Below are 72,089 nucleotides of genomic sequence, written 5' to 3' on the forward strand. Positions count from 1 at the left end.
TATCCCTTTGTGTTGTGTCTCTCCTTGGTCTGTTAAGATAACCGAAACTTTTGTGAGTCTTGAGGCATTGCCATCCTTTAAATCTCATTTGTAAATGCTTTATAAGGAATAGATAGTGCCCACTTTAGATGAGCTCACACAAAATGCTTAATTAACGAGTAGTAAGTGCTTTGTCACTGCCTGAATTCATGAATTCCTGCATTAATAATTGTTTGTAAGACATCCATTGGAAATGGAATTTGTGAGTTTTTATAAAACATCTACTAACATACTCACTAACCATTAGTACATGTCTGAATAGTGGACGTGTAAGAGCATGCAGAGGTATACATCTAAATAGATTGTTCATCATTTACATATACTCTCTAAATTATCTTACAAACCACTGACAAATCCTAAATAACTGGTGGGTGAGTGATGTAATACTTAATTTAGAAATGCTGAATCCATCATTTATATAGATGAGCTTATTAATGAAGAGTAAAACATTTATAACTGTGATTATTAACCACATACTAATGAGTATTTACGTCAGAAACATGCTTTATGAATGATGAATTCAGTGTTCACGAATCCATAACTACTGTGCTTATTAATGATGAGTAAAACATTTTTAACTGTGATTATAAACTACGTACTAATGAGTATCCATTTGTTATGATTGAAGAATTCAGTATTTATTAATGCTTAACTAATGCTTAATAGTGTGTATTTATTATAAAGTGTTACCGTACCTTTTATGAGACTCAATTATTGAATTGGCTATCATTTCCTTTCATTCAAGGGTGGTGCTTCCGAGGCGATCTAACGTAATTAGATCTTATTTGTTATCATAATTATTAATTAATCTTAATTATCATAATTAATTATTATCCCTGATAACAATTAACTATTATTGATAGCCAAACGTAACCCAAATTCCCTACTAATGTTGCGTGAAACCACAACAGCAGATTGAGGACATTTTTAGAAGAAAACTTAAGCTGGCAAGAAAATCTTGAACCAAAAAAGTAAGTAATTAACAAAACAATGATTTGGATGCTTTTTCGAGGCTTTGCCAAACTCTGGGATGTTCACAGGTGTTGATCGTTTATTCACGTGTTTTTCACAAGACGAGTATTGTGGGGACTCACAGACCTGGGGAGGCCGTCTCCGCAAAAACTTGCGGTAGGTAGAGCCCTTATCATATTTCCAAGTGACCTATTGTACCGCTCAATATCTCCATTCCCCATGGATGGTATGGGTGGTATGTGTTTAGGGAAACCATATATGAAGAAGAAGTCATTCCAGGGACGATGGGCAACCTGCTTTACTGAGTCATTCTTGCATGGGAATGCTCCCAGCTTGGAAAAATTATCTGTGATGACAAAAATGTCCACACACCTCTTGTCTGTCTGCTCAGTAGTCCAAAAATCTATACAGACTAGTTCCATCGGTTCAGAGGTGCAAATGCTTTATAGAAGAGCATGGCCGGAGCAAAGATTAAGTGGAAGTTGATCTGTTTTCTGTCAACCCTGTAACAGAATCCAAGAACCCGGACCTGAACTTGGTGCCCTCCTGCTACCACCAGCTCTGCAAGGTTTTTAGTAAGACCAAAGCCATGTCCCTTCCCCCACACCGCCCATACGACTGCACCATTGACCTGATCCCAGGTTCCACCATACCCAAGGGTCGCCTGTACTCCATCTCCGGACCGGAGAGAGATGCCATGAGGGAGTATCTCACCACCTCGTTGAAAGCGGGCCTAATCCGTCCCTCATCATCACCAGCAGGCGCCGGGTTCTTTTTCTTGGACAAGAAGGACGGGTCCCTGAGACCCTGCATAGACTATAGCCCACTGAATGATATTACAATAAAGAATCGTTACCCTCTCCCCCTCATGTCCGCTGTTTTCGATCAACTCCAGCAGGCCAAAGTGTTTACCTAGTTAGACCTTCGCAACGCCTATCACCTGATCTGCATAAGAGAGGGGGACGAGTGGAAGACCGGATTTAATACCCCTAGTGGTCACTATGAGTACCTGGTCATGCCATTCGGGCTCACCAACGCCCCCGCCGTTTTCCAAGCCATGATCAATGATGTATTGAGAGACTTCCTTGACCATTTTGTCCATGTGTATATAGATGACATTCTAATTTAATCTCCAGACATTGACACACATCAAGACCACGTGACCAGGGTTCTTAAAAGACTTTTGGAGAACCATCTTTACGTCAAAGCAGAAAAGAGTGTATTTCATGCCGACACCGTCTCCTTCCTGGGCTTCATCATAGCCCCTGGAAGAGTACGGATGGACCCGGCTAAAATTAGCGCTGTGGCTGAGTGGCCCACACCTGATAGCCGCAAAAAGGTTCAGCAGTTCTTGGGGTTTGCTAACTTTTACAGGCGGTTCATCAGAGGCTTTAGCGCAATAGCTGCTCCTCTCCATGCTCTTACCTACACTCAGGTGCAGTTCTTTTGGTCTCCAGAGGCAGAGTAGGCATTCCAAGATCTCAAGCGCCGCTTCACTTTGGCTCCCATCCTCACCATGCCAGATCCACAGCGTCAGTTGGTGGTCGAAGTGGATGCATCCAACGAAGGGGTCAGAGCCATCCTCTCTCAACGCTCAGAACAAAAATGCTGCATCCTGTCTCGGTAAAATGCACCCCTGCGCCTTCCTGTCAAGATGCCTGTCCAAGGCAGAAAGGAACTACGATGTTGGTAACCGGGAACTGTTGGCGATTAAACTCGCCTTAGAGGAGTGGAGGAACTGGCTACAGGGGGCCAACCACCCGTTCATAGTCTGGACAGATCACAAAAATCTCGAGCATATCAGAAAAGCTAAAAGGCTCAATTCTCGCCAGGCCAGGTGGGCGCTTTTCTTTAACCGCTTTTCTTTTTCTCTCTCTTACAGGCCGGGGTCCCGGAACGGCAAGCCAGACATCCTGTCTCGACTATTCGACCCCAAGCCTGTTGCCAAGGAACCAGCCGCCGCACCCCCCCGCCACCTGAGGTGATTGATGGTGGTCCAGTTTACAAGGGCAAGCAGTTGTTGGCAGTACCCAACCAGGGCTGGGGCAGACAGTACCTCGTTGATTGGGAGGGTTACAGACCAGAGGAGAGGCAGTGGATCCCTTCCCGGCACATCGTAGACCCCACCCTCATCGAGGACTTCCATAGAGACCATCCTGAACAGTCTGGGCCGTCGGGAGTCGGCCCTAGAGGGAGGGGTACTGTCACACCGTGGTGAGGGGTGTCTCGTCCTGGGTTTGTTGTCTCGTGAATTTCATGCTTTATTTTGAAAAGTAACTCTCCTCTCGTTTCAGGTCACTTGCCCTTCCTCATGTGTCACCGGTCTGACGTCTCCCCTGATCCCTGATTGTTTCCACCTGTTTCCCATTACCCTCTTGTGTCTTATAGTCCGCGTCTCCCTTTGTTCTGTGCCAGAGTATTTCGTTCATTCGTGTACCTCCAGCCTATGTCCACAGTCCTCGCCTTGATCCATGCCAAGTGGCGCCACGTTTGTATTCTCAATTCCTTGCTTCTCTCTTTAGAAGAGTGATTTTGTGTTGTAATTTTGTCAGCTCAGTTTTGAAGCCAAGTTAATTTTGTAGCCGTGTTTTTTCCCTCTGTTGGAGTGGTTTTTGTTTCATAGTTTTTTCAGCTCAGTTGTGTAGCGTAGAATATTTTTTATAGCCTAAGCATCTTCCTCCGTTTTATAGTGTTATCCTCATAAGAGTAGAGTGGTTTTCAGCCTTTTCTTTTCCTCCCTTTGGAGTGATTTTCTGTTGTGTTTTGTTTTTGTGTTTATTCCTGGATTTCCTGTTTGCCAAGTTACTAGAGTTCAATAGCCCTTTCCGCCCAGGCCTGACAGCTACAAGGGGCTCTGGCACAAGGTACCCATGAATGTTAAAACACTTGGGGAGTCTCTTTATTATAACCTTCTATAACTGGTTAAAAAAATAATCAAAACAATTAAAACAAAACAAAAAAAAATAAAACCTAAAAAAAATTGATGATTTAAAGTAAAATGAGTAAAAGGACAAAAGAAGTTCTAAGACACAGTGTTGAAGTGCCAGTTATTGTCCAGTGCTGGTGTTCCCATCTCACTAATACTGGAGCTTTCAGTGGTGGTGGCCATTACATCTGTATCATGGAGACCTGTATTTCAAATGAACAATGACTATGAGGTCAAAGTCCAGAATATCTGCTTTCATTTCATGTGCCGTTTTTGAACATACGGTGAACTATTTTCAGAAGTGCCATTCAATATGTCAAGACTCCCAATTTTAAAGCAGCGCAGGTATTGGGACAAAAGGACCAAGCTTTTCAACATTGCTATAATTATTAACATTTGATTTATGTTTTTTAGAAACCCCAGAGACTGTATTTAAATAACATTTAGAAGTCATTCACATATAACATACTGTGCTTGAGTATTCTGATGGAGACTACACTACATGCAAAAATCCCATTCAATTGTATTGAAGGGACTTGGTCTTGGCTTTGTTAGCTGGAAAGACATAATTTCAATAATTCTGAAAGAAAGTATTATTCACAAGTCCTAGATACAATCCACAGATTATGTCAGAGTGACATATGTAAATCATTTCTCCTAGCCCTGTAAAGGTTGCCTATACTCATTAGCGCCCTCTCACGCCCAAATGCCCATAGCTTCATCAAGTGTATAGCTAAAATGAAATGCTCACATTTTACTAGTGCATTACTTTCAAAATGGAATATTATTCAAGGCCATAATCCTATGTAAAAGGTTTTGGTAATGCCCAATGTTTGGCTGGTAATGCTGCATACAGTAATTTTGAGATGTGGTACAGTTAACAAAAAGAGCAGTTCTGGGTGGCTGCTCACCCCCTCTTTCTACGGCACTTCACACCTCCATTCATTCATTTAATGAAACCTTGAACATCCCCCTACAGTTAAAAACATACATGGTAAATGTACACACATTTACTTGTGTTAGGGCAACGTCTTGAAGTGGCTTGGGGTGACAAGAAGCTTCCAGGTGAGCCTAGGCAAGACCAATTGTTCAGCTCTTGCAGCATCTCTTTCCGAACTAGCTGCTCTGGTCTGTAGAGTGTCCGAAATGGCAGTGAATTTTTTTTTTTCATGGAGTCAAAACAACAAGCACAGAGGAGTATCTAATATTGCTGGGTGCTTGCACTGACCACCACCTCTGGAAGTACATTACTCAGTGTGAGCATGGAAGACAGCAACAATAAGGAAACAAAACTCCATCCAACTAAATCACTGTTTTTAAATAGGTCTATCCACACTATATATGAAACACTACAGTGTAATTTCACATCCATCACAATGTTTGTTAGATTTCTCAACAAGCAGAATAATAAGTGTCAGGGGTAAATGTGTGATGTATGTAACCTTTAGTTATCATTTCCCTCATAAGAGATCACAATGTGACAATTCTTTGTGTGTCGAACACTTGGCTATAAATATGGTGGTTATGGAGTGAGATTTTGATGGTACGATTCTAGTCTGGGGTGAATCGCTGTCTGGATTTGCACTTGTGGCCACAATATATTAGACTTAGATTAGAATTAGAATAATGTTAAAGAGCAACTTGCAGGTTAATTATTCTTTAAGATTTAAACGTCACAGTTGTCTGAAAATGACCGTTTGAAAAGTTAATGCAGGATTTCATATATTTTACAAGATATAAGGGCACAAATTCCGAGGAAAACGTGCCTGTTTTGAGCAAAGCCTGAAAGAAATAATGATTTAACATTTATTGTGATAATTTTCAAAATCAAGTGATATGAAATTTTTTATCATGATAACATTTTTGGCCAACATTTTGAATGAAAAACTGATGTTTTTAGGCCAACTATGGGCCAGATTGCGGTTATGAAACTGGTAAACAGTAAACAGAATATCTTTGGATTGTGGACAAAACAGAAAATAAGAGAACATCACCTTGGGCTTTTGGAAACAGTGACATCGGCATTGATGCACACCATTTGTCTAGCTGCCTCTCCAACGTTACAGAGGCCATACTCTGCCAGATAGGATGAGGAGTCTGTTGTCACCAGGAAGTACACATACTTCATACTCCTTCATCAAAACTAGCTCAATTTGTCCAAATCCACAGAGTCATCATGCTTAATGCATAGAAAGGAGCCCTTCCTATACAGGGTGCCCCTCCACTGCACTTCTGTGGACACCAACTCAGGATGTGGAAGTGAGCTTGCCTCAACCACATCCTGCACTTTGTCACTGTACAACTCAGTGTAATAAGTATGAGTTTTTGACAAAGTTACAGCAAAGAAAGAGCTGGAATTCAGATATGACTGAAGCAGCTGATGGATGTTTGCAAGTGTCTGACGAATGTTTTTGAAGTTTTGTACCCTCCTTAAGTTTGCTCTTGAACCTCATTGTCCACAACCATATCAGTGGACCAAGTTTCATGATCAAAGAGGGGTAGTGGACAAGGTTCCTACAGGAAATAGTTTCCTGGTTTTAAGATAATCATGAATCTGCACGTTGACAGAAACTAACTTGGGTGACAGATATCTTGGGGGCACAAACTAACTCAACAAGCTCTTTCAGCAAGTAGCTGCCATACCGCGTCCTTAGTATCTGAGATTTTATCACCAACAATCACTGGTAAAAGTCTCAAAAGACACCAGTTCTCAGCTGCCTGCCAACCAATCTTAGCACCACTTCCACTTACTTCAGAAGGAGCAGAACAAGCACTAGAACCCTCATACCTGAACTGAGCTATTCATCTGTTCAGCTGTGTGTATGTGAACCATTTTTGTACCTTTACAAAGTATGCAATGTAAAGGGTAACACCATAGGCAACTACGCCTTCAAATAAATCATGGCCTATGCATGGTAGGAGCCCTGGCTGGCAAACATGGAAATACTCAAGAGAGGTTAAAACAGAGTCAAACTTGAGTCCCTTTTCATTTGTTGCCTCATGGTCCTGCGGTTGTTGCACTGTCTCCTTGTAGGTCTCAACGGTTCCCATGGGAAATTAGTCTGTCACATTGTCCATTTGATTTGTAGGCACCAAGCAATGGCACCTGCAGCAGTGACTAGCAGTACTGAAATGGGCCGCATTTCCCAGATTCGTTAAGAAGCTCTTAAGTGCTAAGATCTTCTTAGGAGCACTCTTAAGAACGCTGTGAAAGAAGGATGTGTTTCCCAGAGTTGCTCTTAGCTTAAGAAGATCTTTCACTAAGAAGGAAATGTAAGATCAAGCTGACCCACTCTTAACTGTGCTAAATTGGCTCAAATCTTATTTAGAAGATCGAGACTTCTTTGTGTCGCTAGGTAATTGTGAATCTGAGCGAACAAAGATGACATGTGGAGTCCCCCAAGGCTCTATTCTCGGGCCACTTTTGTTTAATATCTATATGCTCCCACTGGCCCAGATCATGGAGTATCATAACATCTCTTACCACTCATATGCTGATGAATCACAGCTCTACATCACAGTGTCACCATATGACTACAGTCCATTACAGTCGCTGAGTGAATGTATCCAACAAGTCACTCACTGGATGGGCCAGAACTTTCTTCAGCTCAATGCTGAAAAGACAGAAGTCACTGTTTTTGGTCCCAAAACTGCAAGGCTTGAGGTCAGTGGCCAACTTCACTCAATTACACTAAAAGCCACTGACCAAGCCAGAAATCTGGGTGTAGTTATGGACTCAGACCTGAATTTTAACAGCCACATAAAGACTATCACTAAATCAGCCTATTATCATCTCAAAAACATTGCACGAATTAAAGGACTTCTGTCTAAACAAGACATGGAAAAACTAGTTCATGCATTTATTCTTAGTAGGTTAGATTATTGTAATGGTGTCTTTACAGGTCTCAGTAAACAATCAATCAAGCAGCTGCAGCTCATCCAGAATGCTGCTGCCAGAGTCCTGACCAACAGCAGGAAAATGGACCATATCACACCTGTCCTTAAATCCCTGCACTGGCTCCCTGTGAGCCAAAGGATAGAGTTTAAAATCCTGTTATTGGTCTACAAATCACTAAATGGCCTAAATACATGTCAGAGCTGCTGGTGGGATATGAACCATCCAGAGCCCTCAGGTCATCAGGGACAGGTCTACTCAGTGTCCCCAGGGTCAGAACCAAGCAGGGTGAAGCTGCATTTAGTTTCCATGGTCCTCACCTGTGGAACAAACTCCCTGAACGCGTGAGGTGTGCACAAACTGTCAGCTCATTTAAATCAGGGCTGAAGACATTACTGTTTACTGCAGCTTTCGTATAGTGTAAGACCTTTCTGTTTGCCACTGCCTTTCAGTGAATTTTTTCCTCACTCGAATTGAGGGTTGAAGGACAGAGGGTGTCGTCTCTGTACAGATTGTAAAGCCCTCTGAGGCAAACTGTGATTTGTGAATTTGGGCTATACAAATACAATTTGATTTGATTTGATTTTGATTTCACCGAAGCAATTTTAAGGCTTTGAACTGCACTGTAACTTTTATTTTCTCTGTGACTTTTGTTTTCTATTATTGTGCGTAGGAAATCTATTCTATTTTAGCCTACTTTCCTATTTCTTAACTTGTTTTAATGTTTTGTTTTAATGTCTATTTCTTAACTTGTTTTAATGTTATGTTTTAATGTATTTTAAATGCTTTTATGCGCCTGTAAAGCACTTTGAGTTGCCTTGTGTCTGAATTGTGCTATACAAATAAACTTGCCTTGCCTTGCCTTGCCTTAACAGCCTTCTTCTGGGAGTTATCTTTGATCAAGATATGTCCTTCAACTCCCACATAAAACAAATTTCAAGGTCTGCATTTTTTCATCTACGTAACATTGCAAAAATCAGGCCCATCCTGTCTCAAAAAGACGCAGAAAAGCTAGTCCATGCATTTGTTACTTCCAGGCTGGACTATTGTAATTCTCTATTATCAGGCTGCCCTAACAAGTCTCTAAAGAGTCTCCAGCTGGTCCAGAATGCTGCAGCACGTGTACTGACAGGAACTAAGAAAAGAGATCATATTACTCCTGTATTGGCCTCTCTGCACTGGCTCCCTGTAAAATCAAGAATAGAGTTTAAAATCCTTCTTCTCACTTACAAAGCTGTTAATGGTCAGGCACCATCATATCTCCAGGAGCTCATACTACCCTATCACCCAACTAGAGCATTACGCTCCCAGAACGCAGGATTACTTGTAGTTCCTAAAGTCTCCAAAAGTAGAATGGGAGCCAGAGCCTTCAGTTATCAAGCTCCTCTTCTGTGGAACCATCTTCCTGTTTCGGTCCGGGAGGCGGACACCCTCTCTACCTTTAAGAGTAGACTTAAGACCTTCCTCTTCGATAGAGCTTATAGTTAGGGCTGGCCCAGGCCTGTTCTGGACCAGCTCTTAGTTATGCTGCTATAGGCCTAGTCTGGGGGACAAATGACACACTGAGCTTCTCTCTCCTCCCCTCTCCTCTCCTCTCCTCTCCTCTCCATCTGTATACATTATGCCTGTATACATGCCCCATCTCTGCATGTCACTGACTTACTTCTTCCCCGGAGTCCTTGTGCTTTCTAGTCCTACAGGCTCCCATGGATCCTGGCCGCGCCCGGGTCGTGGATCGTAGATGCGCCCACTGCTATGGCCCTGCCTGATTGTGGATGTGCCTACTGCTATGGCCCTGCCTGATCGTGGATGCGCCTACTGCCACGACCCTGCCTGACACCCACCACTACTGTCGCTAATATTAGTCATATCTCTGTTACATACGTTCCACTACTATTATTGTAATGCATTACTACATACCATCCTTACCATTAACCACTACTACTGTTATCACTAGTAATCACATTTCCATGTGCATTTCATTATTATTGCTGTAATACCTCTTTATGTACTTTCATTCCTGTCAACCATCGCTTATAATTGTATACATTATGATCTCGTTGATCTGCTCTGTACATGCGACATCTATTGCACGTCTGTCCGTCCTGGGAGAGGGATCCCTCCTCTGTGGCTCTTCCTGAGGTTTCTTCCGCATTTTTTTTTCCCTGTTAAAAGGGCTTTTTTTGGGGCAAGTTTTTCCTTGCCAGAGGGTGTCGTCTCTGTACAGATTGTAAAGCCCTCTGAGGCAAACTGTGATTTGTGAATTTGGGCTATACAAATAAAATTTGATTTTTGATTTTTTTCTTAGCGACCAAATGCTCAGTGATCACTGATCACTGCGTCAGGGAAATTTATATCCTCCACTTTTCGAAATAATAGAACAATGCTCAATGTTGAAATGCGCTCATAGCTGCGGACCACTGGCGCAAGAAACATAGGCTAAGAGTAGAGGAAAAACACCTTTTTATTGAATTACACGTTTAAGTTTTCCACACACATATGAGTTTATAGTACTACACATAAAAAAACAACAACCCTGTGGCATTTCACAGATATCAAGGAAACAGATGTAATTGAACTCAGCTGAACCTCATCCAGAGAGGCTTCACCTGCTACTCTATATAAAGGCGTTGCCAAAGTCCGCACGTGTGAGAAACCATGACTGCAATACAGCACATTCTCACTGCGAACCAACAGCGTCGCCGTGCGCGAAGCCAGACAATTTACATAAATGCATACGTGCATCAGCACTTCTCCCCACTGGACGTGCTGTCAGACCGGGCTGTCCAGGCAAAGTACCGGCTGCCCCATGCGGAGATCCAACGGCTGATCACTCTGGTGTCTCCACACATCCAGAGAGCAACCCGCTGCAATTTTGCCCTCAGCCCGGAGGCGCAGCTCCTGGCTGCGCTGCGTTTTTACGCAGTGGGGAGCTTCCTGGAGGGGGTGGGACAGCACCGGCCTCAGCAAGGCAATGGTGTCACGGAGTGTGGCAGCTGTGACACCGATTCTCCTGCGCCATGCCCGCACCCACACCCCCATGCGCTGATAAAGACGTGGGTGATCGATTTGCCTGGCATCAATTGATTCAGTTTCAGCAGCACCGCGGTGGACAGCTCCCACTAAGAGCTTCTTAAGAAGCTTCTTTGGCTTGATCTTAAGGGTTCTCCTAAGAAGGCAGTTAAGAACGCATCTGGGAAACACCCGTATCTTAGTGCTCCTTCTTAGCCGAACCCTTCTTAAGAGCCTTCTTAAGTCCTTAAGAACGATCGAATCTGGGAAACGCGGCCATTGTCAGTAAAGCTACCAATGCAGTGGGAGCCCAAATTGTCCCCAATAATACATAGGACTGTTGCCGGCACCACCTGGCCAGATGAAGTGACCAGTCCATTTCTCGCAAGTTCTCTAATATCTGACAGCATTGTGAACAACTTGTCATGTGCAAAGTACTTAAAGACTCTCTCAGGGCACAGAAGCAAAAGCTGCATGTTGTCAACACTCAAACGTTAGAATGGCTCAAAGTTGGCAAAGGTAACGAAAACACCTACTATTTTGTGCTTTTTCTTTGATGATCCAAGAGGGTTCACTACTTCAAATGCATCCTGGTACAAGATAAGCTTTAAACTTATTGGACCCTTGGACTTGAAAACGGACTCATCACAAACATCAGTGAACACATTAGCAGATGCAGCATTTCTTTGTGACTTCTGACACTCTTGCCACACAACAGGGTATTTTAGCATGGCTTTAAAAGTATCTTGAAGGGCTATATACTGTGCGTAGCACTCCCTCCTATTTTCATCTGTACCAAGATAGATAGCCTGTGGGTGCACATGTGGAAAGTTTTTTTTTGAAGAACTGCTTTCTTCTGCACTCAGTGTAAAGCTGAGAGCTGCATGCAAATCATGCATATCTGCCCCTCCCAAACAAATCAAACTGTCACTGTCAATATCAGTATCAGACAGTTTGTTTTAGCTGCCAGTACCTCCTTGAATTCCTTCATAGTGAGCTGATGACAATTGTCATTCAAACTGTTTCTTCAACAATCATCTGCACAGTTGATGATGGAACAAGGTACTTAGCCTGCAGCTGCATGTAAAACATGCATAGATTGTTTAGATACAGGGCTCTCATTTCAGTGTCATTTGGCATGTTGTCAGATCTACTTGCTCCATGAACGACATCTATATCACTTTCAACCTTAGCAGATTCCTGAGACTCTCTGTGTATTAGCTGGTGGTCCTAGATCAGATGTTCTATACTACTGGGGGTGCCAGCTAATACAAACAGAGTCCTGAGAAGGACTAGCCAGCTAGCATCGCTAGTAGGCTAGTAATCAAACCTTACTTGAGTTTATTAGCTAACGGTAGCTACATGAGCTAACTACATTGAATTTGTTTTGACTGACTCTAACATAACTTTGATAACGTTTTAATATGAAACTTACCTTGTACAAAATGCCCTTGCGATTAATTGCAGCTATCCATAGCCGTCTTCTGTCCTTCTCAAAGGGAATTCTGTAAAAGGCTAGATCAGGTTTGCAGCCTTGTCTGTTGGTACACTGCACGGCACAGCAGGAAATACCCATTTTAACAACATAAAATTAAGTTAAAACCGATAGAAAACCACAAAATGTCAGGAACAATGACGAGCCTCCTTGTCTTTCTATTGAGTCCAGTGTTCTTTTGCCGTCCGTATCTCGCGCGAGTGAGAGGGTATGCAATGGGATGCAACAACAAAGGAATCTTGAATCTTGTCTGCTGTGATGGCCTCTTTTGCCTTGCCTGATTAAAGGGTGCCCCCTTCTTGTCTCATTCATCATGTCTCCTGCGTTTCACAATTATGTTTGTTGTGGGCAGTTGTGATATCTCATTGTCCTCTGTCTGTTTGAAATGCTCAATCGAATTGAATGAAAGTTCAATCAATATTTGTCAGGGGTGGGGGACTCCGCTCGCATGACTTGACTTAAGTCGCAAAAAAAACACGGTGATAAAAGACTCGCCTTGACTTTGACTTAGTGTTTATGACTTGAGACTTAACTTTGACTTGAGGCAGATGACTTGAAAGAATTGTAAGTTTGTATTAAGCTGAATAGCCTTTTTGCATTTTTCTTGATATTGTGCATGAACAGTTGAAACATGACTGGGTGACTTTTAGTGCAGTGTGTGCAACCCAGGCTTAAAAGACATTATCTAGCAGGACCGAGAAAACAATGCAGGACAGGACTGAGCTGAAAGCATGTTTAAAGGATTCTCTCGTAACTGCGCTGATTTTCTCTTGAGTCTTACCCGCAGATTCCACTGGATACGGTACGGCTGCTTTACGGCTGCGTTACGGCTCCGGTACGATTTTGCTCCGTCGTCCTCGTCCGGCAACCCTCACCAGCTGCGTTTTGAGTCCGCCACGGCACAGCTCTGCCGATCAGCTGGAGTTACCAAACCGAGGAATTCCCGCGATAATTACATGATCACACATGACCGCAGTTATGTGTATGTGTTATAAACACAACAACACGAAGTGTTCCCGACCGACAGATTAGAAGAAGAGCTCGTATTTGTCTCTTTCTTGAGGTTTTTGTGTTTGTATCAACACGGAGTATTTTATTTTGAAAATCAACCGGATGTCTTGTTGTTGTTTCGTCTCTGACTTCCTGTCTGCTCTGTGCTAAATTTGGCTGAATTGCTGCGTTGTGTTGTGGCGTCTGCCAGAATAGAAGTCCTGCGTATCTGATCTGCAGGGCTGCGGACTGCCGGAGCTGGGACGCAGCAGACACGCAGCGCAGCGGACCTGGTGGAATTTAACACAAAGACTAGAGTGCTACGGATCAGCTCCGCCGCTGTGGTGGAGCCGTAACGCAGCCGTACCATATCCAGTGGAATCTGCGGGTTATATTGCAAGACCGTTTCTGATTCCGACCAAACAGCTTATGCATTGACAGCTTTTCAAGACAAACTTCATCTTTCTGTCTGTGGTCCCTTACTAGTTCAAAGTCAATGTAACTCAACCACAGCAGAATGGTCTCTCCCTCTCTCTAATCAACTGTGTGACAAATGAAATCCTGTGAAATCAGATAAACAAGATGGTATTTTTCCTTGATGACGATTCAAATTTTAGTGTTCTAAATGAATGGATGTATTAGTAAACACAATCCACAGCAGAAAACAGCAATCACATAGTATGCTATGTTTCATTTTTGTGCAATTTCCTGTACAGTAGGCCACAATAAATACAAAGTGGGAAACTGTTGCGGGCATAATAATCTTTAGAATAATCTTTAAAACTAAAATTAGAGATGCTTAGAGATGAAATAGCATACAAATATTACAGTATATGCTATCATATGTCTGTTTTTATGTAATAAGTGATTTTAAATTGTCAGTAGTGTAACCTAATATAACCAGAGCAATAACTAGAGACAAGACAACAAAAAGAGACATTTCTAAAGTATTAACAACTACCAAACATTTACAGTATCTATACCAACTGGTCCAGTTATCATGTTTCTCATTTGGTCGCTAAGAAGGCTGTTAAGGCAAGGCAAGGCAAGTTTATTTGTATAGCACAATTCAGACACAAGGCAACTCAAAGTGCTTTACAGGCGCATAAAAGCATTTAAAATACATTAAAACAAAACATTAAAACAAGTTAAGAAATAGACATTAAAACAAAACATTAAAACAATCTATTTAATTTTATCATAATACTATGTTGTTAAATATTTTTTCCCCAAACTAATATAAAAGTAGTACTGATTTTTTAATCACAACATGAATTTTGCACTCAAGACTATTGATAACTGATACTGATATTGATAAGCAGTATAAAGAGTGGCATTGGTATTAATAAGATCTTAACCATACCCATCCCTAGTTGTAGAGACTAACAGATGCAGTTCTCATGACATGGCTTGCCTTTTCTCTCTCATTTAAGGTGCTCCTTTCATTGTGACTGGCCTTGTGACTTGTCTTGCTTGACGTTTTGCAATAGAGATGCACGAGGCCTGTGCAAAATCGATCACTGGCCAGGGTTTCCCCCAGTGTATTATAAGCCTGGCGGGTCGCCAGGTCTTCCTTGCCCCCCCGCCAGGCTAAGCATCGTTTATTTATTTTTTTAAATCAGTTTTTGCGCTCCATCAACACGTGATCAAGTGTCTTTTTCATCACCCAACAATGTCACAACTTCGTCGCGCTAGCAGGACCTGTCACAGACATCATGCTCATCAGACCGCTGCTTCACCAGCTGACCGAGAGGAACGCACCAGGTCGACGTCGACCTCATAGCCGTTAACGTGAGCTGAGCCGCGACTCTAGAGGCTCAGCCAGCTGCTGCAGCGGCTAGTAGCTGCTAGCTGTTAGCACGTCATCCCCTGCAGCGTCAGAGCTCCGGACTTCTGTGAGCCGAGGTGCTTTTACCAGATGTGAAAATGACCCAGCGTTTCATTTTTCAGCTCGTACGGTTCGCGTTTACACACGTTTGTTTTCTCTGGTCCAAACAGTAGATTACAGAGTATCTTTGGTAGATCCGTGATTGTCACGTTTCCATGACGACTGACCAGAAAAAGATGCGTGGTCATGTTTACGTGACTCCAGATTGTAAAAATCTCTGAGGAAAAAATTAAAATCTCTGGAGACACCAGGCAGTTGTTTTTTAGTTTTTAGTGCAGACAGTTGATATTATTTATCTAAATAGTATTTGTATTATTTATTTATTTTTGTGGTTGTTTGAACAGCATTTCAAGAGTGCAATCTGTAAGACCTGGTGTTACATAAATGTCTTATAATAACACATGATAATGATCATATTTTCAATTTTTTTTTCAATATTGTCAACTTTTAACATTGATCTTAAATCCTTATGGAAGTTCTACTACTCCATTAATGAATCTGTTACCTATAGGGCCCTGCCATCAGTCAATGGTCAGGCTCAGCCCCTGACACAAAAAAACACGCTTGGGCACCGGTGGGCCGCTGGTGGGCCACCCTACCACCGGGCTTAACAAGTTTTCTAGGGGAAACCCTGCCGGTGATTGCCATACAATGGCATGACCATTAGATTAGTGTCCGACCTGATCCTCATGAACATCATGCACACGTGGGCAACGATAACCTCACGAGATCAAGGCAGCTGCAGTTTTTAGAGCCAAGCACCGCAATTGCTCTCCACCAACTGCAAGACCCAGGGCATGATAGGAAACGCCTGGCTGTCGCCGGATCAAAGAGCTGATTGGCTGTTAGGAGTTTCTACAAAACATGCTGTTTGTTGTCAAAACTAATTTTCTGTGCAATTGTAATATTAACGCTAGATTGTAGGCAGTTGGCCTTCTGTTGTGCATCTGTTAAGAAACGTCTTGTGTGGTTGATAATAATAACAATAATAAAGGTTATTTATATAGGTCTTATCAAAATGAGCAATTACAAGGTGCTTTCATGGATAACTGGCCCTCTTTCTGGGGTCACCCCCACCTGCTGAGAGCAGACGGCCTTCATCCTACTGGAGTCGGCGCTGCCGTTTTATCAAGCAATATAGACAGGTGTTTGAAGCAGGTTTGACACCAGGGATATAGCATTCGGCAGGTCGCAGGTGACTAGAGGGCCTGCTAGCGATACAGTTAGGGCTGGTGTGGAGTCAACTAGCCTAGTTGATATGGCTAGTCAGGGATATAGTGCAAAATACCAGACTGATAGCTTAGTTTACAACATTGAGACTGTCACCTTCCCCTCGTCACTCTCTCATTGAATCATCCTCTAAATGTGTAAATCACAATAATCTAATTTTGATCTCCACCTCTGACAGTGGGGAAATGTCTCAGCAAGCGCCTTACACAGTCTTCCATAATAAAATACCAAAGCTAATCACTACAACATCCCGTCATCCCTACCTGCATAGACAACCAAAACATATTACTAAAATGTGCCTTGTTCCAATTAATAAATTATCAACTCGTGAGCTCCACTGAACGACCTGTCACTGGAAACTGCCGCTCCAATGAGCTTAAAACCCTCAAATATGGCTTCATTAATATTAGATCACTGTCCACCAAAGCCTTACTGATTAATGATTTGGTTACTGAGCATAAGCTGGACATGATTGGCTTATGTGAAACATGGCTGAAACCTAATACTTTTCTGCAATTAAATGAAGCCTCCCCTTCTGTCTATAACTACGCCCATGTTGCTTAGGCCTCTAAACAGGGTGGAGGCGTTGCTTTAATCTACAAATCTATTTTCAGTTTAACATTAAGGGCATTTGTATATGTGTATATGTTCACAGTATGCTGAGGACAGTCGAGCTCTGTTCCATAAAAATATCTAATCATGTTGCTTATCTGTTTACGTTTGGAGCCATCACATCAAGTGTTGGAACTTTACTCCTTGTTTTGCATTATCTCTAAATTGTTTGAATAAAGTCTTGAAAATGATAAATGCCGCTACTCCTACTCTCCAACATCCGCTCCCTCGACAACAAGCTGGATGAGCTACATCTGTTGAGAGAAACCCATAGAGAGTGGAAAGACTGCTGTGCATTTGCTTTCACGGAAACATGGCTCCAGAATATCCCAAATGCGGCCATGCAGCTGGAGGGGATGACAGCTTTCTGGGCTGACAGAAATGCAGCTACCTCAGGTAAAAGTCAAGGAGGGGGTCTGTGCATCCATATCAACAAAGACTGGTGTGTAAACGCCACGTTAGCCACAAAACACTGCTCTCAGCTGGCAGAGTTCCTCATCGTGAAATGCCAGCCATACTATCTGCTGAGGGATTTCACCATAGTGAATGTAGCCGTTGTTTACATAGCTCCTAGCACAAATGCTAGGAGAGAGGAGAGCACATGCTGGACCTGGTGTATACAAACTCCCCAGATGCATACAAGGCAATGCCCCGACCCCACCTCAGCCGTTCTGATCATCTATCTGTTATGCTGGTGCCTGCTTACAAACCACTACTGAAGCACAGCAGGCCAGTGAAAAAGCAAATCAGGACCTGGCCTGAGAGGGCAGACTCAGCACTTCAGGACTGTTTCATACACACCGACTGGGAGGTTTTTAAGACAGCAGCCTCCCAGGGAGATCAAATAGACATTGAAGAGTATGCTGAGGCAGTAACCAGCTACATTGCAAAGTGCACAGAGGATGTCACTGTAATTAAGACCTTCACAGCCTTCAGGGCGGGGGATATGACTGCTCTCTGCTCAGCCAGGTCTGCGCTCTCAAAGGGAATCAAGGCTGCGAAAGGCACCTATGCAGAGAAAATCCAGGGACGCCTCTGCGACACAGGAAACACCAGGCAGGTGTGGCAGGGAGTCCAAGCGCTGACGGATTACAAGTCCAGGCAGGGGGTCAACGACGATGATGCTTCGCTTCCAGACAGGCTCAACAACTTCTTTGCACGCTTTGAAGCACCAAACCCGACAACCAGAGGGTGGGCTGGTCCTTCTCTACCATCGATCGGGCCAGCCCTCACCATCAACACAGCAGATACACGCAGGGCCCTAACCAGGGTCAACCTACAGAAAGCGGGAGGCCCAGATATCATCCCGGACGTGTGCTCAGAACCTGCGCTGGTGAGCTAGCAGATGTCCTGACTGACATCTTCAACATCTCCCTCAGTACGGCCATCGACCCCAGATGCTTCAAAACATCCACTATAATACCAGTAGCAAAGAAATCAGTTGTATACTGTCTGAACGACTACCGCCCCATCACACTAACATAAATTGTGATGAAGTGTTTTGAGCGGCTTGTCAAACCACACATCAGAGCCAGCCTCCCTGCATCACATGACCCACACCAGTTTGCTTATCGTCCCAACCGTTCCACAGAGGATGAAATATCCACCACTTTGCACTCAGTCATCACCACTCTGGACCAGAGAGACAACTACGTCAGAATCCTGTACATTGATTTCAGCTCAGCATTCAATACCATCATCCCCAGAGACTAATGGAGAAACTCCTCCTACTCTGCCTGAACACCACCACACGTCTCTGGATCCAGGACTTTCTGACAGAGAGACCTCAGTCTGTCTGTGTCGGAAATAACACCTCCAACTCCATCATGCTGAGCACTGGATCTCCTCAAGGCTGTGTACTCAGTCCATTGTTGTTTACACTGCTAACACACAACTGTGCATCCAGACACAAGGGGAAGCAGATCATTAAATTCGTGGGAGACACCACAGTGGTGGGGCTCATTCATAGAAATGAGGAATCGGACTTCCGGTTTGGCAATGTAGGAGAGAGATGTAGGGTGAAGGGGCTCCCGATCAACTCTCTTAATAACTTTAATAATCGAAGTTTTACACGCATATCAAGCGTCGCACCGACGTAAATATAGTTGTTGAACCCTCACGACGGCGAAATGTCCAGTGATAATCCTAAATCACAGAGAAACCCAACTTCAACCAGACGAACAAATAGCATAGCCAGCAAGCTAGCAACAATGGCGGCTGAGTCTGCGGACTCCGAAAAACCTGGTGACAGCAAACACGGGGATCCGGTCTCCATGCCTCAACTGATTGCAGAACTATCTAAGCAACGGACCAACTTTAAGGAAGATGTGGCCACATTAATTCAAGAGACAATTCAGCCTCTGCAAGCTTCAGTGGATGGGCTACGTGACGAAGTTAGCTCTTTTCAGGGCCGACTCGTTGCAGCAGAAACCCTGACAGGTGATAATTTCCAACGGATTTGTGAAGCTGAAGCTACCGTCAAATCCCTTCAGGCCCAGAACGCAACCCTGCTGGATCGCCTTGAAAACTTGGAAAATAGATCCCCCAGAGCTAACCTCCGCATCCTGAACTTGCCTGAAGGAAGTGAAGATGGCCATGACCCTGCCATTTTTATTTCAGAGTTGCTGAAAGACGTCATGGGGGATAACGTGTTCCCGTCCCCCCCAGAGCTGGACCGTGCACACCGTGCAGCCGGACCTAAGCCCGTAGCAGGACGACCCCCACGGCCCTTCATCCTGTGTTTTCATCGGTACCGGGAGAAAGACGTCGCTTTGAGATGGTCCAGGCAGCACAAAGTAAAGTATAAGGGGACTACTTTGAGAATATACCCTGGCCTCAGCACCACTCTCGCTAAGAAAAGATCGGCGTTTAACGGCATCAAACGGGTTCTTTACCAGAGAGGAGTGCAGTTCCGTCTGCTGTTCCCAGCCCGACTCAGAGTCACTTATGATGGAGAAAGCCACCTCTTTGAGACACCAGAAGAGGCCCAAGCATTCTACGATCGCCGTGTTGCAAAGTAAACATCTGTCCGCAGGCTCGTCGCGACTGGAGAAGTAATGACTGTGAATCTTATGCTGTGGCAGCTATGCACTCTGTGTTCAGGGATTGACTGCTGACTTTAATAAAGAAGAAAGAAAAGGACAACAGAATAACTCAGCCTTATGGTGTTTCCGTACGTAGACTGTTTTTAGTTTCTCCAGGCTCTTGAGACTCAGTGGGTAAGAATCCATATTTGGTTTACTTTACTTTATTTCTCAATATTTACCCACACATCCACGAGTAATGTTGGATTATGTATGGTCTTGTTAAGATTACTACCATATTATTTTATTTACCTGTCTTGTTTTATTTTCTAACCACTTTATCTAAGGCCCAGATATTAATAATTTTAGGTGAAAGGACCATATGTTTAGATACTTTGTTTTAATGTGCTGCAGCCAGATAGCTGCACTGTTATGTTAACTTTAACTTGAATCTGGGCCATTGATTACATTAATTCTAAGGTTGACTGTGATGCTTCCCTGAAAAACAGCATATTTGTGTACATATGCCACTGTTTATAAACACTGTTACTGGTTCATTTATAGATTAATAGTGTAATTCCTGCATACAAGTTGATTGGGTGCCCCCCCAAGTTGGTTAATGAGAGGATGGTCTATCGGGAGACCTACAAGTTATTTAAGGAGCTGCAGTTTGCTTCAGTTGGGGAAGCGAAAGCACAGTTAGGATGGGTTCTAATGGGGTTCAGGTTCAGTGCTGCCATATTAGGTTATATGATCCATTTGTGTTTGTTTTTTTATTTTATGGTATTTGATTTGGTGGATAAGACAACATGCTTTCATGTGATGGGCTTTCAGATGAGGTCACTGGGTCATGACAGCCATAAGACTGAACAACTATGACTGACTTATCCAGCAACAATGCAAAAATTAGAGGTTCAGCAGTCCGCTTCACTAGTTGGAATGTAAAAGGCATGAGCGGGCCGGTGAAACGCGCCAACATTTTTGCCCACCTTAAAAAATTAAAAACAGAAATAGCATTTTTACAAGAAACGCATTTGGTAACATCAGACCATATGAAACTTAAAAAACCATGGGCAGGACAAATTTATCATTCACAATTCAATACCAAGGCAAGAGGAACAGCGATATTAATACACAAAAATGTGCAGTTTACTCTCAATGGGTCTCATTCATGAAACGTGAGCAGCACGGATTTGTGTGTAAACCGTGAGCAGCGCAAATTTACGTGCGATTTCCGCATTCATCAATCTTTTAGTAGTGCTGATTTTTTCGTAGCTACTCACAAAATCTACACCTGCTCCGGACTGTGTGTAGCGCTTGTGTAAATGTAGGAATAAACATAAATACTGCTTGTCACTGTTGAAAATTACAATTTTAATTCGTATTACTCTCTCTCATGTTCAAAATACGCTGATGCCTTTGAAACACGCAATATGCGACATATGACAAAATATTAACAAATGTAAAAAATGTAGCATTTTTCTACAGAAAATAAGTTGACAATTAAAGGTTCAAGATATAGATTAGATTTATTTAGAATGTGAACTACTTGTTTAAAACCACAGACAACACGTGCTTTCTACATATCAAAAAAAAATATTATATAATAATAAAATCACACAAAAATGTAAACTATTGTCACGGCCAAAATAGTGCTCACCAGGTGTTGTCAATTTGAAATCTACCACCGTATAAAAAGGACTTCGGTTTTAGACAATGGTAACAATGGCTGAACTTGCACTTTTGCACGATTTGGCACAAGGTGCTATCTGGAGAGAGAGGAACTTCAGGGACCGGGCAGATTTGTTCGCTGAGAGTGATGAGTGGTTGATTGGTCGTTTCCGTCTACCGAGACCAATTCTGTTGTATTTATGCAACATTCTGGAGCCTAATCTGACGAGGCCAACTCAAAGAAGCCACGCCATCCCCGCACATGTGCAAGTGCTCTCCGTGCTGGGATTCCTTGCCACAGGGACCTTCCAGCGGGAGATAGCAGATAGAGCTGGAATATCCCAGCCATCAATGAGCCGCATTTTGCCCACAGTACTTACCGGCATTAATAACTTAATGCCGGAGTACATTCAATTCCCCTATGGCGCACAAAGGCAACAAGTAAAGCAGGAGTTTTGCGTGCTGGCCAACATGCCCAATGTAATCGGTGCCATAGACTGCACACACGTACGCATCAAGGCTCCATCTGATGATGCATTTGCATACATAAACCGGAAAAACTTTCATTCCGTGAATGTGCAGCTGATATGTGATGCAAAGTGTGTGTTGCTCAACGTTGTGGCACGGTGGCCCGGCGGGACGCATGACAGCTTCATACTGCGCCATAGCGCAGTTGGCACCCGTTTGGAGAATGGAGCTGTGAGAGACGGCTGGCTTATCGGTAAGAATATACTCACAAATGCATGTGATTTATATGTAGAGACTTATCTTTTTATATCCATAGGGGACCGGGGTTACCCTCTTACGCGGTGGCTAATGACACCCCTGACCAACCCACAGACACCACTGGAGCTGCGATATAATGAAGCCCACGCCGTCACAAGGGCCGTTATAGAGCGCACAAACGGGGTTCTCAAGGCAAGATGGCTGTGTCTGGATCACAGAGGTGGCACCCTCCTCTATGCACCCGAAAAGGTGTGCAAAATCATAATGGCCTGCTGTGTCCTGCACAACATTTCAATTAAGAGGGGACTTCCCATACCTGATGTCCCACATCCACCTGAGCGGCTGCCTCCAGAACCAGCTCGTGAGATCAGGAATGCGGCTGCTGTTCTGGTACGCCAGCGACTTGTAGAGCGATTTTAAGGTAAATGTTGCTTGCACAAGTACTGCACAAGCTACCATTAACATTAAAAAAGCTACTCTGAACATTTTATATTGTTGCAAAAACGTATATATTTTATCTATCCAACATCCCGCTTATTTTAGTTCGTCAATTCATTTTAATACTGCCTTTGTTATAGCATTGCGTTATTTTCCACAGCTCCAAATGTTTTTACCCAGAATAACCAAACATCACACAGGGGGGACACTGAAAAAAAGTAAACTTTATTTTTTGGGGGGCAAAAGTGCCTGGCAGATTGCCTTAAGGCTGGTGTTGATGTCTTGCAGGGTAGTGTTTATTTCTTCAATTGCCCTAACAATTGCCACTTGATTCCTCAGAACCTCCTCGGTTAGGACCGGGTCACCTCTCCAGCCTCGGCGTCTGGGTGAAGGAGCAGGAGGAGCAGGAGCAGGAGGAGCAGCAGGTGGAGGACTGGCGCCGCGGGAAGAGCACTCGCCGGCTGAAACAATTAAAAAAAACATCAATAAATATGCTTGGAAAACATTTACATTGGCTACAGTCAAGAGTGGATTTATTTGAACTTGTAAAAACAGAACTTGTGTTAAACAATTAAGTGGGCCTACTTTGAACACCACAAACCTAAATTTATTAATTGTTTATTAAATGTGAATGACCTAAATGCTGTAGGTTGTCATCGAATAAAAGACACGCACATCTCATAAGAAAGGGCAGGCTTAGTCAAATGTATTGTCATGAAAAAAGGATGAAGGACTCGCAACACTGACTTCTTGCAAAAATAAATAATTTATTATACCGTGTTGTATTTCGAGCTGTGTGCTTTTCGTCAGACTTAAATGTTGTCTTTATTTGTTAAGTGTTAAGTAGCTATACATTCCGACAGACATCACTGATTTATTTAAAGTTTATCATTAGCACAAAATAGAATTTCTGGTTGCCTATTCATTCAATTTAGGGAGCACCTGACAAAGCACTGAGCTATAGATGGTTTTCAGAATGTATTGTGAACGAATGACACGTGTGACCTTACCTTCTGAATTTGATGGCGACTGGCTCAGCTCCAAAGGAGGCATGTCACTATCTCCTTAAGGGATTATTCCTGATAATGCAGTCTCCCCAATGATGCCTGCAATACGTTGGTCTGTTTGGCTCAGTGTTGGCTGGGACGGTCCTCCTCCCGTGGCCGAAGTGCTTGTTTTATTTATTTTGATTCGTTTTTTGGCATCTAATTTGATGTCAAACCACTTTCTTTTGACCTCCTGGAGGGTCCTCCCAACAGAGGAGACAGAGTTGACAGCATCAACTACCTCCTTCCAAGCCTTTGTTTTTCCTGTCCCTTTGACACCAGAGCTGACTGAGGAAAATAAAATGTGTTTTCTGACCTCCACTTCTCCCAGAATGACCTCGATCTCCTCCTCAGAGAAGTTTTTTTTCCTCTCTCTGTCTTTCTTTCCTTGCGCCATGGTCGCAGGCCGAGCGGATGCACCTATGCCCTTATATGGTGGTCATTTGCTATTCATGGGCAGAGATCTATGCTAATTGATAATCACCAGGGGCGCGCTGTCAATTTACGATGGGTTGGCATTCATCATCTTACACACGTTTTTACAATCAAATCTGAGTTTCCCGCGCCGTTCATGAATCCGGAGTAGAGTTTTAGTAGCGTGAGCTTTTATGTGCAACTCTACTCACAGATTTACTCACGTTTCATGAATGAGACCCAATGAGTCCATATCAGACCCACAGGGCCGATTTGTCATAGTGACTGGCTCCCTCTTTAATATTCAAGTTACACTTGCTTGTATATATGCTCCTAATTGGGATGATGATGCATGTATCCAGGCTGATCTCTGTTTTACCCAACATGAACTCTCACCGTTTGATCTTTGGCGGTGACATAAACTGTGTTATGGATCCGACCTTGGACCGATCTAGCTCCAAGTCAGTGTCTCCATCCAAGATGGCTCATGCCATGTCTACATTTATGAATGAGGCAGGCTGTATAGACCCTTGGCGTTTTCTTTTCCCACATAATAAAGAGTTCTCATTCTTTTCACATGTACATCAATCATATTCAAGAATCGATTATTTTTTCATAGATAAAACCCTGCTTCCTTTCGTTAAAAAAAGTGAATATTCTGCCATTGTGGAGTCAGACCACTCGCCAGTATTGCTGGATTTAGGCTTTCCTCTTAATCAAGCTCAGCGCCCCAATTGGAGATTGGACTCAACTTTACTGGCAGATGAAATTTTTTTAGAAATAATATCGACAGCTATAGATAATTTCTTACAGGCAAATAAATCAGACTCAGTATCACTGTCTATCTTGTGGGAGACACTGAAAGTGGTAATTAGGGGCGAAATAATATCTTACACAGCAACACGCAATAAAGCCAGGAAATCAAGGCAGGAACAACTCATAAAATCAATGCTTGACTTAGACCGTACACACTCCACATCAGCCTCCCCTGAACTGTATAAAGAAAGACTAGACTTACAAATGCAATATAACCTAATATCAACACAGGAAACAGAACAATATCTGCTCAGGTCTCGAGGTTTTATATACGAGCATGGTGAAAAGGCAGGCCGTCTTTTGGCCCACCAACTTAAATGTAGATCAGCGGCTCAGCTCATTCCACAGATCCAGGAGTCTTCTGGTGAGTTAACAGTTGATCCTGTTGAAATAAATGATATTTTTAAGGTATTCTATTATAAACTATTTTTTAGATAACTTAGATGCCCCTTCTATAAACCCTGATAAGAGGACAGATTTGGATAAGCCCATCACACTTAACGAAGTCATCAGCTCTATTTCAGCAATGCAAAGACGGCTACCCAGTCGAATTTTACAAAAAAATTTCATCCAAATTAGCCCCTCTGCTACTTGATATGTTTAATCATTCGCTGGATCAGGGAGCCTTGCCACAGACCCTCACAGAAGCTAATCTAACACTCTTGTTAAAACCTGGCAAAAATGCAGCTGATTGTGGCTCCTATAGGCCCATATCTCTTCTGAATGGAGATGTTAAGATACTAGCCAAGCTTCTTGCTATTAGGCTGGATACCGCTATGGTGGACATAATATCGCCAGATCAGACAGGCTTTATCAGGGGGCGCCATTCTTTCTCTAATATACGCAAGCTCCTCAGTGTTGTTCACTCTTCCGCATCCCTGGAGATTCCCGAGGTGGTGGTCTCCTTGGATGCGGAAAAAGCATTTGATCGGGTGGAGTGGCCCTATTTATTTGCAGTATTGGGAAAATTTGGATTTGGGGCCAAACATATCTTGGATACGGCTTTTATATGCATCACCTAAAGCATGCGTGATTACTAATAAATTCTGTTCCAAGTCCTTCTCACTGTCCAGGGGTACCCGGCAAGGTTGTCCTCTTAGTCCACTTCTCTTTGCTTTGGCTATCGAACCTCTCTCCATTATGCTGAAAACCTCACAATGCTTTGAGGGAATTTACAGAAAACAGTTAGAACACAGAGTGTCCCTATATGCAGACGACTTATTGCTTTACATTTCAGACCCAGTGTCATCTGCCTCTGAAATTGTTAATATGTTACACCGATTTGGCAGGTTTTCAGGATATAAATTAAACTTTGCAAAGAGTGAATGTTTTCCAATCAATAACCTAGCCCTCCAAATTGCAGAAACAGATTTGCCTTTCCCTCTCTCAAGATCAGGATTTAAATATCTGGGAATTAATATTACCCGTTCGTTCTCTGGTCTGTTTGACAAAAATTTTACCCCCCGATAAATAATCTTAAATGCAACCTTCAGAAGTGGAGTGTTCTGAACCTATCCTTAGCAGGCAAAATAGCATGTATTAAAATGAATATATTGCCGAGGTTTTTATATCTCTTTCAGAGTATTCCAGTCTTCCTTCCAAAGTCATTCTTCAGGCTTGTTGATAAACTGTTGTCCTCTTTTTTGTGGGGTAACAAACATCCTAGAATTCGTAAGATATTTCTTCAGAGGTATAAAACAGAGGGGGGTATGGCTCAGCCTAACCTGATGTATTATTATTGGGCCGCAAACCTACAAAAAATAGTTTTTTGGATTCAAAGACCAGATGCTGATTGGTGCCAACCAGAAATTAATGCGTGTATATCATCATCACTCCCTGCATTGGTTTCCTCGAAGCTCCCCCTCTCTCCTAAACAATACTCCTCATGTCCTATTGTAATCTCCACCTTAAAGATTTGGTCACAGTTTAGACAAAATTTCAATCTGACAGACTTCTCTCTTTATAGTCCCATCTGCAATAATCATGTCTTTCTCCCAGCCAAATTAGATCCCGTCTTTGTCCAGTGGCAGAGGGCAGGATTAAGTAAATTTAGCGATCTTTACATAGATGGAACTTTTGCTACATTTGATTCTCTTTCCACCAAATTTAATTTACAGCACTCTAACCTGTTCCGCTATCTTCAGATTCGCCAGTTTGTTCGTACCATCAGCCCATGCTTTCCTAACTTACCTCCAAAAAAAGGAATAGATATCATTCTGCAAATTCCCACCCACCATAGAGGTCTCATCTCAAAAATTTACAATAGTATCACATCATTCAATAAAGTGACGCTCGATAAGATCAGAGCAGATTGGGTAGAAGAACTTGGAATAAATATCTCAGATGCAACCTGGGATGGTGCATCATATAGAGTGAATGGGTCAACCTCCTGCGCTCGCCTTGGCTTGATTCAGTTCAAGGTTCTCCATCGAATCCATTATAGCAGAGCCAGACTCTCTAGGATATACTCTAACGTCAGTGAAACATGTGAACGTTGTCATATCGCTAAGGCCGACCTGGCCCATATGTTCTGGTCCTGTAATAAACTATATAATTTTTGGACTACGATATTTCAAACTTTATCTGAATTTTTTAGCAGAGATATCCAACCCAGTGCCGAAATGGCTATATTTGGAGTCCCAGGGGAGGGTATATCAATAACAAATAAAATTAAAAATGTGCTTGCTTTTTCAACTCTCCTGGCCCGGAGAAGAATCCTGTTGGAGTGGAAATCAGCACATCCACCCAAAGCTTCCTCCTGGATGAAAGACCTGATTCTATTCCTTAAGCTAGAAAAGATAAAATATTGCACTAGAGGGTCGACCCAAAAATTCCATGATACATGGGCCCCTCTACTATCTTATTTCGAGAAACTTGAAACCCTCACACAAAACTGAAAATTAAGCAGGAACAAATCCTGTTGTGCTTGTGTTTTCACCTCCTTGGCGACTCAGGGACCTCGGAAAACCTGCATAGTGATAATCACAGAAGGCAAATAGCCTACTTGTACTGTCTTGAATATCCACTTCTTCTGATATTAATTAATTAATTTTTTTATTTATTTATTTTTATTGGTATTATTATTTTAATCTTGTATATTTATTTAATTGTGTATATTTCCATGCTTGTAACCTTTTCAGTGCAACATTTGAGGTGTGCTTTTTGAGTTTATTCTCATTATTTAATTATTTACCCTTTTTTTTTTTTTTTTTTTGCACTTGCAGCATGGGGGGGACGGGTGGGGGGAAGAAAATAAGAAAACTGATGTATGTTGAATATCTGTGATCAATGCTCATTTTCTCAAATAAAAACAATAAAAAAAAAAAAAAAGAAATGAGGAATCAATGTACAGAGAAAAAGTTAAACACCTAGAGGTTTGGTGCAGAGAAAATAATCTGGTGCTCAATGCGGACAAGAAGAAGGAGATGATTATCAACTTCCCGAGGTCACAGCCCGAGCACAGTCCTCTCAGCATCAGTGGCCGCACAGTGGAGAGAGTGGAGAACATCAAGTTCCTCGGAGAGCAGATCTCGCAGGACCTAAGCTGGAATAAGAACACCTCAGGGATCATGAAATGGGCCCAGCAGAGACTGTACTTCCTGAGGAATCTGAAACAAGCCTCTCTCCCCATCAGCATCCTTAGGACCTTCTATAGTGGTGTGGTGGAGAGTGTTCTGACATATTGTATATCGACATGGTACTCCAGCTGCAGTATGGTGCACTATGTATGTTTTTACAACCTAAACAATTTTTACTGATTCATTTTGTTTTATTTACTTTTTACTATTAGTATTTTAGTTCACTTCAATATCTTAGTATGATCTGGACCTGTAAGAACTTTTTAATTTGCCATTTTTTAATTTCCACTGTCCTAAGTTTTCCCATACGTGTGTATGAGGACTCTACCTCTGGGTACTAATAAAGAAACTTGAACTTGGAAGTTAGAGAAGCCGAGAGGGTCATCGGAGTTTCCCTCCCCTCTGTCCAAGAACTCTTCCTAAGCCGCCGCAGTTGCAGGGCACTGAACATCGTCAGGGACCCTTCCACCCTCTCCACACATTCTTTGAACTGCTCCCATCAGGAAAACGGTTCCGGAGTCTAAAAGGCCAAACAAACAGACTAATCAACAGCTTCCTTCCACAAGTTGTTAGATTGCTGAACTTTGCCTTAGTCATAGCTTTAATCTTAAATTATCTCATCTCATCTCATCTCATTATCTTTTTGCCGCTTAATCCTGATGTGGGTCGCGGGAGATGTTGCTGCTATATCCCCCCATTCGGGGGGGGAGGGGGCAGGTTGCTGGAGCCTATCCCAGTATTCTAATGGGCGGAGGCTAGGGTATATCCCTGGATGGTCGCCGGCTCATCGCAGGGCCTCTTAAATTATTATAGTAACATATTGTATTTATTGTGTTTGTGTTATGGGATCCCGGAGAAACGCAATCTCATTTTTGCTGCACTACTTTTGCAAGTACAGCTAAATGACAATAAAGCTTTAATTGATTGATTGATTGATTGATTGATTGTTTATTCCATTTTTTGGAACACATGTAAATAAATAACACTATAAAAATAGTATACCTTTTATCGTTTAGACAATATATAGTACAATTAGCATAAACAACTATATACAGGAAGGACATCCAGAGGTTTCTTGACTGATTATAAACTCAGATCAGTGTACACCAACAGGTTAGGCTGTTGACGTTGGTGCTGTCTCAATTCTCTACTGTTTTGGCAGTTTCCTGTAGAAAGAATAGCACAATTACTTATCTGACAGTAAATACAGCTTTTCAAGGACCTTGACATTATTTTCAATTTATTATAACACCACAACTTGAGCTGCATTTTATGCAGTGACAAATATTCCGGAAAACAACCAGAAATAGCCTCTGTTACATCGGAATTGTGCCATTTACAGTCATTTCATATTTACCAATTCTACTTTTCTTTTGGGGGGGGGGGGTTCTCATTATCTTTTCTATGCATTTGTTGTACACCTTGGAATACCTGGCCTAAGAGAAAGGAGTTCCATCATCTCTGCAGAAATTGTAATAATTACAGAAAACTGGATAAGGATGGAGAACTAAATGTGTATACAGGACATAAAGTTACATCGAAATGTGTTTATGGGGTATTGTCAGGTGCATTCTGTGTTTCCCACATTCTACTGTGGTCAGCTGACAGTCAGATCATGAATTGAAATGTAAAGTCTATTTTCTTTTTAAAAATGTATTACTAATATGCAATAGTCTCAAGCAGTAGGCTAACACGTCTTTTTGTATTGTATCCCTGCTAAGGAGCACATTCATGCACATAAAGCAAACCAACTTGATATGAAAGGACAAATGTATCTATGAAATGTATCTATCAAAGACACATATTACATGAATAACAGTGGTCTGATCCATGTTGCTATCAGCATCAAGTTACACTCACCTGTCAGAGAGAGACTCTACAGAAATAGTGGAAACATCAGGACACGGTTCTGCTGTGAACTGACACTTCAAGTCTGGAAGTTGATGCGTCCCCCTCATAACTATAGGACACAGAAATAGGCAACATCAGCACATTTGTAAAACATCCAGTTCAAAGTCTATATGAATGAGCGTCATATAAATACCATCTAACAACATCGGCTCACAAATTCAATGCAAACTATATTCACAGATATATGTAATCTTCCCAGGACCTCTGAACAGTGGACTTGGCCTTTCACACGTGTAGCACACAAGAATTAGTCCTCCTCTCACATACTGTACAGCTCGTCTGGCTAATGTCCAAACAGCCCAGGGTAGCAGTGCATGTGTGAATACTGCTATATGGATTAGACCAACAGTACATGTTTGGCCTGCATGTAAACGGTGATGTTACATGTAAATATGTCAGCTACAAACTGCTAACGTTAGTGTTGGGTGAATACATACAACAGCAACATAAGGAGCTAACGCTAGCTACGTTGACTACATAATGCAGAGTAATAATACATTTCCCCAAAAAAAACAAACAAGTTCATTACCTTTCCAACAGAGACACAGCTACCATTGCATCCGTGTTCAGGTCTTCGAGTGCTTCAGTTGACTTTAGTTGTCCACTCCAATGTTGACTCTCGTTTTAATTCTTGAGCTATCTAACATCTTTTTTTGGTGGCCTTCTGGAGTCCAGTCTTTCTTTTCTTTCTTTGTTCAGCAGTGTCAGCTGCTGTAGGTAGGGGAGAGTGGGGTAAAGTGAGACATTTTTTACATTTGGTCCCCTCTAAATAAGCTAAAACGATATATGAGTCAAATTTACACATTTCCCATTAATTCAGGGTGTTTCCTAGTGATAGAAATTATCAGAATGTATTCAGGACGAAGGGCAGAGAAAATATGATTGTTTTTAAAAAAAGTGGTCTTGTGTCTCACTTTACCCCAGCTTAGGGGTAAACTGAGACAGACCAGAGAAATCAAGGGGGTAAAGTGAACCACCTGGGGGTAAACTGAACCACTTACTTTTTCCACTCTGAAACTACCATAACAACACTTATTGTAGCAGTTGGAATTCTGACAGCTAGCTTGACAACCACACATTCCAGAACTAATGTCAGACTAGTAATAGAATCATGGTGATTGGTCAATTAAGCATATTTTTTCTGAACACTTGAAAGTATCTCTGAACAAAATCAAATACAACATAATATAATTCAAAATGTTTTAATTAACATTCAAAGGACAGAAAGAACCGGTCTGGGGGTCAGAACACAGGACCCTTAGAGACAGCTAGTGTCTGGGCGTCAGAGCAGAGGAAGGAATCAGAACCAGCTAGAACAGCCAGGGACTCAGAACACAGGACTAAACCCACCTGGATTAGCACATCAGCATACTGTCATACAGTACTCTAAAACTAGGCCTACTCTACATTCCAGCCCTGAAGGTTACAGGGGAAGATGAAGAGTTGCTCTCTCCGTGTGGTTCCTCCAGGCCTTTTAGGTTGAGGCAGCTTCTTCACCACATCACTTTTGGGAACATATGCCACATCATTTTCCTTTATGGCAAATGTGGGTCTCACCCACTCTTTTGTGTTTCCCTGGATTCTTCTGAGAAATTGTGCAAGTATTTCGTCATCCTCAACTTTCTCAACCATGCCAATGTAACGGACACTCCTGTGTTTGGTTGCAAAGTTAATTATGGCAAAGTCAACCACGGACAGATCTGTGTTTCCTGGATCATTTCTCTCATCCTCAGAGCTCTCTTCGTCAGACACATTATCAAGTGGGACATCACTCTCCTCAGAGCTGCTAACTACGATTTTCTTTTTGATTGCTTTCTTTTTCGGTTTTCCCTTTTCTTTGCTATTTAGCTTTTTCCCTGCCAGTTTCTTTTGTCTTTCTTTATGAGCTGTTTCAATTGCCTGCTTCTCAGGAGTATCAGTTAGGATGGCTGTCTTCACACGCTTTCGTTTGGTTTGTGTTCTGGGGGGACATTTGGGAAGTGGTAGGATTTCACGAGGAGACACATATCCAGGCGAAGCACAATCATGTGGACCAAAAGCAGTGGATGGATTTGCATCAGCGAGTGAATTATCTGCAGCGGGTGGTTCATCTGCAGGGGGTGGACCATCCAAATCATCTGCAGGGGTTGGATCATCTGCAGGGGGTGGACCATCCAAATCATCTGCAGGGGTTGGATCATCTGCAGAGGGTGGACCATACGGATCATCTGCAGGGGCAGGCTGCAGCTCAGGGTTTGGCCAGTCTGACACCATGGATGGTGCAAAAGCAGGGAAAATCTCTCGGTTATATGGGAAAATCCCTGTGGACCTAAATCCAGAGGTGATGTTGCGTGGTGTCACTGCTGATATGAAGGCCTCATTCACAAGTCCTGCAATCTGGTAGATGGAGACTGTTTTTCCAGGGTTAGTTCTCATCCACCCATCAAGAGCTCGGCTGTATTGGGTCTTGAATGGGCCAAACACGGTCACGTCAAGAGGCTGCATGCGACGGGATGTGTGCGGTGGGAGGGTGAGCAGAACAACACCATTGCTCTTGGCTATTTCCACTGCCTTAAGTGAGATGTGAGCTTTAAGATTGTCCAGGATTAGCAGCATGGGACGGTCAGGGGTGCAGTTAGTGTGGTGTATCAGGTGATCAGCCCAGGTGTCTTCATTTATCCATCCCGTTCTGGTGGAGGTACCTTTGGCTCCTGGAGGTGCTCCTATCATGAAGCAGTCCTTAAACTTAACTCTGGGGAAGATAAACATGGGAGGTGTGGCATTCCCAGCAGCATTCACTGCACACACCACAGTCACCAGTTCGCCTCTCTCAGCTGATGTGACAGAACCAACTTGCTTTTTTCCCTTCTCTGTCACAACCTTAATCAGAAACAACAGAAAGTTTAGAATCAATGGCATGTGCAATCAGAAGGCTACTACTGGTCTAAAGGTACGTTGTATTTCTTTTCAGTCCATTAATTTTTTCCAGTTCACAGGCTCACAACATTACTAATAGCATTAGTTTTAGCATTCTAGCATTGAGCATCAGACCACCACAAAACCTGCCCTAACAATCTCCCAATTGATAGTCTTTAACGGTAAGAAGCAGGCACGGAACATGGATTTACCAAGCTCAGCACATACAAGGCACACCCAAGAAACTCCACTCCCTCTATATCTGTCCCTCAAGATCCATGCAGTTACACGAAGTAGGGGGCTAATTGACACACTGTTCAATCTGGGATTGTGTGTTTCCTATGACAGGCTGCTGCAAATCACATCAGACATTGCCAATGGTGTCTGCCAGCAATTAAGGATGGAGGATGTTGTGTGCCCAACAAAGTTGCGTCATGGACTGTTCACAACAGGAGCTGTGGACAACATAGACCATAATCCAAGTTCTGCAACAGCCAAAGATTTCTTCCACGGCACCAGAATCTCACTTATGCAGCATCCGTCACACACACAAAGCGGAACTGATCGCGGTGTGCTAGTGATGAGTCAAAATGGCTCTTCCTGTCCTTGCCGCTGACCAACCACTGTATGCTCTTGCTAAACAAATACAGTGGACCTGGCCAGACACTTATGGAGAAGATCACTTAGTGATCATGTTTGGTGGTCTACACATCGAAATGGCCATGTTGAAGTTGCTGGGAGACTGGCTAGAAGGCAGTGGCTGGACCAATGCCCTGGTCCAGGCTGACATTGCAAGTTCTGGAACAGCCAATTCCTTCATACATGCCAAACATGTCACCAAGACCCGCCATGCACACCAGGTCACGGCTGCAAGTCTCTATACACTCCTGCAACAAGCGTACAATGAAGAGTGCGTATCTGATGATACAGATGTCATGCCACCTGACAGTCTATCTTTTGAGGAGTGGTGCATTCAGCAAGCAAAGGCCAGTGTTCACTTTGACTACTGGCATAAGACCCTGTCATTGCAGCTTCTCGTTCTGCGGTACATCAGGTCCATTCGTGAAGGCAACTTCCAGCTGTACGTGAAATCCCTGACACAGATCATGCCCTGGATGTTCGCCCTGGATCACACACACTACAGCAGATGGCTTCCTGTACACATCCGTGATATGATGACTCTTGCGGACAGACACCCAGAAGTCCTAGCAGAATTCAGGTCTGGACATTTGTGGTGCACAAAACCAGCAACCAGTTCTCTGCCATGGCACTTGACCAGTGCCATGAACAGAACAATGCCATGGTCAAAGGTTCTGGTGGGGCTATCGGACTGACTGGAAATCCAGGAGCACTCAGACGCTGGATGGTAGCAGGACCAGAAATCGCCAGGATCACTAAAGAGTTTGAAGAACAGGCAACAAACCAACAGCATGGACCCAGTGACTCAAGACACCATGACCAGCAACCTGGAGTGCAAACAGCATTCCTGAAGGAGGTTAAGGCACTCGTCACAGTGCTGGAAGAGATGGGGAATCCATTTCTAGAACACAGCCAAGATCTTTTAGTAATTGACACTAGAGACATCGTTGATACCCAAGTTGCTGAAACTGTAAGAAGGATTGATACCCTTGGTGAGGAGCAGTACACCGAGTTTGTGACCCAAAGGCTGGAAAGGTGTACGACACCTATCACACATCCTCTTCCAAAGAATAAGTTGCCACTGTTCAGCAGGCCACCTGTCAAGGTCAAATCAAAAGAGAAGGCACAACTTGCCGCACTGAAGAGTGACTGTGGCCTTTTTTCAAGGCTGTACATCTCATGTCAAACACGAGATGGAGACATCAACCATTTCTTTTCCCATGAAAACCAGCCAGCACCTCCAGCTCTGTCAAGTGGAGGAAAACTTCGGTTCGGGGTTAAAGCAGATCTGCTTCACTGCTGAGACTGATGCAGTAATTCTAGATGGTGCAGCTGTGGTTCAAATGCTGAATCTAAATACATCAAGAACATTTCAAGAGTATGGAGAAACAGTGTTTGTACCATACATCTCTGCTCAACTAGAGGTAGGCACCCGTGTTGACCTTGTCTGGGATGTATACCTATCTGCCAGCCTGAAAGCCTCAACAAGACAAAAGAGGGGAAACGGCATGAGGAAAAGAATGTCTCCCCTTACTGTGATGCCCAAGCACTGGAAAGACTTCCTTCGATGTGATGAAAACAAAACAGAGTTGTTTTCCTTCCTGGCCCGAGAAACCGTTAATCTGCCTGTAGCACAGGGCAAGGAACTGTATACAACAGATGGAACTGGAGTCCTCTGCTCTCCTGCTGACTCATGTGTGGCCCGCCTTGCCCCATGTTCGCAAGAAGAGGCTGACACTCGGCTACTTCTGCATGTGGCAGATGCTGTGCAGAAAGGTTGTAAGAAGGTGACCATACCTACCGTTGATACGGATGTGGTGGTGTTGGCAGTGGCTTCTTTTAGCAAAATAGCTCCTGATGAACTGTGGGTTTCCTTTGGTGTTGGGTCGAGTTTCCGGTTCATCGCTATTCATGAAATGGTTGCAACAATGACTCCTATCAAGTGCCTGACTCTCCCTGTCTTTCATGCTTTCACTGGATGTGACACCGTGTCTGCATTTGCTGGCTGTGGAAAGAAGACTGCCTGGGAGACATGGAAGTCTTTCCCAGAGGTCAGTGATGCTTTCCAGGAAATCCTGTGCATGCCAAGTGAGGTCAGTGAAGATTCCATGTTACTGCTGGAACGATTTGTGGTGCTCATGTATGACCGAACCAGTGAGAGCATGGAAGTGAATGATGCCAGGAAACAGCTTTTCTCCCAGAAGTCCAGGAGTTTAGAAAACATCCCTCCAACCCAGGCTGCCCTCAAACAGCACATCAAGCGTACTTGCTTTCAGGCCAACATTTGGAACCAGTCACTGTCCCTGGATCCAGAGATGCCAGAGCCATCTGACTGGGGCTGGACAAAGGAAACCACTGGGTGGCAGCCACTCTGGACCACTCTCCCTGAAGCAGCAAAGTCTTGCCATGAGCTGATCCGCTGTAACTGCCAGAAAGGGTGCACTGGACGGTGCTCATGTGTCAAAGCTGCACTTAAATGTACAGATCTCTGTTTTTGTTCTGGGGACTGTTAAGATGCTCTGATCATTGCATTATGTGATCCTGACATGAAAGGACCGTGGTGTTGTCTGTTAGCCACTTATCCGTCCCTTGATGATTTTTTGTTTTGTAAAGCAACCTTGTGTTCTATGAAAGGTGCTATATAAATCAGTTAAAAAATGAATTATTAAAAAGTTAAATATTAAATCAGTTAATTATAATAATAATAATTATTATTGGCATTCTTATTGTCATCATCATTATCAAAATCATCATTACTGTTATTATTTTGGAAATAAACAACCTTTTTGCACCGTTCACCTCCCTATGTCTGCATAATTTGACCTCCATATTGATCTAAATGCATTTTCTTGAATTCTGGTGATTTCAAAGGTATCAGAAACAGAATGGGCACCCAAAAGTTAGTAGGAAATGACACCTTAAGTATTTTTCTACTGTGTTTGTGTTTCATACCCTGGGCTTGATGCCACTCTGATCTCCTCTGTTTTACTGGACAGAAGGTTGTGTGGCTCGGGCACCACTTGGCGATGCCTCGTCCTGCTCAGTCGTCTCCTGGATCCACACACTTTACATATATTATAATTTGTATCAGATATTCTGTCAATGCAACTTGGAAACTATTATTTTGTTGTTCTTTTCTGTACATGCAACATCTATTGCATGTCTGTCTGTCCTGGGAGAGGGATCCCTCCTCTGTAGCTCTTCCTGAGGTTTCTTCCATCCCCCCCCCCCAAAAGGGTTTTTCTTTCCTAAACATGGAAATTTTTCCCTTACTTGAATCGAGGGTCTAAGGACAGAGGATGTCGTTCACTGTACAGATTGTAAAGCCCATTGAGGCAATGTGATTGTGCTTTTAGAACAAAGGGTAGAATACAATACCAGATACACACACCTACGGTGGCCCTGAAGTGCAAAACACAACGGCAAATCAGAAAACACAACGGCAAATCAGAAAACACAACGGCAAAACAGAAAACACAACGGCAAAACAGAAAACACAACAACAAATCAGAAAGCACAACAAATCAGAAAACACAACAACAAATCAGAAAACACAACGGCAAAACAGAAAACACAACAGCAAATCAGAAAACACAACAACAAATCAGAAAACACAACAACAAAACAGAAATCACAACAGCAAATCAGAAAACACAACAACAAATCAGAAAACACAACGGCAAAACAGAAAACACAACAGCAAATCAGAAAACACAACAAATCAGAAAACACAACGGCAAATCAGAAAACACAACGGCAAATCAGAAAACACAATGGCAAATCAGAAAACACAACAACAAATCAGAAAACACAACAACAAAACAGAAAACACAACAACAAAACAGAAAACACAACGACATTAACCAAACCGGAAAAGGTAGGTACCCTCGGGCGACATGAATCGTAGTGATTGGACTGGTCCGTCCTTTGAACCTGAAGGACAGGGTTTGTTTTCAAAACAAGAGCGCTGCCAGTGACGACATACACGCTGCTATTAATGAATACTTTGATGCAGGACATGTATTTGGGTCCGTGTATCATCTGATCATGCAATTATATTTAGTGTGGCAAACGAAAAACGAAAATACGAGTCAATATTCCGTTTTTCTGTGTTTCTGTATGCACCAAACATTGAAAACTGGTGTTTGTTTTCCTATTTTCAGCCCAAAATGGAAAATATAATCAACAAGGAAACCGAAACGAAATAATAAATCTAATTTACATTTTCCGTTATTGTTATACCATTTCCCACGGTACATTTCTGCTGTGTGACATCGCTTTGCACATGCGCAATGTGTAGGGACTCGCTCGGTATCCATGGTGAGGAACAACACACCGGTCTGAGCGTCCCACGGTCCAGTCCATTGACTGTGTACAGTCTATGGTCCAGTCCCAGTAGACTACTGGAGTCCCACGTTCTAATGGCCTCACTCCAGCCATACATGTCTCTAATTAATGACATGTTTATGAATGGAGTGATGTATCATGAGATCTTAGAGAAGCTGCGAGAAATGGGTGTCCAGCGGGGAAGCTCTGAAATCACACAGAGACGCCGCATTATCGCCGCAGCGGTTCGCCAATTCTCCGCCGTTGGTTGCTCACACAGAACCAAGCAGCTCCGGCGTAAAAGACGAACCAGAGTATAGGCTAATTCACACAATTTCAAGGTGTTTCCCGGTGAACATGTACCCGCTGACTGTTTATAATCATATGGATGCTGTTATAATGTGTTGTGATTGAGATCCCGACCCACCAAACATCCTGGAAAGTGACAAAGTTACGTTTTTCAGTCTAAATTAGCCTACATATTACATAATCAGCATCAGTCAACAGGACACTGTCTGACTATTTCACTAGCGGGGAGAGAGGCTGTTTTCTGGGGGGAAAGTTCACTGAGTCTCGGCCAGGAGGGCTGGACGTTGCGGTGATTTGGTCTCGTCATCAAAGCCACACTAAATATAATTGCATGATCAGATGATACACGGACCCATATACATGTCCTGCATCAAAGTATTCATTAATAGCAGCGTGTATGTCGTCACTGGCAGCGCTCTTGTTTTGAAAACATGTAAACCCTGTCCTTCCGGTTCAAAGGACGGACCAATCAGCGACGATTCATGTCGCCCGAGGGTACCTACCTTTTCCGGTTTGGTTAATGTCGTTGTGTTTTCTGATTTGTTGTTGTGTTTTCTGATTTGCCGTTGTGTTTTCTGATTTGCCGTTGTGTTTTCTGATTTGTTGTTGTGTTTTCTGATTTGCCGTTGTGTTTTCTGTTTTGCCGTTGTGTTTTCTGATTTGTTGTTGTGTTTTCTGATTTGTTGCTGTGTTTTTTGATTTGTTGTTGTGCTTTCTGTTTTGCCGTTGTGCTTTCTGATTTGTTGTTGTGTTTTCTGATTTGTTGTTGTGTTTTCTGTTTTGTTGTTGTGTTTTTTGATTTGTTGTTGTGTTTTCTGATTTGTTGTTGTGTTTTTTGATTTGTTGTTGTGTTTTCTGATTTGCCGTTGTGTTTTCTGATTTGTTGTTGTGTTTTCTGTTTTGTTGTTGTGTTTTCTGATTTGCCGTTGTGTTTTCTGTTTTGCTGTTGTGTTTTCTGATTTGTTGTTGTGTTTTCTGATTTGCCGTTGTGTTTTCTGTTTTGTTGTTGTGTTTTCTGATTTGTTGTTGTGTTTTCTGTTTTGCTGTTGTGTTTTCTGATTTGTTGTTGTGTTTTCTGATTTGCCGTTGTGTTTTCTGATTTGTTGTTGTGTTTTCTGATTTGCCGTTGTGTTTTCTGATTTGTTGTTGTGTTTTCTGTTTTGTTGTTGTGTTTTCTGATTTGTTGTTGTGTTTTCTGATTTGCCGTTGTGTTTTCTGTTTTGTTGTTGTGTTTTCTGATTTGTTGTTGTGTTTTCTGTTTCGTTGTTGTGTTTTCTGTTTTCTGTTTACGATCAAATAATGTTTATATAAAGTAAACCTCATACATAAATGGGAAAAGCCTGTAAAGACATTTGAGAGTTGCTTATATTTACTGTCAAGTAATGTTTATATAAACTAAACTTCATACTTCAATGGGAAAAGTATTTAGATATACTGGATAGTTGCTTTCTATTTACAATCAAATAATGTTTATATAAAGGATACCTCATACGTTAATGGGAAAAGTATGTAGATACATTGGATAATTGCTTTTAATTACCGTCAAATAATGCTTATATAAAGTAAAATTATGTTTCTGTAAGGTATTGTCACATCATCTTATTTTTTTTATGCAGTATAAAACCAACATTTAACAGTGATTTACTGTAAATAGATTGGATAATTTCACACAATAAAAGCCTAAAGCTGTCAAGTTACTATTAATGTACTTTTAAAGAGGGTAATTTGAATATAATTTAACAAAAGTGAATTTACCATAGAATACAACGGTCTTCGTTTAAATTGGGTCATTTAGAGGCATTTCTGCAATATTTTTTTGTTTAACATGCTAGAGACGTTTTATAATGAGATTTTTCTTTCATTCTACATCAGTTGGACTGTAAAAACACAGACAATATATACAGTAAATATCTGTATTTTAAAAAATATTCTCTGAAGGATAACTAATGTTTTTTTACTGTAATTTGACAGCAAGTGTTTGGCAATTTTGCTGCCAGACTTTTTACCGTTTTGTTTTATGATTTTTTCTTTTACAATGTACATATTTTTGCATTGTATCGACTGTATCAACTGGATGATAACCATTTAAAAATTAAATGTTGGCTTTTACAAATCCTCCACATCTCAATCCAGATAAATGCAACCCAGCTCTCACACTGGATCTAAGATACACCTTTATGGTTATTATCAGGCAGGATCCCAAAGTCTAGAATCATTCTTTTACAAATTCTCAAGAATCCTGATAAAAAACAAATAACAGATAATTACCCTCATGTAGGGTCTTGACAGTCCTCTCAAATACACCCCTGAAGACCTTTAAAATCTATTGTACACCAATATTGTTCTCCAGACATCGCAGAATCCCCCAGATTTCCTCTATATACATTTAGTATAACGGTGCTTTTGCTTTAGTGCCCCTTTCAGGAATTTCTCCTGACAATGTTTTCTGTGTATTGTCCCCGCCAACAGTGAAGTGGAATATCCGCCCTTTCTCCTAAACTCAAAGTTTCTACACAAGCAGGACCAGTGAGGTAAGCAGACAATCACAAATGTATAAAAATCACAAAGTTGGCTCATCATAAAAGCAGCTCTTGTTTATAGAATCCATGCATCTTCTTGAATGAATGAATGAATGAATGAATGAATGAATAACTGGAAATGACGCGTAAAACGGTGCGCTTCTTGTTATTGGTGCGGATGTGGTTCACACCAGAAATAATCCGCTCTGGAGTTCGCTTGATAGCGGACAGAGACCACCTCTACGAGACGGACCAGGGTGCTGTTGTTTGGTCCGCACCAGAGTTCGAGGCCAGCGTTCACACCGACCCAAACGAACCGCACCATGGGGCAAACGCTCCAGGGTTCGGTTTAACCGGACTAAACAAGGCTGGTGTGAACGCGCCCATAGAGACTTACAAGCAGACATCTCTTTTAGAAGCTTGTGTTGCACAATGATGGAAAAAATGAATCATGAAACTAGAGCCATGTCAGAAATACAGCTTTGGGATCTGTCTGCTCTGCTCTGCCACAGTTTTTGCATTTCAGAGGGAGGCTGGCAAGGGTCCCATCCTGCAGCAACTGGGAAACAAAAGAGGAAGAGAGCCTCCTTCCTCCTCACATGGAAGCCCTCAAGGAGACACCACAGCTTGTTCCTCTGCTTTAAACTGAGAGTAACACTGCCCTCTAGAGTGTCTGCTGTTGTAGCTGCACCTGCTTCAGAGGAGGGGTTGGGGAAGGTGGCACACAATCAGCCTGGTGTGTGCTGCCATAGTGGTGGTGGGAGTGGGGGTGACAGTGGTGAGGCACACTGATGATGACAAATCAGATTGCTTACACTCTCTCATTAGCAGAGCAGTGAGAGTTCTGAGGTTAATTGTTGATGATGATGATGATGATGATTTCAAACCATGTTCAAGGTTGTGATTGCAATTTTGTCTGATTGGGTGACAGTTGTAGAGTCATAAAGCTCATTCAGATCTCTTGTTGACAACTTCTACCTTTTTTATAATAATGTTAATGAATGGTAAAGTTATAGTTAATCAAACTTTAGTTAATCATTATTTCACTGCAAACAAACAAAATGCTTTATATAGCCTTTATTACGCATAGTAAAAGTTTATGACCATCAGGAGTGACTTTATAACCGCCATCCAAATAATGTTTATATATGAACTCCACAGTATTTATTAAGTATTTTTAAACATTATAAACATCAGTTGCAATAAACAATAAACATTTGCTTAATGGTTTATAAAGCATTTAATTCTTTGATAACAGTGAAATAACTTCACTAAAGTTTAATTAGTGTGAATGCTGACACAACATTCACACTATTGTTCTTCTGGAATTTTGTATTATTCTTCTTCCGTACGTTTTTCAGCACGTTTCTCCTCCTACAAATTTTGTGCTACAGAAACCATTCAACTATCAAAATGTTCAGCTCGTTAAGGACATTACTGCTATTACTTTTTGTTTTTCTATCTTTCATACTTTTTGAAATATTCAGCTTTTTCTGCAAAATTTTCCCCATTCATCCTTATGGGGAATTTCTCAAATTTCGCTCTGCTACTACTTCAGCATACGTTCAGCTATAGAAACCGTTCAACTATCAAAATGTTCAGCTTTTTAAGCTCTTTCAGCCTTGTACTTTTCAGCTTTTCAACTTTTTCAAAAAAAAAATTAATATGGAAGCAAATGGGAAAATCTTCAAATCCTCTTCAAAACTCATTCACTTTCAACCTCTTCTGCTCCCTCATACTTTGAGCTAGAGACACCATTCCAACTTTAAACTATTCACAAGACCTTGAACAATTGAACTCGTATTTCAAAGTTTTAAAATCTTTTATGGTTTCGAAATTATCACCGTTTTAGTTTGAAGGATTTTTAGCTCCTCTTCTGGGTTTATAATGGGTGTGTATTGCCTGAGCTAGAGTGGGTGACATCATCGCTAGAGTGGAGAGCAGCTGCAAAAACTTTAGAAAAAACTCTCTTCAGCTTGATTTTTTTCAGATGTGCGACTTATACTTTTGACTGTAGAAGCCCTAGAGTGACAAGAACTCCAGCAACTCCCCCATAAGCCGCAGTGTTAAAATCTCTGGAGTGGAGCAGACGGTACCGGTTTTGTCTCTCGCTCTTGTGCCCTCATTTTTCACTCTACAGAAATAAAAAATACATCACATGGTTCAGCAATGTTTCCTGTTACTCACTGTATACATATTTTGGCCATAACCATTACACTTTTTTCTAAACCTGCAGGTGTTTGGGAGGTGTTTTCCCATTCATTCTTATGGGGACATTTTCAGCTTTGGTTCTGCTACTGCTCCAGCATATGTGCAGCTACAGAAACTGTTTGGCTGTCAAACTGTTCAGCTTTTTAAGCTCTGTCAGCCTATTACTTTCAGCTTTTCAACCTTTTTCAAATATTCAGCTGTATGTTCAGCTATAGAAACCATTCAACTATCAAAATCTTCAGCTTTTTAAGCTCTTTCAACCTTGTACTTTTCAGCTTTTCAACCTTTTCATCCTTTTCAAATATTCAGCTTTCTGCCTCCTTTTCAGCTTCTTCAAGTATTCAGCTTCATGTTCAGCTAGAAAACTGTTCAGCTATCAAAATATCAAGCTTGATGTTCAGCTGGGGAAACTGTTCAGCTATCAAAATGTTCAGCTTTTTAACTTCTTTCAGTTTATTACTTTTCAGCTTTTCTGCCTTTTCAGCCTTTTCAAATATTCAGCTTTATGTTCAGCTATAGAAACTGTTCAACTATCAAAATGTTCAGCTTTTTAAGCTCTTTCAACCTATTACTTTTCAGCCTTTCTGCCTTTTCAGCTTTGGAAAAAATCAGCTTTTCCTGCAAATTCTTGACTATTCATTCTCATAGTTTTATGCATTAGGCAAGTGTTTTCCAGCACATTCAGCAGATTTTGCGAAATCACTTCAGCAATCAGCATTCACACTGTATTTTCGCAGGAAATACAATTTTTCTAGTTAATTCTAAATTTACCATTTATTATGATGGTTACTATAAAGTGCTAATGTTTTAAAAAGAAAAAGTTCTGCCACCTCACCTTCACTGATGTAGACTTTTTTCTTAAATCAACAATCAGCTCCTTGGTTTTGCTGACATTGAACAGTAAATGGTTTTCTGTCTACCACAAGACTGTTGATTTTTTCCCATATAAGCAATAGAGTTCTCTTGGTGTCTGGGAGTGCAGTCATGGGTGTACAGTGTGAACTGGAGGGGGCTGAGTACACAGCTCTGGGGGGATCCAGTGTTGAGCATTAAAGTAGAGGAGGTGTGACTGCCAATCTTAACTGTCTGGTGTCTGCTTGTGAGAAAGTCCAATATCCAGTTGAGAGTTTCATGGGTGACATTGTATGGAATGCTGAGGTGAAATCAATAAACAGCATTCACCACTTTGTTAGTGGTTCCCAGATTGATGGAGACAATACTGTGACTGTGTCTTAGGACTGGATGTAAAACTACAGAGCGCAGTGGCGGAGCTAGACTTTTATCCTTGGGGTGGCCAGGGGGTGGCCAAGGCTATTTCAGGGGGTCCACAGACTATGACAATCAATTTGTTTCTTGACCAATGAATTGCAATCTGAGTCTCTTAATGTTGAAATGTACATACTAAGCACCAGGAGATTAGATTTGTGTGTATAATTTGCTGTTTATTAACAATGTACAAAATGTAAAACACAACTTGGCAACAATTTTTCAATAATGACATTTTTACAAAAATGCTCTCTCTCTCTGGTACTCACACACAGTTACTCACACACACACACACACACACACACACACACACAAAAAAGGCATCAATATATCAAACAATTTGACACCATTTTTGAACATTTGAACATAGTGAAGGTTTTAACTATGACCAGGGGTACTGTCTGACAGCCAAACTAACCTTGGTCTAAGTAGAACATAGTGAAGAGTATACTTTGCAGTTTATTAACAATGTACAAAATGTAAAACACAACTTGGCAACATTTTTTCAATAATGACATCATTTTTACAAAAATGGTGAAAATGCTCTCTCTCTCTCTGGTACTCACACACACACACACACACACACTTAACTATGACCAGGGGTACCGTCTGACAGCCAAACTAACCTTGGTCTAAGTAGAACATAGTGAAGAGTATAATTTGAACATAGTGCAGGTTTTAACTATGACCAGGGGTACCGTCTGACAGCCAAACTAACCTTGGTCTAAGTAGAACATAGTGAAGAGCTTAGTCATGACCAGAGACACTATATAAGTGCCAAACTACCGTATGCAGGTTCAGAAAAGCATAATCCTCCGGTTGTGGTGAGAAGTCGCAAAATGCTTCACAAAGTCATCCATGTTAAGGGCACGTGCCCTCCTTGACTCGATACTGAGAGTTCCAAGGTGACTTAACCTGTCATCAGCCATTGTTGTCCTGAGGTGAGTTTTAATGAGTTTTAAAGCAGAGAAGCTTCTCTCACAGGAAGCAGTACTGACTGGACTAACAACAGCAATCTTGCAAAGTCTGAATATCTCATGGAAAACCTCTTTGTAAGGTTCAAGAAACACAATAAAGTCAAGCAAAGTAGATGGTCTGTCTAATCCACTTTTCACTCTCCTGTCAAGAAGTCGCTTGGTTTGGTGAACCTCATGTTTGAGGTCACTGAGGTCTGACTCAAAGGTCTGTGCAAACGCAAACAGAGGCTCCTCATTTAAGAAAGTTGCACTCTTTGGGTTCAGAGACTGCACACCTTGCATGATCTCACAACTTTTCTTTGAAAAACGCCTCTTCAGCTCAGTTATGAGACAGTCAATCACCTTATAAAAGAGTGATCTGGGGAAGCCCTCATCATCACAGTTTCTCTGTCCTACCGTGCTCATCACCAGTGAGTCAAGAAATCTTGAGCTTATTCTAGGATGTCTTTGAGAGTGTGTTTGTACACCGATTTTGCACTGCTCAGCAAGCTCTTCAACCTCTTTCCATAGTTCATCAAAGTGATTCTCAGTTCTGTAGTCCTGGAAAGTGTCTGTAAGTGCATCTACGAGATCAACAGCCCTTGCTAGATCAAGAGTGCTGGACTGGAGCATGTCAGAAAGACATTTGGCATCACCAAGCACTTTACAAAAGGTTACCAAAAGCCCTATGAACTGTAAGTCTATCTGAGAAAGAAGACCCCTGGCCTCCACTGATCTTTCTCCACGTCTTTCAAGTGCAAGATCCTGCAACAGTCTCAGAACTGCTGGAAGTCTGTCCCTCAGATTACGGCATGCTGTGTATCTGCATGCCCACCTTGTGTCTGTAAGTGCCTGTAGCTCCCTGGGCTGCTGCAATGGATACAGCTCTTTCTGGACAGCAAGCCACTTCAGATGCACATAAGAGCCAGACACAAAGTTATACAGCTGCTGCAGAAGTGCAAAAAAGTCAACAACCTCAGGCACTGCTTTTGTAGCATCAACAAGAACTAAATTCAAGCAATGCGCATTACAGTGAACGTAAAATGCAAATCTGGCATTGCTTTGAATTCTTGCAGATACTCCAGAATGTTTCCCGCTCATGACGGATGCACCGTCGTACCCTTGTCCCACAAGGTTATTTCTGTAGTCCAGACCATGTCTCTCTAGACTACTGACGATCATTTTACTGAGACCTGCTGCATCAAGGCTTTCAGCTGCCTGGAAGGATAGGAAGCTTTCGTGGATGGCACCATTGTAATAATACCGTACAACCAAAGACATTTGTTCCTTTTTTTGCAAGTCTTTTGTTTCATCTGCAATGACACTGAACACTTCATTTTCTTTCACCTCTTTTATGATTTCACTCTGTACCATCTCAGCTAAGTCCTGAAGAATTTCATTTTGGATTTGGTGACTTGTGTACTTAGCATTCCCACATGCATCCAGCCTTTTTTCAATAAATTGGTCATGCTTCGCTATCTCATCTAGTATGGCCAAAAAGTTCCCCTTATTCTGAGAGTCTGAGGACTCTCGATGGCCCCTCTGTGCTATATTTTGCGTTGCAGTCAAAAGAAGCACATTTGCTATTGTTTTCACATAATGTTGATTTTCTTCCACTTTTTTTTGTCGGTTCATGTTCAAAGAGTTTAACATGCTTGTGTTCATCTCAGTAGCTTTTTTACACTGATTCCATGCATACATTGCATTGACATGCATCTCTGATTTTGAGTGGAGTTTAAACCCAGCCTCCTTTGACAACGCCTTTTTCCAATTGGAGAAGCCTGACTCTGAGGCAAAGGCAGAGTCTGGTGTATTAGGCAGGGAAAAATGTCTACACGCAAAGCAGTAGGAGGAGTCTTTAAGGATTGAGTATTCGAGCCAAGAATTGGCTCTGTACCAGGCACTGCAGAATGCTCTCTTCCTTGATCCATGCTGAGTTCTAGGGAATTGTGTCAGACACGGTTGAACTGGACCCTCCTCTTTGCATCTTGAAATATCTGGAATACAAATAAAATGGTCATGGAAACACAGTTAAGGGATCCAGAAGATTATTAGATGATAACTGCAGCTAACTAGTAAGTTTCAGGTAAGTAGACCTACCACTGGGTCCTCTTGGACAAGCAAAAGCAGTGCTGGACACAGCTGGCTCTGGGTCTGGTCCTTCTGGCTCACCAACATCCTCCTCAGAATCAGAGGCCTCTGTGTCCTCCTTCGATGGAACTACATTGTATAAAATTATTATTATTAAAAATGCAACCACCATTGAAAAAACAACACACATCAGTAACCAACATTTCAAAATATCTAAAACTAAACTTAAAATTACTGAACTGAGCATGTGATTGTGACTGCTTCTGTAGATGCTCTGACCTGGTGATGATGGGCTGTATTGTGCCTCACATTCTCTCTCCTGACTAGTCCCAGGATGGGAGCTGCCAGGACTGCTGATGGCAGAGCTGAGTTCTGTCTGTATGTCTGCCTCATCTTTGCCTGACTTGCTTCTCTTTAAAAAGAAGTCATATATCTTGTCCCCCTGTCTTTTCATTCTCAACTGACCCTATGAAAAAATTAGCCAGTCTTGTTACTCCTAGCATCACTGATAATTGCACAATGTTATTAAATCCCCACTTCAGGCCTAAAAATGTCAGGAGAAATAGACCACTGTAGATGTAAGTTTAATATTCAAACTTTTCAGATAGTTGACAGGCTGGCTACCATCTTCACGTTACATTTTTAATATATTTTATTTTCAGTTTTATATATTTATATATATACAAACATATAAGTATACCAACAACAGCATAGAGACATAATAAAGGGCAAGACGTGAAGGATAAACCCCCGTTACCCTATAGCCCCCCACCGCCCTTCACGTTACATTTCATTTGAGCCAACAGAGCATAAAACAGCTAGCTGGCTGATTGTCTGCTAGTTTCATTCCTCTAAAATCACGGAGAAATATGTAAATGTATCCTAAGCAGCGACCCGATTTAAATGTAACGTTAGACGTTAATGTGGAGCGGCTGTAGACGCCATGAGATGTAACTTAATGTTAACGTTAGCTTTATACCCGTGGCTTCTAGCAAAACGATCTCCTATCTGAACACAAAAGTGATTTTAAACAGCGACTCATTAGGACACCACCGTAAAACTTACTTTAGATTGAGGATTTCACTGTCCATGAAGGCTATTTATCCTTCTTCTTTTCTCTTCTCTTCTCGTTCAAATCTGGCTCAAGGCACTCCAGCAACGGTCCTGTAGTTCAAATCTTCCTCTTCTTCTGTGGCGATTCTTCTTCTTCTCCTAATAAATGTGGATTACAACTCTTTGTGGTACATAGCGCCAACTACTGTACAGGAGGGACTTAGCAGTCAATAGGCATCACTGATTTCAAAATGCAACTGGCTCCTTTCGACAAGACGTGCGGTGCGTGATATGTCAATCATCTGGGGGGGCACCTGGGGGGTCCAATCAGATTTCAGGGGGGTCCAGTGCTACCCCGGCCTCCCCTCTAGCTCCGCCTCTGACAGAGCGTAGACTTGCCACTGTCTGTTTAGAATTACAGAACATTGATTTTGCTCCACATCTGGTTGATCATCATTCCATGAAAATGGTGCATTTTGAGTCCCCGTTTCCTCTTTAGGTGTATTTTATCTACTGGGTCACAAAAATCTATATTTTAACAACTTTACATATACATTGAAATTAGAGTTGTTCCGATTCCGATGCCAGTATCGGAAATGCCTCCGATACTGCCGAAAATGCCGGCATCGGTATCGGCGAGTACTGGAGTCCAGGCACCGATCCGATACCACGTAATTTATTAGCCTAGCTCCGTTAGCTCTGAGATTCTACCGGATACGTGTCCGCTGCGTTACGGCTCCGACGGTTTGGCTCCGTCGTCCTCGTCCGGCAACCCCCACCAGCTGTGTTTTGAGTCCGCCACAGCGCAGCTCCGCCGATCAGCTGGAGTTACGAAACCGAGGAATTCCCGCGATGATTACATAATCACACACGACCGCAGTTATATGTATGTGTTATAAACACAACAACACAAAGTGTTCCCGACTGAAGGATTAGAAGAAGAGCGCGTATTTGTCTCTTATTTGAGGTTTTTGTGCTTGTATCAAAACGGAGTGTTTTATTTTGAAAATTAACCGGATGTCATGTTATTATTTCGTGTCTGACTTCCTGTCTGCTCTGTGCTGAATTCGGCTTTATACTATTCTTTTTAAAAATAAATGGCTTTCATTTGCTGTATTCATTCATGTTTTACAAAGGGTTTAACCTGAGCCAGGCCTCACCACATTGATAATCATATCACAGTCATGCAGGCGTAGTATGATATATATCATTTTTTATAACACACTGGTATCGGTATCGGTACTCGTATCGGCCGATACCCACAGCATAAGTATCGGAAACGGTATCGGGAGGGAAAAAATGGTATTGGAACATCTCTAATTGAAATGTCTCCTTTAATACAGTGTAAAAAAACATTAATAAAATTGTATCTTTTTATGAGAAATTGTATTGTTTTTTTGTTGACACCACCTATTTTCTCATGTCCCTCATGGCCTTCAATGAAAGTATACTTAGAATATACCAAATAAAACTATAAAAAAAAGTCCATACATTTTGATATAAACCTAAACATCTATCTGTGCTTATTTGTTGGTGATATTTTTTTTCAAAATTAATTGATAATTATTCATTAAAATCACATTATTTAGTTCTGTACCTGAGTAACCCCTCAACCCCATTACACAAATGATTCTCCCCCCATGAAAACAATGGTATGATCCACATGAGCATGTACACCAGGAAGTGACATCACTCAAGTCTTTTGGACAACAGGACACCAAAGACAGGCAAGTGGCTCCCTTCTTTTACTTTGTTTTGGTCATTTATCTTGTGATATTGTGGTCGTCAAACTCAATGACTCAACACCGTCACATGAAAAAAAGAGAGAAAACTATTACTTATGAAAAAAGTTTTTTTTATTTCAAGAATAAATGCTAATTCTGAATCTTATGCATGCCATGTGCTCGCTCTCTGGTATTCACTATGTACAGCGGTGGCCATTTTGTGCAAAAATCACAACCCCGTCACACTCAACCCCGTTACGTGTTTGATTGTAGCGGGGTTGTGATTTTTAAGACTTCGGTTAAGTTATCCAATTATTTAAATTAATTATTACTATATTTGATACACATTCTTTTACCACATGCATGCTGAATGTAATCTATGTTCCATGTTTAAGTTGTGAGTAAGATGGCACCAACAACAGCAGCAGAAAGGCAGAGGAAGTATCGGGCACGCCTTAAAAGTGATCCAGAAAGAAGCGAGAAATACCTGCAGAGTGAACGTGAGAGATGGAGAAAGAATGTAGAGGAAGGGAAAAAGAAAGCAATTAAAGACCTAAGTGAAAGAGAACAGCGGCAGAAACGAAAAATGTGGAGAGCAGCTTACAAAAGGAGCAAGGAGAGGAGAGTAGCGCTCAAGAACTTATGCACTCCTCCACACAGTCCAGATCAGGGAGATCACCCAGAGCAGTCTCCGCAGCCAGGATCTTCAAGGTTAGGGCAATTGGCAGTTAACAGTGTTAGAAAATGCCAGAATTACACAATTGAATTTTAGAAAGAGGGAGGGGAGGAGGGGGAAAAGGTCTCATTTTCAAGACCCAAATCAACTTCATTTTTTTCTTTTGTAGGCAACGTCTGGTGGCACGGAAGAGGGACAGAAAAGAAAGAAACAAGCTCAAGAGGCAAATAGAAGAACTTAAGGAAAAAGTCGAAAAAGAAAGAAAAAATAAGGAAAAATACAAAAAAAGGTGCCAACGTTTAAGGAAACAATCTGATTCACCACAGTCAAAGGTAAATCAGCTAACTGCAAATTGCCCTGTCAACCCCCAAATCAAAAAGACATTGCTTTACCACCAATCACTAATTCAAGACATCAGATACAAATACAAACATGCCACCAAGGATAGAGAAAGACAGCTGATTGCGAAAGTTACAACAGGGAGGATTGTAAAAAAATACAGGTTGCCAAAATTTTCCAGTGAGTCTCTTGGATTTTCAAATAAGCATTTCAAACATAATGAGAGTCTTCATTTTGAAAGAAATAAGACCAGCAGGTTCACTGATGACTTCAAAAAAAGAGTAAAGGCATTCTATCTAAGAGATGATGTCAGTAGGATCACCACAGGAACCAAACAAACACAAAATGCAGAAGAGGTTCCCGGTGGATACACTGCAAAATATTCACAGAAGATTTTTAGCAGAAAATCCAGAACAAAAAATATCATATTCCCTTTTCTGTCATCTTCGCCCTTTTTGGGTTGTCAATCCAACAATCTCTGAACGAGACATATGCATGTGTAAATTGCATGAAAATCTGAGCTTTGTGGCTGTGAAGCTCAGTCAGCTGAAACTTATTGAGACTGCCAATCTGGAACAGTTGGTAGAGATGGTGTGCTGCAACTCATCCAACAAAAGCTGTATGTATGGAGAGTGTGTCCACTGCAAGTACAAGAGTGTCCCCATCTCAAGTGCTTATAACAGTCTTGCAAATGTATCTTTTACCCAGTGGGTAACAGAAGAGAAGGATATGGATAAAAAGAAAGAGGGAGAAAAGGCAACTGTCAAGGTGACATTTAAGAAATCTGTGGAGGGCACACAAGAGGACCTCATGGAGCTCTTCCACAGCTACATAAAGCGATTTAAACAGCATCACTTTAACATTAAGCAGCAATATGCCTTCTGCCGTGAGCTGAAAAAGAACATGTCAGGGGAAGAGGCTTTGATACATGTTGACTTTTCAGAAAACTACAGCTGTAAATACAGCTCCCAAGTTCAGGCGGTCCACTTTGGGGCTTCACATCAGCAGGCCACCCTTCATACTGGTGTGTTGTATGTTGGCAGACACCCAGAGCCTGTGTGCTTCAGCACCATCTCCCCCAGTAGACACAAAGGCCCTCCAGCAATATGGCAACACCTACATCCTGTGCTGGATTACCTTCAGGCCCAACATCCACAAGTGTCTGTGCTGCACTTTTTAAGTGATGGCCCCTGTACTCAGTACAAACAACGAGGCAACTTCTTCCTTTTCGCCACAGAGCTGGACAGAAGAGGGTTCGAGGCTGGTTCTTGGAACTTTTTCGAGGCTAGTCACGGGAAAGGAGCACCAGATGGTGTGGGGGGGGCCTTAAAAAGATCAGCTGATATGATGGTGGCAAAGGGCCGTGACATCCCAGATGCAGCAGAGTCGTACAAGGCCTTGACTGAGACAAACACAACAGTGAAACTGTTCTTTGTGAAAAGTCAAGATGTTGAGGAAGCAATGGAGAAAATGCCAAAGCTGATACCAGCAGTTCCTCGCACCATGAGAATTCTCCAGGTCGTTATACATACAGACATATACAGACACACAGGCTTTTACATGACATGATTCATTTGTTCCATGAAGACAGAGAAAGAGTTCTGTTGCTGTTTCTTTTACTTTGTTTCTCACATAAGACACAAAATCAATGACAAACATTTGTAAGTTAAGCACGCCCCCCGCAGGTAATCACTTCATTGAGAACTGCTGGGACCGCTGGAGAGGTGCATTAGGTTTGTGCACCTGAACAGCTGCAACACACTCCCAGGACTTTTGTTGGGAGGGGCGGGGGAAGCACGCACTTTTATCAATGATCCACCGTCCTGGTCCCACTGAGGACTCGAGCAGCAGCGTTTTTTTATACATACACATATATATATATATATATATATATATATATATATATATATATAAATAAATAAAACAAAAAAAACACTTCTCCTCCTTCTCATTCTTCTTTTATAATTCTGGCAGCAGTGTCTGGCTCACTGCTGCCTCCCCTGGTTGACGACACTTCAATAAAATGAAAAGGCCAACTACGCGAGGCGTCTAAGTACGCGGTGTGTTGCGCACGGTGCAGATCAACTTCCGGTCGCACATCAGAAACTGCGACCGCACGCGCGTGTGAACGCGTGACAACATTTGTCAAACAGTGACAGACAGACGTGCGCACGCTGCTTCATACGCACGCAGCATCTTGTTACGCGTGACATAGTTTGCGCACGTCATTTCCGCCTACATGTGAGCGTGTGACAAAAATGTTCAATTATCTTCATGCGAGCGTTAATGCGTGCGTTCGCATAAAAACGCATGAATGTTACACGTAGTCACTACGCGTCGTGTGATTACCGGCGTGCAGCAGTCATACGCGTGAACGTGCGTGTGAACGGGGGACCATTATAAGTCAATGGGGAAACTACATTACACGTCAGGCGCTGCTTGCTGCACAGGCGTCAAAGCACGCGCGTGTGACACGTTCAGTTGATAGGTGCGCACGCATTATGACACGATTCTACCGCCACACACACACACACACACACACACACACACACACACACACACACACAGAAATCATTAGCCGTTTGATTATTATTAATTCATTAGTTCATCAGTTCACAAGTTTAATTGTATGCACAGTAACAGGCATAAGGTGGCTTTTAGTTCACAACTCATGAGTTCTCTAAAAGTATATTTGGCCAGATAAGGCTTGGTTCTCATGCCTGAAAACACAGGACATGCACACTCACACAAATGTGCGCGCGCGCGCACACACACACACACACACACACACACACACACACACACACACAGAGACAGACTCCACATTATGTTAACATTTGAGCTATTCCGTTTACAATGTTTTGATAGATTATATGTTGTTGTAGTTGCCATTGTTTTTAATTTGGGTTAATAAAACTCAGTTCAACTGCAATTTATATCTGTTGTCCTTGTGAAGAGAGTAGCTTTGATTTTGACCCGGGGGTGTGGACATTAAAGTGCTCCAAGGCAGCACTCCTGAATGTTAACGTTTTTTTGCATTTGCAATCATAATTTTATGTAATGTAGAGCTGATCAAAAAAAGAAGCTTGTAATACATGATGAGGCCTCTTAGACAACCATTCTTGATATAAAGCTCTGATCTCAAAGCCATGTGGGTGAAGCGTTGTTATTCAGATCATCACACTAACATTTGTCACAGTGCTGAATCTCATGACTAACATATCCTCATTATTTAACCTCACCTGCGAATTTCCAGCCTCTCCTCCATCTCCTCCAGCTTCTCCTTCTCTACCTCCTCCAGCCTCTCCTCCTTCATCTGCTCCAGCCTCCTCTCCTCTACCTCCTCCTGCCTCTCTACTGTCTGCCACCTGACAAAAATATGTTGATGCATGACATGTGAACATACATTAAACCAATCATAGAGTTTGATGGTACAGTTGTCTGAGGAAAAAACACTTTTACTTTCACACAATTATTATGTGTAATTTATTCCCAAAAAATACGTAGTGTAAAAGCATGAGCATCTGGAATCTAAGGTTTTATTGTATGTTCCCCAAAAATGTTCTTTGTGTTTTTCAAACAGTTGCTCCCTTCCACATACATTTATGTTATCTGTTGTTGTCCATCTGTGTATTGTATTTGAATATCTCTGTGTATATCTTCCTGGCTGCAAACCTATTTTCCCTGTTTTGGGACAACCTTGACCTTGACCTACCTTGAATGATAAGTACTAACTAACTAAAAAAGTGCATCTCTTTGGCATTAAATATTGGCTTTTATTCAATATCTGTATTTTTGAGGCTCTACAGTTGTATCCTTTAAGTAACTTACACTTTGACTTCTAAAAAAGTGGCTCATATCTATTTTCCTTTTCTTTGACATCCTTAATTAGGACTAATTACCAAGCATATACACACACACGTGCATGCACGCACGCACGCACGCATGCACACAAACAGACACAAATGTTAATGTAAATGACACCACTGATATTCAAATCCACCTACCAGACGTGACCCAGGCATAATAAATGCCCAAGATGTTGACAACTTGCACTCGCGGTTGCAGACACTCAATGGCAGCCTCCTGTCCTGGTTAAATAGCAGGTTGAAGGTGGCAATTAAGCAGATGGAGTGACAGCAGGGACGGCCAATCACTTATGTTAGCGCGAAACCGGCAGAGCCAATCGGAGAGCGATATTTAGGTTAGAGGCGGGACTTCTAGCAGAGACCAACTGTTAACCCTTTGTGTGCCACAATCCTTGACTAAACAGACACAGATAGACAGCGGTTGTATGATAGGGACTACACAGCAGAGGTGGGAATTGTGGAGTCATCAAGTCATCTCAATGCCATGTATTTGTTCTGTTCATGCACGAAACCAGCTGAGTCCAATCAGCACAGCTCTTCAGCCAGGAAGGTGAGCTAATTAGTGAATGCACCTGGTTCAGTGACTGAGCAGAACACATACATGGCATGGAGATGACTTGATGACTCCACAATTCCCACCTCTGCTACACAGTAGTGTCTGGATATTGTTGCTGGACCCATTCTTGTGGTTACACAATGAAATACAATGTTCATCGAAAATCCTTTACAGTGAATTTGAGAGTTAAAAAAACAAGCTGTATTTGTCTCTTCAACCCCGTTACCATCTTCAACCCCGTTACCCTAGTCTCAACCCCGTCACACCTACATTTTCATACATTATTTTTAAAAAATGGATTAAAAAGTAATTTACCGTTTGTTGACATCTGTCTAAAATGTTGAGAGCTATCACAAGCTTATTGATTTTGGTGAAGATTCTTCAGTTAAACTACACTTTTGATGAAAAATGACAAGAGCCCTTTCATGAAAAGGGACATTTCAGGCTTTAGTTTAGCAAAAAAGTGAGATTTCATATAATTTTTGTATTTACAATTAGTGAATTAGTGTGGGGGACATCTAATTAATATGAAAATATTGATTTCTTTAGAAATGCATTTTATGATCATATTCAGAGAGCTTCCATTTTGTACATAACGGGGTTGAAGAATAACATTGCCCAGATCTTGAAATAATGACCAATAATGCTAGAGAGCTAATGCCTGAGATGGGAAAATATGTTTTTCTGATAGTTAAAAATATCCTTTATACTGTGGGGTATACATACAAATGATACATTTTAGTAAAAAATATGCAAATGTCAAAGTCCAATTTGAACCATTCTCGTGGAATGACCCGATACAGTTTCTGGAGACTTGAATTACGCTCAACGAGCTGTATGTAGCCATTTAATGTTAAGTCCCCATCTACTTCGATTGTTTAGGAGAATGTTGCAACACTGTTTTGCTGTGAATCTCCAGAAATGTTTTGTGGACTACGAAACTTATCACGATTTTCCATTGGCAAGGGGTACTTTTTATTCTTAAATAAGTATTCCATTAAGAGTCCATTTTGTAGCACTGACTATTGTCAAATCTCAGTTTTCTGTTTATGTGTAGTTCCAGCTCAGCCTACATCAGCTGAATTCTGCGTTTAATGCAGATGAATCAAGATAATGAGTATTTCTCATGCCTGGAAGAAAACATCTAATCCTCCAAACACTTTAACCATGCTAAGTAAACTGATGCTCTTCAAGAAATATTTGATGAATTTGTTCTTATGTCTTTTCTTTGAATGTCTCTGTATCCTCAGTCTCTTATTTCTTACTCCTGATTTCTCTCACTGTCAGCCTGTCAATATCCTTGTTGTCCTTCTTTCTTTCTGACTTTATTATAATTTCTTTTGTCATTTTTTGTCTTGCCTTTGTATTTGTGATCGTTTCTCAAGATGAATTGCCAAAGGCTTAATAACCCTGTAATAATATCTGATTGTGATCATTTCAATGAACAGGGGATGGGATAAAGTAATATAATCACCTTGTTTTTAGACATCACATCTAAATTCAAAAAATCTTAACTAGCAAATTTTCACTTGTTGCATTAGGGGATTGTTTTGTTATTATAAGCAAAAACAACTTGAATTCATCGTTTTATAACTTATTTTTTAAAGCCATTTTTTTTTCCAGTGCAGCGATGATTCCAACTCAGGGGTATCTTGCTTTTCTCAAATCATAAATATTTTAATCCAACATTATGACTAACTTGTGTCTATATGTGTACTTACATATTTAAATTTGTTAGAATGGTGCAGCCTTTAAAACAAGAAAAGTTGGGTTTAAATATTTCATTAAGTGTAAATATTACAGTTCCAACAAAAAGAGACAAATTAGCCATTAGAAGAAAGAATATCCAGTATATGCAGCCAGAACTGACAAATTAAAACAAAGTTAACAATATTGAATATGCATACGAGTTTTTAGCCTTTTGGGGCAGCAGCAAAAGCTACAAACACAACATTTTCTTATTTCTGTTCATCTGATCAATGTAAGTTCAATATTTACTCTCATTTTAGCTCTGTTTTGGTCTCTACCAACTCCTGGGGAAATATCTTCAGTTGCTAAATGAAGCAAAACTTATTCCTTAGTTTATTTCTCATACCATCCTTTCATTCAGTCTTCTCACTCATAATTATCTGTCATTATCTGGGACTGTCAATTGATCAGCTGCTCATATCAGCCGGGCACATCTATCCAATAGCACAGCAACACACCTTCACTGTTAGCCGATCATCTTACTGCTGTCTTTTTAAATTCGATTATCTCTTGCCTCTAGTTCATTCGTGCTGCTGTTTTGCACGCATCCATGGAACATTTTTGTCTGTAATTTCAGCTTGTACCAATCGCAAATTATTTAACATTCGCATCCCATTTTCCACTTCTCATCGTAGTAGCAAACTGATGTCTAATTATCCAGTCTGAAGGAGAAGCGTATCTTCTCCACCTGTTCTGGCTCACACATAGCTTCATCATCTTTTCCAGGTCACTTCACTGCGGTCAACAGCCTGATTGCTTCCACGCAGTCTCTGGCTCATTTCATCCAAGCAATCCACACGTCTTCAGTCAAAGGAAAGTAATTCAGCAGTCTTCCTCATTGCCGCCATGGGCATGCGGACTGTGCAACATTGCTTCATATCCACGCCATTCAGCATTCTCCGGCCTCTATGCTTGGGCCTGACACAGGTGTGCAGCTTTCTCACACAGCAAAGATCCACTCATCTCAGTCCAAACAATCTTCCACGGCAGAGATTTCAGAATGAGGCTCATTCATCATCTGAGGTTCCCGAGCCATTTCCGTGCACTAGTGTGGGAAAACAGGCTTAACAGACTCCATCCAATTCCTGACGCGGTTCAAATCTAATGTAACATTTCTCCTCATCACTAAATGCTTGCATGGATCTGTCTTATCATCTGGGTTCAGTGTTCATGGTCTCATTGCTCACATCCATTCTGGTATCAATCTGTTTTCCGTGGAACTGGTAAAACTGAATCATTGTTGTCATTGTCCTTAAGTCCACCCACCTGTCTGGTGAGGAAACTTTTTCCATAAATGCTGTAATAGCCTCGCAGCTTTTTTTTTTTAAAAACCTAATCTTAAGAGATAAGGACATTACCATAAATTGGATAATAGCTGCTGAATGTTGACTTTTACCTCAACTACTGTACAAGGGTTTCAGGCATTTCGGCAAAACTCTCTGTTACCATCCACAGGTTTAAGGGGAGCCTCAACATTTCTCCATAATCATGTAAGTCTGTCGCCATCAATAGACACAGCGCCTCTCTGTTTTATTAGGTTGCATAAATTCTATGTAGAATAATGGCGTATGTCTCACATGGTGTTTTGGTTTCACGTCTCTCTCTTTCTCTCTGTCCCCTTTGAGTTTATTTTACTGTCATTATGTCAATTAATTCAGCTTACTCCTAGCAATATTTCATGCTTCTAGTCACTGCTAACCTTTAGGTAGCGTTATTTAGTACGCTTACAGGGGAAAATCAGATTGCTGCAATTAAAACAGTACATATTCATTCAAGTTCCTACCCAGTGTTTTCTGCTGTTCTAACAGTGGAATGAGCATCTCAACGTAGGATGTTTGTACAAAGATTGCTGCTAGAAGGTGTTTTCGCATTCACAAGTGAAATTTTTCTGGGCTCATTGAAAATTAAATTTTAAAGGTGGGATAAAAGCATGATTTCTTTTGATATCTCAAAAACTTACAATTCAGTCCAGGTCAAATATTTAGCACTCAAGTATTTTGTGGAAACTGAAGCCTCCACTGCATGTATACTGAGAATGGACCTTTTGGGTGAAGTAGGAGACCTTGCGTGTCCAGCAAGTAAACAAGTGAAATGAAAGGGGGAAAAAATGCTAGCTCATGTTGTGAAATTTAATCAAGAACTGAAGGGGCCTTTTTAAGGATTGTAATGTGGTGATTTCTTTTTTCTGCAAACCATGTGTCAGTCACACATCAGCAAATTCTGTATGCTTTAATTTTGATTTGTGAATTTGGGCTATACAAATAAAATTTGATTTGATTTGATTTGATTTAATTATTTGCAAAGGGGATCTCCTATAGTCAGAGCATCTTCATCGCTTATTGCTACATTGTTTAAAATTTAGCATTAGGTCACTGATGTCAATGGTATGCTATGTTTCTAAGCACTATACTACAATTGGTACTATAATTCAACTGCTTCACAATTGCATTCGACAAATTGCTACATCATTGAGGCATTTTGCTAACTGCTACGTGTTCAACGCTTCCGCAAGTGCTGTCATGACACCCAGTCAACACACAAGGCCTATGGTGTCCCCATCCTCTGCTAATGCATCCCACATGCGTCCCTGTGCCACTGCAGTCATTGAAGTTCAAGATCCCTCAGGCTAGCTTTCAAAAGCAATTGCATATTGTGTCAATGGTTGGTGTTTTGCGTCACCTATTATTTAGCTGCTCTCCAGTCACTAACTCTCAGGTCACTGCTGTCCTCTTGTGGCAAAACCATTAATTTCTGAATTTCAGGTAATCTATGTCTTAATGAATGAATGAGAATTTGAAAGAGGCAGGTAATAGAGATTTTTGCCTACTCCTTGACTTTCATATGTAATTTAGTAATTCCTGTCCGACAACTGGCTAAGTTTTCAGGTCACTGCTGTCCTTTTCGGACTAAATCCATTGAGTGCAGAATGTAAGGTCTAAATGTCTTATAAGTGAGTGCAATGCTAAAGTACCAGGTTACAATGAGTCTAATCTTTTTCTGTATGGAATTCATTTCCCCATTCTCATTCAGGTCACTGCTGATCTCTTTTGGCCAGATCCATACATTGCTGAAATTCAGGTCAAATGAATGAATATGTCACAATGGTAGCTAATGGAGACTTTTTGCCTCAGCCTAATCACTTCTATCTATGTAATTCCTCTCCTCTAAATGTAAGAGGTATGTAATGGAGTCTTTATTGCCTAAGATTAATCTTGTGTATGTAATTCCTGTCCCCCAGCCATTGTGGCTATGCTTAACTTGTCATAAAGTCTGACATCCATGGTCTATGCAACCACATGCATCATTAATGTTTTTATTTCAATTTTGGCCAAAAAAGTTGCTGTCCTGGTTGGTGTAATTCATTCATGGTTCACTAATATCTCCATCTCTTAACCTCAAAGAATGTTGTGCCATGTTCATGTTTAAATTCTGAACAGATAATCCTATCATTGTTTAATTGTAGCCATTTTATTCCTGCTTCGTAAGTAAGCTGTCATGATCCCAGTTCTTTATGTTCTCTTGTTTCCTTTTTTAATGCTGTTTAGTTCCTCCCTCTGTGTGTTATTCCCTCCTTCCAATGTTTTTTCAGTTCCTTTCCCTCACCTGTCATTTTCCCGCCTCACTCCACCTATACCTTGTCCCCTCGTTAGTGTGTGTATATAGTCTTTGTTCTCCCTCGTGTCTTTGTCAGTTCATTCCGTCTCCTCCTGTGATGTCACCCTGTGTTTCCCACCCGCGTCATCTCCAGTGTCTTCTCCAGTATCTCCTAGTGTCTCCCCCTCGGTATGTTTCTGTTTTTTTGTTCCTTGTGTTTTCATTGATTAGTACTTTGTTTTTGTTTGCACTTTGTTGAAGCCCTTTTTGTTGCTACTCGTGATTTGTTTTTAGTTTATCTGAATCTCTTGGTTTTTGTATCATTCAGCTTTGTTTAAATAAAGCTTGCCTTTTGTTCCCCAATCCTGCCTCCCGTGTGTTGTCTGCACTTGGGTCCTCACCTTGTTTCCCCCGTAACCGTGACATAAGCATTCTTTTGGGGGAGACATCAGGTGTATTTTGGGGGGCTTGTGCCCCTTTACTTTGGGGTATTCTTCTTGCTGCCTCTCAGGGAAGACGCCCTTTGATCATGAAATCTCCCTGTCGAGTCTAAGCACCAAAGATGTATATGGAGGTTCTCAGTCATCCAGGTCATGGTAATTCTAAATGCTGTATCGTAGGCAACTGGACGTGTTTCAGTTTCTTGAAGACGTTTCACCTCTCATCCAAGAGGCTTCTTCAGTTCTAACTAACTGGAGGGGAGTTGCAGGCTTTTAAACTCTGTGTGGGAGTGTCCTTATAGAGTCGTTAAGGACATGTGTGAGCTCAGAGTTACAGAGTCAGTAGGGCCACTTGTGGGTCATTGACCCAACCAGCCTACATGTAGGTTGCTATGGCTAGGTGAGCCCAGGTGTGAATGGTTGTCATACAATGCTCAAAAAAATTAAGGGAATACTTTAAGCACACATCAGATCTTGATGAATGAATTATTCAAGTTGAAAATCTTTACTGATGTACACTGTATCATTTGTTGAGAACAAGATGAGGTTACAGTCAAATAAAAAGTCCAGTTGCTTACAGTATAGCACTTAGCAGTACTGCATACCGTAATGGATAGCAGAACACTTTGGCAAAGCAAACAGAAGTGATGCTATACTGAAGCAAATAAGATGGTTTTGATCAGTATGGAAAATACTGTGAGAACTGGGCCTAGGTCCAAAACAGATGGAGCTTAAGCTGTATGATTTGCTGCACTTGTATCTGTAAGATAGAAATGGGAAACTTGTTAGTGAGTCCTCTGAGAGCAGATGTCTGGCTGTAATGTATATCACAGCTCCAGCAGATCCTGTAGAGCCATAGCAGCTGTTGTTGGCCTGGTCTGTGATGCTGTAACTCATCCTGTGTGGGCAGAATGTACTGTGTGAAAGCTCACATTCAATACTGTTTCAACAGCTGGACTGTAACATACTATCATAGCAAAGCGTAATCACTTTCCAAACTTCTTGAACACCAATTTTCTGCTCACATTTTCTCCTCCTAATCATTAAAAAATCCTGTTTTCACATTCTGTGAAATAGTCTGATACACAGTATATCTTGTATACTTCATGAGATTTTTAAAGCTAGCCTATATGACGTTTGCACTTTATTGAAATTAAAACCGATGACATGACATATTATACATGATTGTGTATCATGTGCACGTGCACAGCTGACAGAAGTTTTCAGAAGATGTATCCTAATGACTCTGGTGATCCAGCAACTTTTCCATCAACAATAGAGCACCAGCTCAATTTTTGATGATCAGGTACCTGTAAAACTATTGATATTCCCATCGGCCTCAGCTGTTCAGTGCTAAATTAGCAAATGATGATGGTAAAAATTACACCTGCTAAAAATCTGCAAGTAATTAAAGTGGTCATATGTAGCTTTCTGGGTTGTTCTTATAAACATTCGTGGGTGTCCCCTTCAGGAATTGCTCTTGAGAATGTTTGCTCCACTGTTATAAAGATTTGGGGTTTTTTTTGTCATGTTGCGTCACCAAAAACTTTTTTTTTTTCATGTTTAAGAGTTAAAATACATAAATCAGAAGGGGAGAAAAGGCAGAAATTGACAAGAAGAAGTTGACAGAAGACAGGCAGAAAGAGACAGGAGGAAACAGGATAAGCCAGAAAGGAAGGTCAAGTGTGTGTGTGTGTGTGTGTGTGTGTGTGTGTGTGTGTGTGTGTGTGTGTGTGTGTGTGTGTGTGTGTGTGTGTGTGTGTGTGAGAGCGATAGAGAGAGAGGGAGAGAGAGAGAGACTTTTTTTAAAAATCTTTCACAGATGGTAAAAAAAAGGTGAATATAGAATTTGTAATGCTGCCACGGCTTAAGGTAAATACATTTGTTTTTGTATGAGGTAAATATATCTATGCATGGTAATGCAACATGGAAAGAACCTTTAAACCAATTTTTAACTTATTTTTGACCAAATACAAAAACAACATAACACAACATCCGATATTTGAGGAAGAGGTAGAGGAAGATGAGGAAGTGGACCCCGGAGTCAATGGGACAGGCCATGCAGGAGATGGAGTAGGCAGGCTCACTCTGCAGGCAGGCAGCCTGGCAGTTTGGGGTCCTAAAGTCCAGCAGAGTCAGTGGAAGAATACAGTAGGCATTTTGCAAATGATTGCAATTAGAAGACAGTTAAATAAAACATCCAAATCAAATCAAATCAAATTTTATTTGTATAGCCCAAATTCACAAATCACAGTTTGCCTCAGAGGGCTTTACAATCTGTACAGAGACAACACCCTCTGTTCTTCGACCCTCGATTCGAGTGAGGAAAAACTTGCCCCAAAAAAAGCCCTTTTAAAAAAAAAAAAATCCAGGTGGTATACACTCAAAATGATAATTATCCTGCCTAGTTAAGAGTTGTTGAAGCAGGTTAACTTATTTTGAAGGAAGGAAGTATGGTGCCAGATGTATTGGATTTTAGGCGGTTTGGGGCGATTCAGGAACAATATACCTCTTTAAAATCAGCAGCATGTCTACAGTGAGGAAATATCCGTGTCCGTACGGGGACAATAGTAGCGCTTGGCTAAAGCTATAGTGTCCTTTTGCCGACTCTGGTAAACACAAAGCTAAAGTAAAGGATTAAAGCATTATACGGTCAGAAAGACAAGAACTACTTTCACACCATTACATTAACTCAAAACACTACATGATCATGTTTTGTTTTTTTTAATTACATTTTTTTATTCAAGAACATTAAATACATAAAAACAAGTTGAAAATTACAGTCACATCAACAAACAAAACATAAAAAAAACAAAACACAGTTTAGAGGTCTGCTAATTACAAGGAGTACATTTGAAATATCTAAATAGTCAAATTGTTTTTGCCAATTTCTGTTTTTGAAGATTTAAATTTTCAATGGAAGTCAAATATAATTTCAAATCTGTAACTTTAAAAGTGTGACAGGAGGGCAATCTTCTAATAATTACATTTATTATGTACGTTTTGTCTGGGGAGAAGTTGGACTTGAGTAATGAGTAAAATATCAATTATTGTCAGAGAGACATCTTTTTCAAACATTTCTGTGGAGGTGGCCATGGTCGAGGTGCGGCTGCGGGAGCGAGAGGTGGTGAGGGCTCAGGAGAGCAGCGCCAGGTGAGTAATTGACAGAGCCTGCACCTGCTTAGTAATCACTGTCTCCCTTCATATACAGTAGCGTGCTGGACCTCAGATGGGAGATGCAGGGGAGACACAGAATGGATTCTGCAGGACGACTCGGTGTCCGAGACGCACGAGCCACGTTCGGTTCCCCCTGACAGTGTGATCGTTGTGATTGAGAGCAATAAACCAAAGAACTGTGTGCTTGGCGTCTCTGAGGTAACCTACGGTAGCAGGCAAAAGGCTATAATTTCTTAAAGGTATTTCTGTAAATCAAGCCAAAAGGCAGTAGTATGGAAACAATCTGTAAAAACACGTTCACTAGTTTCTCCCTCACAATCACAAAAAGAGCATCTATTGTTTTTACGTCAGGAAAAAACAACAACAAATATTGTCTTTTACAGGATGTACCTATGTACAATTTTGAATAGAAACTCTCTGATTCTATTTGGAATAATGTATTTATGAGGCAAGAGAAAGACAGTATTCCATCAATTTCTATCTATGAAAAAGCCATCTATATTTACATATAGGAGTTGTGAAGATGGTTTCTAATAAAAGCATTAGTGCACTTTCTATCAAGTATAGAAACTCCATTAATAGTAACAGAGCATTCACTTAAAGTCAGTTCATCAAGATGTACAGTTTGTTTTGTGCTAAAGACACTATACTATGGGGTATTGATTTGATAACCATATCAAACTGTTATTGAGAAATGTAAACACTATATTTCTCTAAAAAAGCCTCATAACCACACAATTCAACATTTACATTCAAAAGTTGATTCACAGTATTTATGTTATTAACATACCAATTATGTTAGTATAGAGTTTTGTTTCTATATGAAATGTAGGCACTGTTCCATAGAATACAATTGTGAGGAGAGTAATTGTGTTTGTACATAAGAGCATAACATAACGGAATTTGTTGATGAAAGTTAGCTAGTTTTACAGGGACACCGCAACAGAAAATTAATACAGCCAGCTTTACTGAAAAGATGATTGGTGAAAATATTCCATAAACTATTTGGGTTCTTAAGGAATCTTTTAATCCAGTTGTTCATGTTGCATGAAGCACTACACTTTAAATAGGATGGGCTTACAATAAAAAGTGTACTTTATGTAAAAAGCAGCTTTGTTGGAAGGAACATCACACAGCAAAAAAGAAAAAAAAAGGTTTTTTTTATTCTATTTGACACAGAAGTTGCAAATGGGCTTATGTAGTAAGTGGGTTTAAAAGGGACGTTTGCCCCAGTGGGCCAAATGAATGTTCAGCAGGATCTTAATGAAACTCCCTGCTGGCCTTTTCTTCTTGCTTTGCGATTGGTTGCCTTTGCTCTGTCTGGAGTATATGCAGGTTGTTGGTTACTGTGCAGGGTTTTCCATAAAGCACTGGCTGTCGGACGGATGGCTGGAGATTAAAAATTTCGAGAAGCCTAATTTCTTATTGGTTTACATCATTGTCACTTTTTAGACCTTGGTCATTTTTAACTAGGCTACTGTCGTGTCTCGACTTCTTCTTCTTTGTTTGTTCAAAAAGGTTTTTCAGAGTTTCAAAAAGTCCCCAATAAAAAAAGTAAATAATCTCCAGGAGTCCTCAAAAGCTGAGTGCAGTAATGTTTAATTGTCAACAATTAAAACATGAGATCCCAAATTCTCAATACAAAATATTCTCCTTATATTCACTAAGATGGGGGTTGGGCACCATGGTTTATCCAATCCTTACTCTTTCCTCTGTCAATGTATCAAATTTTGCTGACTCCGGTATTTCCCTGCACGAGGCTAAATGTGCCCACCCATGCCAACATCGGTCAAGACCGCCTCCTCACCAGGAATACACTTAGAAGTCCCTTTGCAGCTGGTATCCTGGACTTCCCCTGCACGTCTTCAGATCAGAATCAGTATTCCTTTATTGTCCCACAACGGGGAAATTTGTTTGCCACAGCAGCCAAAGGACAGAATATTCACAAAAAACAATAACAATAGCCAAAAATTAACAATATAAATGATAAAGGTAAGAAATAGAATAGACTTGTATATACATATAAACATGATATTGTACAAAATTAACAGCAGTGAATTTTTATTTACAATATAAATGATAAATATGGGTATTAAGAAAATTGACAGTGCAGAGGGCAGAGTGAGGTCTACTGGGAGCAGTGCTGATTGTAGACTCTGACAGCAGCAGGAAGGAAGGACCTGCGATACCTCTCCTTCAGTCTGTTACTGAAGGAGCTGCCCAGTGCTGTGAAAGTGACCTGCAAGGGGTGGGACTCCTTCACCAGCAGCGATGACAGCTTGTCCATCATCCTGCTCTCTCCCACCGCCTGCACTGGGTCAAGAAGGCATCCCAGGATGGAGCTGGCCTTCTTGATAAGTTTATCAAGTCTCCTCCTGCGTGCTGCCGAGATGCTGCTGCTCCAGCAGACTATTATCTACCGTGCTGCTGCGGCTGTGATAAATAAAAGTGTTGTATACAGTATTTGATTACAGGATCTTTGGTTACATTTTCACTTACTTATGGTTATATTATACCACACTGCATCCACATTGTTCCCACACACATTGCGTCCCATACACACAATATCAGCACTGACTGCCACAAAAAAAAAGTACTCTTTTTTTTTCCTGTGTGCAATTGTCTGTGACAATGATGTAACGGCAGGCCACTGGTTGGAAATATTTTTAAATGGCTAATTATATATGTACATATACTGTGTATATATATAAAAGAAATTGCACTCTTAACACCTATTTCAGTTTCTTAGCCAACAGTCCCTAAGGGCAATCTTACTCGGGGAATTGCTGTAGTAACAGAAAAGGTGGGAGCAACCTTTTGAAAACCTGAAGAAGTCATCGATGTTGCTGTCATTTTGGGAGAGCAAACTGTGATTCAAGACCTCCACAACATGCCAAACGCTCTTGCAACAGTGATGGGCTTACTTCACGTACTCAACATAAGCCCTTTTCACACAGAGATTCCACATTATCGCCACAAAGAAGGTTTGCCTTTACGCAGCCTTTGTTTTCTGGGGAAAGCTCACTGAAGTCTCAGTCGGGAATCTGGGAATCGCATCACATAATCAGCAACATTCAACTGCAGGAGCAGCCTGGATCTTGCTGCCAGGAACAGATGCTGTTTTGTGGGCAGAAATGTGACAAAGAGTCAGTAGGACAGGCAGGATGACATATACTTCCTGTATGGATGCAGTATTTTTTCCCTCATATAAGATGCTGAAGACGCTACCTGCTACCACATTACTGTTGTTTGGTCTTGTAATGTTGTTTTTAACTAGGGATGTAGCACTCAGCAGGTCGCAGGTGATTAGAGAGCCTGCTAGTGATACAGTCAGTGCTGGTATGGAGTCTACTAACCTAGTTAATATGGCTATTCAGGGATATAGTGCAGAGTACCAGACTGATAGCTTAGTTTTTAACATTGAGACTGTCACCTTCCCTCATCACTCTCTCATTGAATCATCCTCTAAATGTGTAAATCACAATAATCAAATTTTGATCTCCACCTCTGACAGTGGGGAAATGCCTCAGCAAGCACCTTACACAGTCTTACATAATAAAATACCAAAGCTAATCACAACGGCATCCCGTCATCTCTACCTGCATAGGCAGGCAAAACATACTACTACTAAAAGTCAGGTTGTTCCAATTCCTAAAATTATCTACCATGAGCTCCACTGAACGGCCTGTTACAGGAAACTACTGCTCCAATGACCTTAAAACCCTCAAATATGGCTTCATTAATATTAGATCCCTGTCCACCAAAGCCTTACTGATAAATGATTTGATTACTGAGCCTTAGCTGGACATGATTGGCTTATGTGAAACATGGCTGAAACCTAATACTTTTCTGCCCTTAAATGAAGCCTCCCCTCCTGACTATAACTACGCCCATGTTGCTTGAGCCTCTAAACAGGGTGGAGGCGTTGCTTTAATCTACAAATCTATTTTCAGTTTAACCTCCAACCAGGATATTAAGTTTACTTCATTTGAGGCTCTGGTTTTAAAACCATCTTCATCAACTATAGAGTTGTTCCGATTCCGATGCCAGTATCGGAAATGCCTCCGATACTGCCGAAAATGTCGGAGTCCAGGCACTGATCCGATACCACGTAATTTATTAGCCTAGCTCCGACATTCTACCGGATACTGTCCGCTGTGTTACGGCTCCGGTACGGTTTGGCTTCGTCGTCCTCGTCCGGCAACCCCCACCAGCTGTGTTTTGAGTCCGCCTCAGCGCAGCTCCGCCGATCAGCTGGAGTTACAAAACCGAGGAATTCCCGCAATGATTACATAATCACACACGACCGCAGTTACATGTATGTGTTATAAACACAACGACACGAAGTGTTCGCGACTGAAGGATTAGAAGAAGAGCGCGTATTTGTCTCTTATTTGAGGTTTTTGTGCTTGTATCAAAACGGAGTGTTTTATTTTGAAAATTAACCGGATGTCATGTTATTATTTCGTGTCTGACTTCCTGTTTGCTCTGTGCTGAATTCGGCTTTATACTATTCTTTTTAAAAATAAATGGCTTTCATTTGCTGTATTCATTCATGTTTTACAAAGGGTTTAACCTGAGCCAGGCCTCACCACAATGATAATCATATCACAGTCATGCAGGCGTAGTATGATATGTATAATTTTTTATAACACACTGGTATCGGTATCAGTACTCGTATCGGCCGATACCCACAGCATAAGTATCGGAATTGGTATCGGAGCATCTCTAATCAACTAGTAACGGCCTTGTCCAGGGAACAGGCTTTCACCTGGTGGTAATCTACAGACCTCCAGGGCCTTGCTCCCAATTCCTAGAAGAATTTGGTGAATTCCTTGCAGATCTTGTGACTCGTTCAGATAAGATCCTAATTATTGGGGATTTCAATATCCACTTAAATAAACCTTCTGACCCTCTAAGTAAAGCTTTTCTGGGACTTCTTGATATTTCTGGCTTCATTCAGTTGTTCATGAACCTACTCATTCCAGTGGAAACACTCTGGACTTGATCCTTTCCCATGGATTAGATGTTTCAGCCCTGAATGTCGCTTCCGTCTCTTCTGCTGTGTCGGACCATTTTCTTATTACATTTGAAGCATCATTAGCCTGTCCTTGTACCGATGACACAAATGTTTTTACTTCTCGTCATATCAGTCCAGCAATCATAGCGTGATTGCTCAGTGAAAAATTGCCTGGGGTCTTGGCCTTGGCCTTGGCCTTTTGCGACGATGACAAAACCTGTGGAAAAATTCACTAATGAAGTTAACTCAGTACTTGTTTCTCCCCTTGACTCTATGGCACCTGTCTCTACCAAGACAAGATGACCAAAGAAATCTTCTCCCTGGTTTATTAATGAGACCCGAGATCTCAAGCAGGCCTGCAGGAAAATGGAGTGTGCATGGCAAAAATTAAAATTGGATGTTTTTCATCTTGCATGGCGTGATAGTCCACTTAAAGGCGTGCTTTTAATGCTGCTAGAACAGCATATTCCTTCGGCCTAATAAACAATAATAAACACAACCCTAGATTTCTCTTCGACCCTGTGGCTAAACTTACTCAAAAACCACAGTCTGTGAGCTGTGCACCCTTTAAATCAAATGATTTCTTAGATTTTTTTTGCAATAAAATTGATGAGATTAGAACCAAAATTAACTCCTCATCTCTGGCTTCCTCGTCAAAGTTGATTATAAAACATTCTTCTGCTGATTCTCAGTTAGTTTCAGCTCTTAACACTTTTGAAAAAATCTCTCTTGAGATATTGTCTAAACTTGTCTCATCCTCTAAACCAACTACCTGCATCCTGGACCCCCTTCCAGCAAAACTGTTTAAGGATCTATGGCCAGCACTGGGACCTAAAATGTTAAATATTGTTAATTTATCACTCATGACCAGTGTGGTCCCTGCTAGTTTTAAGTCTGCTGTGGTTAAGCCTCTACTTCAGAAACCACATCCCAGGATCTCTAAATAATTATCCATCCCCTCTACAGAAGAGACGGGTCCGCTGCGATGTGTATCTGCTCCGTTCCAGCAGGTAGGGCAGATGCTCAGAGAGGTGTGACATTTTTGCAAGAGATGACTGGGACACATGGTGCATCCAAGAATTGGAGATGCACATGCAGCTGAAAGATAATATCTCTGTACAGAAAACGTACAACGCAATCCCTCGACACCTCTACCAAGAAGTAAAAACAGATCTACAAGATCTATTAAACTGTTTCCAGCGGCGTCTGGCATAGAGATCAGACTTCAGGAAGGTTCCTGGAGGTAAAATGGGCTTAGTTTTTAACAGAAGGATGTGGTTTGGGGTCAGTGGCTCTAGGTCGTATGGGTCTGATTACACTGTCATGAGAGGGCGGTTGTTCAGGATTGCCTCCACCTTGCAGAAGAGGGTTTGAAGGCCTTTGTCATCGATGGACTGCTGGTGGAGAGTGGAGTTCAGTACCTGGTGGACAGATCTTGTGAGCCTTTCCCAGACTCTGCCGTGGTGTGATGCGCCTGGTGGATTGAAACTCCATTCGATTCCACAAGGAAGCAGGGCACCTTGGATTTTCCTCTCATTCAGTGACATCAGGGCCTTCTTGAGTTCCACCTGAGTGCCCACCAGGTTTGTTCCATTACCAGACCTGATGTGCTTAACTTGCTTAACAAATCTCCTCAAGGCATGAATGCATGAGTCAGTGTCTAGTGAGTAAGCAACTTCCAAATGAACAGCTCTGCTTGACATACAGGTAAACAGAACTCCATACCTTTTGATGGTGCTTCTTCCTCGTCTTACTCCAATTGGGCCGAAGTAGTCCAACCCCACATTGGTAAAGGGAGGGAGGTCAGGCAGGATTCTTTCCAGCAGCAAATCTGCCATCTTCTGTTCACCTGCTTTGCCCCTCGCACGGCGACACACAACAGACCTTGAGAGCACAGTCCTTGCTACTGAGTTGCCCTTTGCAACCCAGTACCTTTTCCGGAGCTCTGATAGCATGTGGTTTCTGCCACTGTGACCATAGCGTTCATTGATGTGACTT

General features: G+C 41.6%; 3 long non-coding RNA genes across 3 annotated transcripts; 1 reads left to right on the forward strand and 2 right to left on the reverse strand.

Moving 5' to 3' along the window:
* Positions 1–22,705: 22,705 nt before the first annotated feature.
* Positions 22,706–23,426, forward strand: LOC311271540. Its single transcript, XR_014624435.1, has 2 exons — positions 22,706–22,900; positions 23,257–23,426. It is a non-coding gene; the product is annotated as an uncharacterized lncRNA (long non-coding RNA).
* A 6,435-nt stretch (positions 23,427–29,861) lies between these two features.
* LOC311271423 lies at positions 29,862–31,414 on the reverse strand. Its single transcript, XR_014624416.1, has 3 exons — positions 31,212–31,414; positions 30,632–30,731; positions 29,862–29,937 (listed from the first exon to the last, which is right to left on the reverse strand). It is a non-coding gene; the product is annotated as an uncharacterized lncRNA (long non-coding RNA).
* A 13,596-nt stretch (positions 31,415–45,010) lies between these two features.
* Positions 45,011–49,191, reverse strand: LOC311271285. The gene is made up of 3 exons (XR_014624397.1): positions 48,960–49,191; positions 47,904–48,023; positions 45,011–47,800 (listed from the first exon to the last, which is right to left on the reverse strand). It is a non-coding gene; the product is annotated as an uncharacterized lncRNA (long non-coding RNA).
* Between the last annotated feature and the right edge of the window lie 22,898 nt (positions 49,192–72,089).

This window comes from Pagrus pagrus, assembly GCF_965226575.1.
Source record: "Pagrus pagrus genome assembly, chromosome: 16".
Classification (NCBI taxonomy): Eukaryota; Metazoa; Chordata; class Actinopteri; order Spariformes; family Sparidae; genus Pagrus; species Pagrus pagrus.